The sequence below is a fragment of the Lycorma delicatula genome, chromosome 6 (genome assembly GCF_047948215.1).
Source record: "Lycorma delicatula isolate Av1 chromosome 6, ASM4794821v1, whole genome shotgun sequence".
Classification (NCBI taxonomy): Eukaryota; Metazoa; Arthropoda; class Insecta; order Hemiptera; family Fulgoridae; genus Lycorma; species Lycorma delicatula.
In genome coordinates this window covers 73,552,573-73,624,661 of record NC_134460.1, presented here as the reverse complement: position 1 = coordinate 73,624,661, position 72,089 = coordinate 73,552,573, and the positions used below count along the sequence as shown (strand labels likewise).

The 72,089-nt window shown below is 25.4% G+C and overlaps 1 protein-coding gene across 2 annotated transcripts; it reads right to left on the bottom strand.

Moving 5' to 3' along the window:
- Window positions 1–16,219: 16,219 nt before the first annotated feature.
- Window positions 16,220–52,237, bottom strand: LOC142327140 (uncharacterized). 2 transcript variants are annotated; one of them, XM_075370061.1, is made up of 4 exons: window positions 51,859–52,237; window positions 45,726–46,473; window positions 44,170–44,253; window positions 16,220–16,629 (listed from the first exon to the last, which is right to left on the bottom strand). In XM_075370061.1, exons 1-4 carry the CDS (start codon window positions 52,030–52,032, stop codon window positions 16,385–16,387), a joined length of 1,251 nt encoding a protein of 416 aa, XP_075226176.1. In that variant the 5' UTR covers window positions 52,033–52,237; the 3' UTR covers window positions 16,220–16,384. The 2 variants fall into 2 exon arrangements, with proteins under 2 accessions (XP_075226176.1, XP_075226175.1); XM_075370060.1 differs by lacking the exon at window positions 16,220–16,629 and adding an exon at window positions 26,792–27,901.
- Window positions 52,238–72,089: the final 19,852 nt, after the last annotated feature.

Genomic DNA, 72,089 nt, shown 5'->3' with positions numbered 1-72,089 from the left:
AATGATGAACTTCCAATTTTTTAAAGAAGTTTAAAAAAGCTATTAAAAGAATGGACTACAAACAATCACTAACTATAAAAAAGAATAGAATTTTATGAATTACAAAAAATCAGCCAACTTTTTATAAATAAAATGATCATAAAATTAAATAAATATAATGGACAACTTATATATAAAAACAAGATCAATTATACATTTATGAGATGTCATTGAAAAGAGAAACCAACAACTATGAAAGCATATGTCTACTCTGAAAAGACATGATATTCCTTCTATAGTTTAGTTATTACATAAAACCCGCAAGAATATGCTGCACTTGATTCCAGTCAAAATCAAAAAGACTGCAACACTTAAAAAAAATAAAAGGTAAAAATTTTAAACAGATATTATACACATTTAAAAATATTAATTTTTTCATTCAAAATCTAGTACTGGAGTTTACAAATATTTTCATAGATATTTAAGCAATAAATTACATAGAGATATTCAAAATTCTCTTAAATCCTTTAATTTTTAATTCTTTGAGTTTTCTGTTTCTATAAGTTTATTATGGCACAAAATTAGGGTGTCTGTTTATTTGAGTTCACACCAACACCTTCTTTTATAAAGAAAATCTCTACAGTACAGAGTTCATACTGGAACATTACACAACAGTAGTATAAAAAAATCAAGCTATGGCAATACACTGGTTTGTATTCGTAAGTCTGCATTTTATTAAAAAAAATTTAATACTTGAAAATTATCAGAATTATTTTATTTCACTCAACAGAATTGACCAGTGGTAAAATCGTTGTAGTAAATCAACGGTTTAACTTTTCGAAGTGGAAGGTTCTGAGATTCAAATCCTAGTAAGTTACTTTTATAGAATTTGAATACTGATGCTGGCTGATATATTTGATTGTGAATATCAGTGTAATTTGATGGTTGAGGTTAAATTAATCACACATTTCAGCCTGGGTCAGTACAATATTGACTACATCTAATTTACTTGTCATTTATAACATCCTCGTCTCATTGATCCGTTATTCTTAAATTGCACGATTGTTAAATTTTATGAATTTTAATGCGATACAATAGTAATGTAGGAGTTGAGTATTTGATTCATTACTTCTAATCCTGAATACTATAAAAAGATAATTACCTTTAGATTGCTTTTGAAATAACATAGCCTGTGTGTAAATTATCAGTGGTGGATGGCCTGAACATACAAGAAGGGAATAATGTGATCAGATCAATCAACCTGTTAATATTTAAAGTTGAAGTTCACTATTTTTGAATATAGAATAGTATTCTTTTTTCAATTAAGCAGACAACTGCACTTTAACTAAAAGTCTTCATTAAATAAAAAAAAAAATATGTTTCTTCATTTTCTTCATATAAACTAGAATTTACCTAGCATAAAAATAACAGGTTCCTATGAATATAAATGTTAATGCACAAATTCAATAAGCCAACAATCTATGAAAATAATTGCACCTTATTGGCTGAAAATATATTTTTAAATTTTGAGAAAATCTTGCCGCCAGATGATAGTCTAATTATCAACTTGATGTTCTGTCCTGTACAATTTTACAAATCAGTTTATTTCTTTTTTAATAGTATATTTATATAGTTATATTTTAAGTATATCTACAATCATTAGTTTCTGTAATGAAGAGTAACTCATACGGAGTCCACGTTCTATTCGCTGTTAAAATTACCTATAACTTATTCTAATTAACAAAAAATATAATTATGTAAAAAATAAGATGCGATTATAATAATGGTAACTTAATTTATTGCACAATTTAAAAAAAAAACTTACATTCCATGAGTAAAATTAACCATAAAAAATAACTAAAAGTAAAATTAGAATACTTAATATAAAATAAAACTAAAAAGATTGAAATATATAAATAATATGTAATGCTATATCCTATATAACAGCTTGCATAATATTAATCATTCAAAAGGAAAAATTTAATTTTAACAAAACGATCAAACCAGAAATATTCAATTTTCTGAACAATTAAGGAAATACTCGAGTTGTTTAATAATGAGCATTAATTATCCTGAGCAAGAGAATATTATTATAATTATTATTAATGAATGTACAATGATAAACTAGATTTTGGCTGAATATAATTACGAATCAATATAATTCAATCTGATAGATTTAACTAAAATGCTAGTAAATTATTAAACATAAGATCAATATATCAAACATGAATTACCATCTGCAATTTCAATGAAAATAAAAAATCAATTAAGTAAAAAATAAAAAAATAATATTATAGTAGGTCAGTAATGAAAGCATTTTTATTAAAAGCAAACAAGAATGAATGAGGAGCCACAAAAAAGATTAAAAATTATAGGGATCTTCTGTTTTAATTATAAAAATAAATACAATGTGCTCATGAGGACATGATATTACAATATCATATATTGCAATGGAGTTAATCTTAAACAGGATCTGGTGATAATACTGAGCACTAAGAACTATCTTCCTGTAGAAAATTACGAATATTTTTAAAGGATCACCTATTTAATGGCAAATTTATAAATAAACAAACCAGTATAGATGCCTAAAACAATAAACAGTTAACAGAAAAGAGTTTAATCGTAAAAATATGCTACCAACTTAAAGAAGAAATCAAATAACATTTTATCATCAACCAGTCATAAAGAATATTAGCAAGAAATCAATTGAACTACCAACATACCCAGATTTTAAATATATAGAAACGTCAGGCAGTAAGGTAAATTTACTGCTCGACTACTTAAATCAAAAAGACAAGTTTCTGGAAATTTATTAGTACACTTTCCTAAATTTGTTACAAACAATTAATTGATAAAATACATACTTTATTGGAAAAGTGAAAAATTTGTTATAACTGATGGTTATACTATATTATTATTACTATTACGATCCATATTACGCGGATCATAACAGTAACATCATTCAGTAACATCATTTTTACACGAAAATAATAATTATTTTTAACGCTTTCTTTCAGAATATAATCTACAATTAATTGTAATTTTATTATGTAACACAATAAACAGATAAATATTTTTTCCTCAAATTAATAATATTTATTAAATAAAGTAAAATATTTACTAAACACATCAATATAATATTTTATTACACTACAAAAAAATAAAACAAAAAAGAAGGGTCCCCAATTAATAATTTTTAACAACTTAATTTGCAAAAAAATAAACAAAAAAATTAACATGGTAACAATAAACAAGATAATAGAAATAAACGACTAAATAAAATGAAACTGAAATGAATACCAACAAACATGAAATTTAAATGAACAAGGAAAAGTTTGCATGAAAAGTCACTACTAAACAAACAAACAAAAACACACACACACACACACACACACCCACAAATTGAAGAAAACTTATGTGAAGATAAACAGAGTAAACAATAATTGTTCTAACTACAATTTCTTCAAACATACCACAAAACATTAACAGTAATTATTCTAAATGGGGCAACAAATATAATTATCTGTTAAGCTTACTTGTGACCTGGGGAGTTTTTCAAATGAGAATACATTTAATTACAGAATATAAAATATAAATATTAAACCAACAGGTACAAGTAAATGAAGATGAGAAAAAATATTAAAGAAAATACACAAAGATATATTAGACACATAAAGTTAAAAAAATCTGAAATAAAAGACACAAATCAACCCAACCAGAGTAATAAATATTTATTATTTTTTTGGTGTATACTGCTTTCTGTACTTATAGTGAAAAGAAAAACCCCCCAAAAAAAAGTATGAAATGGTAATTCATTGTAAATATATTTTTGTTTTTTGGAAGACAAATGATTACAAAAAGTATACCGGTTTCTTGCCTAACATGAAAAATAAAATAGATAAAAATGAAAGATAATAATACACAATTGTTTTTTTTTTTTTTACAAAAACTTAAAAGCCTAATATCACAACAAAAATCTTAAATGTAAAATACCTATAAATCAATGAAGAACAAATATTTCAAGAATAATTTTTTTAACAAATTTATTAACAGTTACTAGCAAGTAATTTATTACAATCAATTTTTTTTATTATACTTAATAATTCAATAAATTTAAGTAAGAAAAATAAAATTATCACAGAAAAAATATGCAATTAAAAATGTACACTGAAATTCAAAAAAATACTTTTGTACTAGCAGGTGTTATCCAAGAGCTTAAATTTAAATATTTCTTGTTCAAAAATTAGTTATTTCTCTTTTATAATAAAAGAACACATTTTCTTAAGGCTACACGTAAAAATATATATTATAATACAAATGCATGAACACAGTATGTGCACATATTTATTAATGTATCATATTTATTTGCATTTATGAGAATTATATATTTAAATACAAATAAGAAATTAAAACTATAATGTTACAACACATTAACCAAAATTAATTAAAATTTTCAAGACTACAATTTCATAATAAGAGTTACTTATAGTTTAAGTCTATTGAAAAATATTTGAATTTAACATTCATTTAATCTAATCAATATGGACAAAAAAGTCAGATACAAAAATAAAATAATAAACTTAGAAAATTTTCTACTTCAACTATACTTAATTTTAAAACTTCTAATGTTTATGTTTTTATTTCAATGTACTTGTTCTCCATGTTTTTGTAATAAATATGGGGGCAGAAAATTTAATAAATAAATTTATTAAAAAAAATAAAACTTTTTAATAAAATTTAAACATTTTATTAAAAATTTTAATAAATGTTTAAAAACAGAAAACTGTACTAACAAATGTGAGATATAACCATGCATCCATTTATTAAATATCTCGGATAAAGTAAACCATAAAGCAGTTAGTCCACAATTTAATAAAGTAACAGACCTCCTCTGAACCATTAATTATTAAAAAATTAATGATCTTAAAACATTGTTTTACAAAAAATCCTAACAAATCTAGAAAGTATGTCTACATACAAAATAAACCTGTTTTATAACATATTTCCAATTTTTTTCTAATTTAATTAGAACATTTTTAACAAACTACATACGTTTAAACGAGCTGATAATGCATAAAAAATTTTAAAAAATTGGTTTACTTCGTTGGAAATATTCTGTTAATAGTCAGCAATTTATTATTATAAATATGGTTGTACATTATGGGAAATGCCAATTTAAGATTTAATAATGTATAACTGTTTCTAAAAAATTAATAAAAAATCTAGTAGAAAATAAATTGGATTTTTGATCCCCTTTTTTACATAAATACAGGACATTATGATAGCTTTAACAAGTCAAAAAATTCTTCTCAGAGAACAACAAAATATCATGTCTGCAACGGATGCAGCTTTTCCATAGAAAGTCTGTTATTTTAAACAAAATTAACAAATATATGTTTATATATATATATATATATATATATATATATATATATATATATATATAAAAAAAAACTAAATAATATAGAAAATTATCCAAATTAATAGAAAATTTTCTAATGAAATTCATTAGGTCAACAACCAAACAAACAAAATAACAAAAACAAAAGCAGAAAACTTCAACGTTTCGTCCAAGATGTAGAACTTTATCAAGACAAACTTCAAATCAATGAATAAAAAAATGTTTAATGTTTCAATATTAGAAGTTCTAATTGTCCAATGATGATGATTGTTCTTATTGTCTAATTGATTTGTGGTTTGTCTTGATAAAGTCCTACATCTTGGATGAAACATCGAGGTTTTCTGCTTTTGTTTTTGTTATTATGTTTGTTTGGTTGTTGACCTAATGAATTGCATTAGACAATTTTCTATTAATTTGGATAATTTTCTATTTTATTTAGTTTTTTTTATATTTGTCTAACCAAAGAATAGAGTTTAGTGATTATTATTATATATATATATATATATATATATATATATATATATATATATATATATATATAGAGAGAGAGAGAGAGAGAGAGAGAGAGCAGTGTACTATACATGCAGAATGTTACATAGCATTTTAGTAACTAAGCAGCCAGAACAAAATGCAAAGTACAGCTCTCCAGCAGTAACACTAATTTTTTATTACAATAATAACTCATACCAGTTTTTACTTTAAACATGTTAAATGACTCATCCAAATTATTTAAGTACGATAACAAAAACGTTTTTAAGTTATCCTCCATAAAAAAATATTATGATTAACCTCAATAAGACAATTATTGAAAATGTAATAGTAAAAATAACATCAAGTAAATATGTAATAATGAATTAATTACCTAGTAATGCTAAAATCTTTATGAACCTAAAATGGACATAAAATTACTGAATCTTAAGTTATGTTGTCAGTATTCCCTTTAAGATGTTTAATCAGCGAGATAAATGGACGGAGTAATTCAATAAAGTTTGGCATTAGTTCTTTAATATCACACACTTCAGTACAAATAATTACAGAAATCAAAGAATATGATGATTTAAAAGTTGTGAAAGAATGGATTCATATGAAAACAAATAAAGTAATTTTTCATGTGTTCAATGATGAAATTGTTATATTACACAATGAATGCTAACTTGTGTCCAGAAGAAGAGGAGATTAAAGAAGATTAAGATAACATTGATTTAATGACTCACCTTCCATAAACCAAGTGGAAACATTAAATAAATCTAAGAAAATGCTGGCCAACTTAGAACAAAAGATCATAATATTTTCATTTATTTAGTTAATCTGGTACAATAATGCTGCATTTGATCATAACTTAAAAGTTAAATGCAGAGATACCTTAAAAGTGTATTAGATAAATAATACAAATATTTTACAACATGTAAAAGTTGTGTTTTCTTAATTATCTAATCTAAAAATGAACAAATTATATAGATGCACTAAACAGAATTCTTCATTCATTGTATTAAAGAGAATTCATTAAACTTTATCAAAAATAACCCACAATTAGCATTTTCTTTGTTAGATTAATTAATGCTGAGCATTTTTTAGTTTTTTAAATTTTACTATATGCATGGTTAAATGTAAAGATCCCTCTTATCTGAAGTTTCCACTATGCAAGCAGACTACTCTCCCCAATTAAAAGAATTTTAACTGTAAACCCTGCTCAGATGATCATCCCTTCTCTATGAGAATTTTGTAATCACTGTTAACATAGAAGCAATCAATATTATATATTAGTTCAATACTTATCTTTTAAGTAATAAAGTAAAATAAAAACTTTTGAATGTACAGGCAGGTGCTGCTCATGTTTACTGCATGTAATGACTAATAAAACTTTAATAAAATGTGAACTACCACTAGATAGTTAATTTTTATTGACCTGAATACAATCATATTAAAAATGATTTTAACAAACATACACTATTAAAATAAATTTTATTTTTATGTACTCATAAAAATAAAAAAAAGTTGATGTTTATACAAGTTCTACATCTTTAACTGATTTATTACTTTTATAATTATATCTGACAATAAAATTGACTGCTAGAAATAAATTACTAATATAATCTTAATAGATAACCATTCAACATTTATAAACAATTATACAATATAAAAATGGTAATACTGAATTTATACATTTAAAATAGAATAAAAATGACTAGAATTTCACTAAAACTTAAAATAAATTTATAACAACTAGAATAATTAATAAAAAATATTATTACAGAAATATCAATATAGATGTATTGTTTAATTAATAAAAGGATCACAAACAATAAAATTTTTCTTTGTAAATGCCATAAATAATTGCAATGAAATTTTTATTTTAGATTATAACTATTATTATCATAATTGAAATTCAAAAAATTGGGTTCTAATCATTAAATATATTCACAAAAGAATATTATTTAAAACTATAATTTGAGCATTTTGAGAGTTTTGTCACACGATTAAAAATCAACTAGTTTATAAACTAAACTTCATTTTACTTCAGGTACGCTGATATTATCTGTGAAAAATATTATTGTTACGAACTGTTGCACAAGAACAGTTTTTTAAAAATATTATTCTCGCAATTAATTTCTTTCATTTAATTATTGCAAAAACAGCATCAATTACAATAATAAAATACTGGCTTTTAAATTATTATTGTTAAATGTTTTTAATTGGCTAGAGATATGGCTAATACAATAAAAATTAATTAATATTTCATTGTACATTAATTTCCGTTCCTATATATTAACATCTTAATTATTTCTGAGTCATATTAAAACTGAAAGTATTGAGCGATTCATGGAATTTTCTAAAATGAGCCATTAGACTGCTACGTTGTGTATACCGACGGCAACATTCCGGACATTGGAATTGCGGTTCTTTACCGCATTCTAACTTAAGATGGCGATTTAAAGCCGATTTACAGCTGTAATGCTTATCACATTTTGGACAGAAGGATCTTCTAGTTAAATCCTGTGTACCATCCCAGAGAAAATGTTTTTTCCTCATGTATAAAGGTCTGTTTTCTTGATTTCCCACTACTACACTATTTCTCATTAAAGATATTAGTGTATGCGGCTTTACTTTTTTTTTAATTAATAATAATTCTGTATTTTCAGCCAATCTTGCCATTGTATCTTCAGCGTCTGAAATGAAATAATCCAATTAGATATATAAATAAAGTAAGAGTCATTGTGAATTAATCACAATATCTAATTAAGTTACAAGGTACAGTAATTTATATGAACATTTTCAAAATTAAATACAAGAATATTATAAATAAATTGAAATATACATTTATATATGTTCCAGAGAGAGTAAAAAGTTAAATAAAACTGACTGTCTACTTTTACAAGATTGAGTTTAATACATTTATCCACAAAACTCACTGAATTTAGGGGAAATAGATATTGCTGTTCTGAAATAGGGGTGGTGGTAATGAGTCCTGGGCTCATTTCATTTACCGACTTGATAGTCAATTTGTTCCAAAATCCACATAATGAAAAAAAATCTGCATTGAATTAGGATCACTAAAATTTAATAAAGTTTTTATGAATAAATCAAAGGAAGAAACTCACATAAAAATAAAATGTTTGTCGTTAAAATGTCAAAGAGTACAGTAATAAAAAAAAAATTGATTCTACAATGATGTAGGTTCTTTCTATTTTTCTCTGTTATCTGTCAAAGTAATGATTTACAATCTTTAGTAAAAGCATTTAAATCATATAAACTACCATTTATAAATCCTATTACAGTTATGTTATTCTCACCTATCAAATGTTTACATTTATACCTGATATATATCTTCACTTGTGTTCCCTCACCCTCAATTTCACATATATACGTACATCAGGAAAAAACGTATATTTTATAATTCAATTACGTAACTGCTATATATTTTAAACATTTATTCAAGACATTTAAAAATCAGCGTTAACAAACTATTACAAATTTAATTAAAATAATTTCATGCCAATAAAATGTTGAATACAACACAACATTACTTTAAAAAAAATAAAAATAATTTTAACATCAATTCATGCAATAATAAAAAATGTAACATTCTTTACCACAAAACAAATCAAATTTAAACAAATTTCTTTTTGTTCCAAAAATGAGCAACAAAATATTGTACTTAATTTCTTCTTTTTTCAAAATTAATCTAACCTAATTTAGAAAATACTGTTTTTTTCTAAAAAAATGTAAGAAATAAAAGATATAACCAAAATGATATTTTCTTATAAAACTAAAACTTATTTAAACTAATACTTAAAAATGATTTTAAAAATAATAAACAAAACAATGGTATAAAAAACTTACCTTATCAAATCAAAAAATCTGATAAAACATTTAAAAAAGAAACTCAACCAAGATAAAAAAATTATACATAAACACATATGAGTAAAAAGGGGAAAAATTCATATCCTAAATAAAAAATATATTCTTTGACTGAAATAAAAAGAAGACTTGTTACGGTGATTCAGCTTCTGTAAACAGAAAAATAAGAATAGAAAAATTGTAATTTTTCACAATGTTCCTTCAATTATACAACAGTCACTCGACATTACAACAAATACAATTTAATATCTGGTACCAATTTAAGCGCAATTCCTAACATGTTAAAATAAATATATCTGTCGACATCTCTTGCTGCTATATAAAAAAAAATCATTAAAATAAAATTATACACCAACTTAAGATACCTTATCTCACCTTTTTATCTATAAATTCCAAATCAATATTTTGAAAATTTAACAAAAGTAAATTATAAAATACCATATCTGTTTTGGTCTTTATCCTAAACATTTGTCATTGGTTTTATAACCGGTTTAAAAAATTGTATAGGATGTTAACATAAAAATATATCTCTAACCCACCTGCACTCATTTCAGTCACAAAGGATTCAATAAAAAAAATATATTTATAGAAAGGGAAAAATCCATATCCTGCCTTCAGATTTGCTAAAAAAAATAAATAAAAATCAACTAATTAAATAATTTTGTTGAAAAATTTATTTACATGTTTAGATATATAAATAATAAATGTTTTTTACTTGTACACTAAGACAAAATAATAATCTTTTGATAAAAAAATATGCATTAATATAACAGTTAAACTTAACGTTATCCCTGAAAACTGAATGAAATTATTTATAAAATTCTAAGATCTATCTATAAATAAAATATAATAAATCTAAAAATCTTTACCAACATTACAAATAATAGTATTAGAATCTAGAAATGTAAAACAAAATAATTAAAAAGTTATATTCAACTTACAAAATATTAAATATTTAAAATAATATTTTTATTTTATAAAATATCTTAAAAATTATTAAATAATATGGAAACAGATTACATAATAAAAATTTATATGATAAATAAACTACCTGCATCTAATCTTTATTACTCGTACAAATAAACAAATACTATGTTTATCACATAATTCAAAGTCTGATATAATCATTGTATTTTGATTAAAATAAGTCTTCTTATTAATATATAACAAAAAATTTAAGACAACAAATTTCTCCTAGTACATGTTCATTAAGAAAAGTTCTTATCCTAATTAAAAAATACGTTCTACTTTATCAGACAAATTAAAATAATAAAATGTTAAGTTACATAAGAAGTTTAACCTATCGCATAAAATTATCCAGAAAAAAAGATAAATTAAAATAATTAATATATATTTTTTTTAAATAATGGCATTTAAACATATAGGAACAACAAATTTACTTTACCATGGATAAATTTGGTTTGGTTTACTTCCTTGTACGAAGTATTGTGATGGTGAAAAATTTCGGTTTTCAGATTTCAATGGAAATATCCATTTTGACTAGTTCTGCGTGACATCTGTATTTATGTACGTATATATCATGTGTAATTCAAAAACGATTAGCTGTAGAATGTTGAAATTTTGGATTTAGAACTTTTGTAACATCAACTTGTGCACCTCCCCTTTTGATTGCAATCGACTGGACTAAAAGTGTCCAAAAGAGCCCAAAATCCAAAACATTTTGATGTTGGACTTTTTCTTAACTGCAGTAATAAGTCGTTGAGAGCTTTTCAACTATATATCATAAGCAGTAAAAAAATTAATTAATGAAATACTTGGATCTAACAGGGGGAAGGGGCACATCGGTCAAATCCAACTTCATCTCCTTATTATTTTAACTTTTTTTTTTTAATTTAAATATAATGATTTATTAATAATTATTAGCCTCTGATTGTAAAAAAAATTACAATAAATAATAATTCCATAATAATAACAAAGAAAATTCTTTATTAAAGAATTGGAGATCGTATCTTCCTCCCTTTCAAATACGTTTAAATGAAGTGAAGCAAAAAATATGTATTGAAATGTAATTTAATAGGCACACAAGGAATTCATGTGGTATCTACATCAGATTTTTTTAAAAATAAAATGTATGGATATGATTATACTACTAAACTCCATAAAATATACTTCAAAGCAGAGTTTTTATTAATTTTTTTTTAGTTTGCATAATTAGGCAATTTATGTTGGTGAGAGTTATAGATACACAGTTAAAAGAAAATATATATATATATATATATATATATAAATGTCCAAACAAAAAGTGGTATGACCTAGCAAATCGTACTGTTTAGAAAGCATTCTATAATTTGTTAATCTTACCTAAATTGACTTTAAATGTCAAATTAATCAGAAAACAAATTTGCAAATATTTAGGTAAATTCCAACTATAATTTTAACAAATATCAACTTGCATACAGTATTAATATTAACTACTTACCTTACAAGTTTACAGATTTTGTTAAAAAAAAAAAGAAAATATATTACATAATTTTAATTATCAATTTAAATAAAATTATCAGAAAAACTCATTTTTTGAAATAGTAAAAATTATCCTATATAATATTCTTGAATCAATAATCTGAGTAAATTCATAGACTTAATATAAAAGACTATTTCAACAAAAAGTCAAGTAGTTAAAAATTTATTAAATGTACATGTGAATTACTGTGCAAGTATTTGGTACGTTCTTGTTATATGCCAGTCACTCTTTTTAGCCACTCAATTTGTTTGCTGTTTGGTTACATATTCTACATTATTTTTGTTCGATTTTGTAAAATACATAATTAAATTGTGGTAGTTTTATTTACTGTTCTGTTACCTTGGATTCTTTTTTGTTACAGTAATATGGATTTGCTTTGTTATTTGTGTGGCTATCAGCTTCTTATGTCTATTCCTAACATCTTCTACTATTCTCAGCGCTTATCAAATGGTTTATTCTTGTTGTATGTTTATTTTAAACAAATGTGAATTTGATTTATCATGTAACTACAATAGGATTTCTTCAGTGAAATAGTGTTATTCAAAATTCACATTTTTGTTGTTGGCAGCAGATTTTGTATTTACAAGTGATTGTGTTTGATATAGAGTGCACTGAAAACATGACTTTTGAGCCCAGTTTTCCCTGAAATATTGAGGGATTTTTATGGCTGGAAGTCTTTCTTAACACCATCCTACCATGGGAATGAAGTGTGGGAATTTTAAACATATGAAAAATGCCATTCCTGTCCTGGATGAAAGACAGACTCCAAACTAACCACAGAGACCAAGTAAATAAACAAGTAACACATTAATAAAAAAAATAATTTACTAAATAATTATTGATATAATCTCTAGCAGTTTAGTTTTAGTAAATCTGATTCAGATTACTAAATCTTTAGTAACATCTTCTAGCTCTAGATCTATACTAAGATGTTTGCACAAAAAATATTACTAAACATGCATATTTTTTCCCTTAATATTTGTTCATACAGCTGAATAGCCATACATACTTAAAAATTATGCAAACCTTTTGCATAATTGTGAAGAAAGGCTTATCCAATTATATATGCACCAGATGATAACATATATAAACAATGTGTACAACATATCTCCTTAAAGTAACTGAGGAAAAATAGGTATCACAAAAAACAATATATCTTCTGCTACAACTACATTAACATTAGACAATTATAGTGTCAGACATTTTAGAAAGACAATTAAATCACAAAACTATTGACCATGAAAATCTAAGGAACATTTTAAAGGAAAAAAAAATTATTTATTCACAGATCCTTTATATCCCGCCAATTCTTTTGAGTGTCTAGCAATAATGTGTGCTTTAAGATTAAACCGATGAGCACTTCTCTGTGAACAATATGGACATTTAAATTGAGGTTCTTTTCCACATTCATAACGTGAATGTCTTCTCAGTTTGCTGATGCTGTTATATTTCCTTGGACAATTAGGACAATAGAAATATGAATCTGAAGAAGATGAATCATTTGTTGAACTAAATCTCCAAGCCTTCTCCATTTTTGTCAAACTATGATAATCATCTGTAATAAAATTGTACTACATTAGAGTATATTATTGTACTACATAAGAGAATAATAAAATTTTTCCACAAAATTTGAGAGAAAAATGATTCTTTAGGTTTGGCTCATTAGTTGTATACTTATAGAACAAATAACATCTGTTTCATACTGGTAGAAAATTTAACTTGTTTCTCTCAAATGGTGATGAAAAAATTTATAATAACAACTTGGGCTCAAATACCACTTTAATTAATTAAACCCTTAATAACAAATTAACCATATGAATGAAATATTTTCTGTATTGAAAATATAAAAAAAAACTAAAACCAATATCATCAATAAAGTAGAAATAAATTATTTCCTCAAACTTACATTAAATTATTTAGAAAAAATTATTTATCATGATGAATTCTTAAATTTATTCAACAAAGCTGACTTAAATTATGAAAAAACTCACATGACAGAACATAATCGTACATGGCATATCATCTAAAACAGTAGATGACAAAATTTAGACTAAGCCAGAAAAAAATTTACTATTCAATTCCAGTGCAATCATTTCTGACAAAAAACACCCTCCTTCTGTGGGTGATAACTGTGTCAGCATTTTTCTTGTGTACAAGTAGCTTGTAATGAAAAAAAGAATGCCAAACGTAAGTAGAGAATAAATTGCTTTAACAACTTAGCTACTGAGATAACAAATTATGTAGTCTAAACCCCGAATAAGCAAGGCATTACTATAAAACTACAAAGTAAAAAAAAAATTCTTATGAACAAAACATGCCAATAAAACACAAAATTATCAAAAATTACAAATAATACCAAATAAAAAATATTATTCGTAACAACTATAGTAATTATTTTACATATTAATTAAATTATTAAACAGTAATTATTTACTTACATTTTCTTATAATATGAATTACAGATGTTTTAGAAATAGCTGGATTAAAAACTTCTAAAAAAATTAACTAAATAAAAAAAAATCACATATTAACTTATACTAACATCAAACAGCCTTTTTCAATGAATTATAATAAAATAGACAAGTAATTAGTTACATATTTGTGAACTTTTAGCTCCTTAATGCACTTACAACATTGCATTAGTATAATTTCTATAATATTTGGTTTCAGATTATAAAATATTTTTTTATGAAATAAAAAAATATGCTACAGTGAAGGCATGAATGGAAGTTTGAGGATAAGACTTCCACACTAAAATATTTACATTGCTTACTTAAACAAAGTTCCATTAATTTTATGTTCCAATTAATTTCCTATTTAATTTAAACCATCATTTTGTACTCAACATTTTCTCATAAAAGAATAAATCCACTATGAATACCTATTAAAAGCTAATTTATCTGTAAATATATTATTTGAGATGACCAGGCAGAAGCAACTTGAAAAATTAATTTGCTTCAAAACTCATGTCCTTTTAACATTTTTATAATTCAAATGTAAAGGCTATAAATTAAATTAATTTTTACCAACATAGGGCAAGTCCCTACATTATTCCATATGTAATAACTCCTAAAAAATGTAGTGAACTGTAGAATTAATTGTTTGAAATTTTATAAAAGTTATTTGAGCACATCTCAACAAAAACCAATTAATTCTTCCTTAAATTATTATTGACAGTCACAACTGAATACTTGATATTTAAAATCCTAAAATTTACATAGTATGAAAGAATCTCTCCTGATGATAAAGGGAAAACTGAATAAACCGATCTGGTCCGATGTCCACAGTTAAAAACCAAAGTTTTCAAAAACCACTTTTTGAACTTTCAGAAAATCAGTACTCAATGAAATTGACACAAACATTTACATGACTTCAGATTATTTTTTTAGAAGATGTTACTCAATTGAAATATTCAGAAACATTAAATTTTATGAGTAATCTTGTCTGGAAATCAATAAATACAAAACTTTTAAAAAATGATTTGAAAAAAATAAACTTGTAATTAATGACATCAAAATCAGTTTTCAGGGTAATTTGAAGTGGAAACCCTAAAAACGGGCCAGCATTTAAGAAAAATAAAAACTATTCTTTTGGAATCAATCAATAAAATAAAATTACAGTTCCATTGGCCTGACGTTTTGCATAATTACAATAATTAAGTAAAAAAACAGACTTATGCTTATGCTTTCTATTACAGGGTAAGGAAAATAACAATGATATATATATTCTATTATTCTTATTCAATTAATTGGGTGAACTATTTTATTATCACAAATTTAGGACAATATATGTATATTTTTTTATGCTAATGACTGATTTGGAACTACAATAAACATTTCAGTTATTTCAACCAACAACATTTTATTTTTAAACTGATACCAATAACTATGTTATTCAAATTATACCAAGAATTGAATCATTAAAATCAAGTTATGAATAAATAAATAATCAAAATTATCTAAAACAAGATATACAAATAAATATAAAAAATGCAAGTCTCCACAAAAACCAGTTTATTATCAAAATATATATTATTAACATATTTCAAACATCATTATAAACTACTTTTAAAATTCCAATATTAAAACCACCAATATTAAAAAAAAAAAGATTAACATTTAATAAATAAATAAATATCAAAACGAATACTCTATAACTTTGGTTCATAAAAGTCGATGTAACATTTTCAAATGCGCTGTAAGAGTGTCATTCCTTGTAAAAGTCCTTAAACAAACATAACATTGAAATTGAGGTTCTTTTCCGCATTCAAAACGTAAATGTCTAGTTAAGTTTCCTTTTAATGAATATCTTTTCCCACAACGTGGACATATATGTGAACCTGCGTAATCAATATTTTGTGTTTTGGTCGACTGCCATACTTTTTTCATCATGTGTCCAAAATGACGCTCTGCAACATTATTTTATTCTATTAAAAGTTGTAATAATGAATGACTTTTTTTTATGTTTAAAAATATTTACTTATTACATAAACTTATTGATATTTCATATGCAAAGTGATGTAATGCTAAAATCATTTAAAACTCTATGTGCATACAATATACAATGTGAAATATGAGATGCCAAATGTGCAATAATAAACAACCAACCACCAATTATATAAAAAATATTTTTCAGATTTAAACCAAGAAATAGAAAATAATTAATCCACAACTAACTTTAAATGAAAATAACACTCATGTAGTTCCTTCATAGCAACATCTTTTTCAACAAGTGACAAATTTGTCTCTTTTTTAGAGCTTTTAAAACTACCCTATTATTTTCATACAAACTCCCTTGGCTTCTGGAAGAAAAAGAATTTTTAATTTAATTTTGTATGTACTATTTTTTATACAAATATCTAACGACAATAAATTACACTAAATTAAAAAAAAAAAAACTAAAAGAAAAAGTTTACCATCAAATAAATGATTTCTGTTGCATAATTAACGATAAATATTCTCCCTTGTACTTTAGAAAATTAAAGAAATACTTTTTTTTATACTTAACTAGAACTAATAACATAAAATGTATAATCGTGACTTAATATAACAGTACTAAAATAAAATCTAGTTTCAACTATACTTTAAATCTTTAAACAATAATTTAAATTATTCATTATGATCAATCTACACAAACTTTTCACAACACAACACGTAAGCATATGGCTGGTACCAATTTAAAAAATCAGCCAGAAAACTCATTTTTATTTTTTTAGGATTAGACCAACAGTAAAGAACAAATAATCTACAACAGTCATATATAAAGTATTCTTTCTTTCATAATTTTTTTTTGGGCTTTATCCTATTTATTTTCTATAAGCAGTATTGTACTTTAAGCCAAAATTTCTTGATATGTAGATAAAGTAAATAGTAATTACACAGATATAATGGCTAATCAGTTCTAGCTTTCCCCTTGCATTAGACTTACAATAAAAACCATTAAAGCTAATATTTTCTTCAGAATACTATACACTAAATAATGCATAACAGTAGATAAATGAAGAGGTATAAAATATTAGAATGAATGAAAGATTCTTTAAATAAATGCAGTGAATTATTAAAAACAATGATCAACACTTAAGTGTTCTAGTGGAATTATTTTCACCTAGGAATGTGCAGTTAAAAATTAAGTTAGAATTTAAAATACATTTTCTGTTTTAATGTTGACATAAATCTGTTAATGTTAACTAAGAAAAAATTGTTATTCTCTTCAGCTGAGTAGAGATAGCAGAAGTAATGTCTTTTTACTTCCTTGTACGAAGTAAAGAAAGTATTGTGATAGCGAAAAATTTCAGTTTTCAGATTTCAATGGAAATATCCATTTTGACTAGTTTCAGTATGACATCTGTACATACATATCTCAGTAATGATTAGCCATAGGATGTTGAAATTTTGGATTTAGGACTGTTGTAACATCTAGTTGTGCACCTCCACTTTTGATTGCAATCGACTGGACCAAAAGTGTCCCCAAACCCCCAAAAAATCTGGATTTTGAACTTTTTCTTAACTGCAGTAGTAAGCCCTCATTGAGAGCTCTTCAACGATATGTCATAAGTGGTACTTATTTTCATTGGTTCCAGAGTTATAGCCAAATGAAACTTTAATTAATTAAATATTTGGATCTTAAAGGGGAAGGTATATTAATTCAAATCAGACTTCATTTCTTTCTTATTTTTTAAGCTGTTTTTTTTTAATTTAAATATATTGAGGTATTAATAATTATTAACCTATGATTATAAAAAAAATTACAATAATAATTCAATAATAACAATAAAAAAAATTATATGAAAAAATATAACAAGTTATTAATGAAATAAAATTTTATATACTTTTCATTAAAAAAAAGTCTATATGTAATTTAATAGGCGTACAAGGAAGTAATGTTGTGTCCACATCAGATTTTTTCATAACAGATGTATCACTTTGTAATCATTTATTTTATATTACTTCCTTCAGTCTTTGTTAAGATTCTAATGCACGTAAAACATGAGGCATAAACACTACCAGTCAGTTTCTCTGATATACTAAAAAACTGATCAACCACTCTCTTATAATGAATAGATTGAAGGAATCACTGTCAACTGTATTTTGGTGACATTAAAGCGCAATAACAGATCTCACTCAGTGAAAGATGGGGAAAAATATCTCTCCTTGTTTTTATTACTGTTTGTAGTAGTACAAAGCTTAACTTTATTTCTTTTAAATAGACCTAGAATTTAACAACAGTGAACAGTGAACAGTATGACAACGTAAACATGATTTATAAACAACTACAAAAAAGTTAAAACTATTGAAAAAAACTTAAGTAGAAGCCTAAAGAAATAAATGTTAAAATTAAAATCGAGAAATATTTTGTTACCAAAATACTTAAAAAATGTAACAGATACAAATATCTCTTTCTCCAAGAATAATTCAATGTTCCTAACTGTTTTCAACAATTATTTATGTTGTAATAATGTAAACATGTTAATTTCAATTCAAAGGGTTATTTTCTTAATTTATTGACATTAAATGACACTAATGAAATCTATAATCATTAAAATATAAGTACATTAAATGCATGATTGAATCTTGTTCATTCATATAAAATCGGCTATTATACTTCAAATGGACTGAATTAACTTTTTTAAATTCTTTCATCCACGAAAAACAACATAAAAATGAAAAAATTTATTACACCATGTTACAAGAAAATAATTTCATGATTGTTTAACAAACTTAATAAAAACTGGAAGATGCAAGTTAAAAAATTGTAGTCATACTACCAAGTTTATATGATAACACCTATAACTTTTTAGCAATAAAATAAATGAAAGAAAATATATGGTAAATTATTAAAGAAAATTAATCTGATTCATATTACCAAATACATCAATGTAGATAATAATATTCTTGATGAATTAATTACAGAATAGATATAACATCATACTAACCCACTATCAATAATATAAATTTTCTGTTAAATTACAAGACGTATAAGTCTTACACTTAAGTGTGACAAATTGACTAAAAGCCACATAATTATCTATTTTTATATTTGATAAATTTAACATTGATAAATATAAAAATATTTAAATAAATTAATAATTAAATATAACAATTTAATTTGATAAATTAAATTTTTTATTTGATAAATAAAATGAAATGTTTGTACATATACAGAGTTTTTAGCGACTTTAGTTACTCTTGCAAACTGTGGTTAGTGTACTTCTTAGATAGTTCCAACAAACCTTTTTATGTTAAAACACACCTGAAGAGTCATCAAAGAAAGCAACAATGAATTTTGTTAGAGATCTGTCCAGTAACAATATTTTTGAACTCATCAAATAAAAAGTGACTTATGAATATGCTCAGAAGATCTGGTCTATTATTTTCTAATCTCAATATTACAATAAAAATAATCAACTTAATGTCAACTCTTTTATACAGAAATGATAAAGTTTCTTTTTAGCAATTAAACCTTAAACACAACATTACATTAATATGAAGTGCATATAAACATCTATTAATATGAGAAGCATATAAACATCTAATGTTTCTCTGTTAGAAGACCATTCACTGGAATTTACTTATTAATAAGAAGTTTTCTAACAAAAATTTATTTATGAAGTAATGATCATTTTAGCACATAAATTAGGGAAAAAACACCTAGTGTTGTTAAATTGAACATTTCATTGACTATTGGTTATATACGAGCATGAAGAAGTTAAATTTATAAAGATTCATATAATAATCCCTAATGGGAATGTATGTTTTAATAACAGAAATATTAGGTGTCCAAACTGTATGTCTTCCCAAAATCAATTTGATTCTTCAAGTACAAAGACATGAAATATTGCTTCTAATGCTAAAATTATTTAGGAAAGGATAACTAGTTTCTAAATTTAATACATGCTTTAACTCTTAGGGATGATGCAAACTGTGAAAATAATTTATTAATAAAGACTAATCTTTTGTAATACGAATTTAAGAGAAACAATGTTTTCCATAACATATTTCTTCAGATGATATGTAATTTATAAACAGTATGTAAATATTATGGTAATTATTATTAAAAATAAAGAGAACAGTAAATTAAAATTGAAATACTTCAAGAATCAAGAAAATATTTTTTATAACTTACAATTTATAATAACAGGATTTACAAACAGTACATAATCTCATAAATAGAAACTACAACGGGTAATACATAAGGAATTAGTTAACATTCCATTTATTACAGGTAGTTCATTTTATAATTTTTGGTCACCACTGGCTCATGTATTAAAAATGAAAGAATAATTTAACAAAAATTATTTTTCAAAAAACAAAAACAATCAACCAGAATTAACCATTTAATTATTTGGCTACTGGTTATCAAGTGAAAATCTGATGAATGTATGTATATCTATTAGACTGAGATGAATTTATTTCAGTTCATATGAATGAAAAGCCAAACAATTCTTTAATTGAATAAAAATCCCACATTCCTCTAGAAACAAAGAAATGTTTCATAAGAAAGCTAATGTGAAAAGACTAAAGAAATGATTGCTGAAATGTAGCAGCAGCTCTTTTAATAATTTTCACAATGACTTATTGACAGTTGAAATAGTTTGAATAACGGAAACCTAAAGTTCATCACACATACATTATTATGTCTTTAAGTACTGTGATGCCTTCTCTTCATTTCAGCCCTTCTCATATGGAGGAATTAAAACGGCATCTTATCGAATAAGATTCCTGTACGGATCAGAAAAACTCTTTGAACAATCCATAGACAGTTATAACTGAAAATTTTCATAAGAATATGATAAGAAAACATAGACCAATGACATTTCTCAATATAGTTAATAATTTTAAAACGTTAAAAGTAGGCAACATAAATTAAAATGAAGACCTTTACTTGAATTTTAGAAGAAATGGTTGATATACAGAGAAAAACAGTTTACAAGACGCATTGTACAAAATAAAAGCTTTTTACTAATTCCTGAGCTTACAATTTTGCAACCAATCCTTTCAGCAGACAATGCTGAAAAGAGAGATAGAAAGATATGTAAAATACATTATCAATCTGAGCATAAAAAAAGAGACAAAATATACAACAGTATTGCAGAACCAGAATGTCATAAAGAAAGAACAGGAAAGGAACTGCACTTGATCAGAGAAATGTTACAGGACTAGGCTTTCAAAATGTTTGCCAAATATTGTAAATAATAATTCCTTAAAAAAGATTAGTAAAAGACTTCAAAGTGAAAACAAGAGACAAGGAAAGTTATTGAACAGATTATAAGTTAGGCAGGAACCTAAAAGTCAATAACAAATTAGAACAAGGGGGGAAATGAAGGGCAATTAATAGGTAATAAAAATACACAAGACAACAATCTGTTTAGAGTAAAATAAATATGTTTTCAAAGACTACATATTATCAGAATTTGATAGATCTCTTAACAATTATAAGAGTAGAATATTACAAGTAAATGTTGTGTCATCTAGATTAAAATATACATGCAGAGTACGAGTGAATAGGCTGGGTATAAATATCACCTCACAGAATTTGCAGAACAAGTTCTTTTGGATTAGAAAAAAATATTTCTATACCAATATATAACTTATGGATTAAATGTGTTCTCAGCCTAATTAGAAAGATTTAAAAGATGAAATAAGTTAAAAAATTATATTCTTAGCAGTGGGCAAATTTCTGTCAAAAATACCTTGAGGAAGCCTAAAAGCTGGTATTTTTAATTTATATAATAATACTACACGATTTAACAATTAAACCAAACTTTAAAATTAAAAAATTAAACTTTCAGCTTAATAAAATGATTTAATTGTAAATAAATTTTATTACTGTTCTTATTTGTACAATGGCTAATGAAATACTAGAGTAATAACCATATGTCTCATCAATATAGTCAAATTACATACAGTATGTAAGTGAAATTATAATAAAAAAAAAAAAAAAAAAGGAAAAATAAAAAGTCAATAATAATAAAAGAATAACATTTATTTTACAAATCAAATACAATGCTTAAACAAAAATAAATAATAAATAAACAAATAAAAAGATAATAATACAAAACGTAAATAAATAAATAAATTCAATAAATGACCAGTCATAAAATCAGTCTTAAATTACTTAAATTATAATAAATCTTACCATTTGATATTAAAAAAAGGAATTTCATAAATAACTAAAAATTACAATACATAAATGATTAAAAATACACACACACAAATTAAATTTAAACAAAAAACAATTATAACGGAAGAAAAATTAATTTTTTATTAATTAATTTTAATTAGGAATGTTAAGAAAAACTAATCAACATATACCAAAGGAAAACCTAATTAACAGCAAAATTATTTATTGAAAAAGAAAATGCAATTAAAAGTGACATAACATTAATAATAACTCTTGGCAAATAAATTAACTAGTGAGATCAACAAACTATGGTCAGTAACAAATGTACAAGAATAGTAGTTTAATGCCAAACAACTATGGTGATACAAAAAATTCATAAATTAAAAATCAACAGATATCTAAGCATCAGTAATAAAAAGAATCAGTCATAAAATAAAGTGGACTCTTTCATATCCATGTACAGTAGCGAGGAACTAAATAGATGAGATTGAACAAACAATAAAATAAATAAAAATGGACAAGATGTCATTTAAAAGGGAATTAGGATAGCGCAGTTGAAGCGACAAGAACAGATTATAATACTGCTTCTAATTTCAAACTCCTTATCTTAAAACTGGATTACAACTTTTTAATGGTATACATTATAAAACTGATGACTAATAAAAATGACAAAACTTTTAAATTTGTGCGACATTCTGTAAAGTAAAATATTCTAAATGTAGAATATTTTATAATATAAAATTTTTGATATTTCATAGTAAATATATCAGTGAAAATGGGATAAAAACCAATCAATTTTATTCTCAATATTATCATAAAAATAAGATTCATATCGGAAAGAAGATTACCAGTAATTATGAGAGCAGTATTAGTAGATATATTCTAGATAAACAATTTTTTTAAATGTTACTCATGAATAATTACACTCAACTGTTATGCTTATTTCAATTATACAATGTTTGTTGGAGATTTAAAAAAAAAAAATCACCATTAACATACTATTTTCACTGAATGTAAACAAATTCTTCCTACTGAAAATACTGCACGACTGCAATTATGTATTTTAAGCAACATTAAAATAATTTTAAACTATTTGAACTAGTGAGCCTTTTGTCCATTATAGAAATAGGCCATTGATGATAGAGCATTATAGAAATAAGATCTTTGGGAACTAAGCCTAACTGAGAAAACTGTAGTAAATAAATTAAAATCTACCAGCAGGCACATTCTTGTGATTCAGCTCTTTAGGAGATTTTACCAATTCATTTTGTTCAACTTAAGTTCCTAACATGTAATAAAAAAAGGAAGAAGATTTTGGTTATTCTGTTACAGGTTATAGAATTTGAAAAAGATTTCACTTTCCTACAATATTAATTTTTTACATTTTTTAAAAAAATACTTTTATTAACAGTCGCATCAACAATTAAAGTCATTAAACTCATCAATACCTATGTAAATGTAACGGTAAATGTGTAGTCTTGAACAGACTGAGGCCAACCACTCCTGAGACATGTGGTTAATTGAAAAACCCAGCCGCTAAACAAGACTGGTATCACAATCTAGTATTCAAACCCGAATAAAAGCAACACCCTTTATTAGGATTTGAACCTGAGAACGTTGACTTTAAAATCATTATGACGAGTTTACCACTAGACCAATCCAGTGGGTTTTATATTAGTTAATATTTATGTAAGGGCATTTTATAAAAAAAGAAAGTTTTAAATGTTATATTTAACAAAGATGTTTAGATGATACTAATACACAATCCTAAATCATTAAACTGATTTATTAATTTTTAGTTTATAGTAATAATAGATTTATATTACATAAATCTTTTTGTAATAAAAATAACACATAAAATGTGCACTGAATAAAATGTATATTTTCCTTTTTTCCATGTGAAGTATAGTTTAATCTCCCTGAAATGAAAATTATACACACCAAAATAATTGTAAAAATCCACAAAGAAAAAACCTCCTGTTCTAGGACTGTGTATACTACAGTCCAAGCTAGTAATTATTAATGGTGATATCAGGGGAATTAATGATAGGTATGAAATGTCACTAACAATAAAAATAAAAAATATTTGTTAATATTACAAAATACTGAACTTTTTACTATCACATTATTATTGGTGGAAAATATAAACTTAATAAACAAAACATATTAAAACTTTACTCATATTTAGAAACACAAATTAACTATTAATGTCACTCAACAGCTGAAAATTTTAAAAATCTTGTGAATAACAAAGTTAAAAGAAATTTGTCTGATAAGATGACAATCCTGAAAAAATATTAACAAAAGATTTGAAAAGGCATTTGAATGATGTAGATAATATCTTTTAATTTTTTTTTAATAATGACTGAGATTTAGGAAGAAATGTTGTAAGAAGATCAGCATTAAATATAATAATATAAGTCCGTACAAGCAATTATTAAATGAAAGAAAAAAGGATTAAACCATCAACTTTAGATTCATATTTTAAAAAGTTGCGACTGTACAATTGTAATAACTTATCATTTTACAATAAATAATATTTTAGCATATTAAAAAATTATTTAATTAAAGTTTTTTCCTTAGAGATTATATACATAAATATGCATTTTATTAACAAGAAAACTTATCCCTAACCTGACCATAATATTTTTACCTCTTATACTGAAGTTTTGTTTAAAGATGTAATTTTGTGGAACATATCCTCTTCGTTAAATAAGGTATGACTGTATGTTAATTACGTACATAACATTATACATATAAATAAATCTTTATTTAAATTAAAATCTATATAAAGGCAGATAATAAGTACCCCTAAAAATATAAGTCAGTATGTTAGAATTAAAACAACGTAAGAATAGAATTATATTCAAGCATTATAAAAAAAAATGAAAACAGTTGAATCTTCAATGATACACTGATGTTATAAATTGAAGAATAAATGCATTATATTAAAAAAAAATTCTACTAATTGTATATCACACATTTTACTAATTTCAATATTAATATTCAGTAGTACAAATCATATAATGTAAGGATAAAATAAAAACAACTTCAATATTTTACAATGTTATCAGTCTTAGTTTGGAAGCACTAAATGAATTGTTACTGTTAAATTCTAAAACTATAATGTACTTTTGGTTTTATTACAAGAAAAGTATTCCAGTTTACAGTTTATATACTGAATAATATATATGTATTTATTTAAAACCAGAGCAAATGCGTACTCATTAACTTATTTAAATTTTTAATAGTTATTCTAAATAATATTTATTTTTATAATAACTAATAAAAATAAAATATAATCAACGTTATTAACTGAATAATAATAAGAATGGATATTAATGAATCTGTAATGCATGACGATGATGGAAGTATATTGGCAATGTTATATAAAAATTGAAGTATTCATTTGCATGAATACGACAAAATATGACTAGAAAAGTTCTGAATTAAACAATTATTAAAAACTATATTAATACACTAGAGTTTTAATGAAATAATAAATAACACATTATGTTTTATCTGTAGTATCCATATATAACTATTGTAAATTACAATATACAATAACCACTTCAGAACTGACTAGTACATTCATTTCAGAGTATTAAAACGCAGAAATAAAAAAATCAATGGCTATAATCTCGTGAATATTTTATACTGAAATATAAAATTTTATAATAAAAATCTACAATGCAAAAAACATAAATTGGATGCTGCATTATTCAATTTGTATGTTTAAAATGAAAAGAAGTTATGAAATAAAAATACCTTACAATTAATTTCTGTTAAAATAATCATCAGCAACATAACACAAAATGTATAATAAAGATATATAAACAGTTATTAAATAAGTATTTATAAAAAAAATAATAAATAACACCAATAAAAAAAATGAACTGAGATGACTGGATCTATTATCACAAAAAGCAACAAGTACAATATAAAGGATTTAAGTAAACATTCTGATCAGGTGGTAACTTTATTATAAAATGAATCAGTCTTATAAAAAAATATACTTTGATGTCATTCCAACAGGAATGAGGATTATTGCTACTTACTATAAGATTCTGACATGTTCGCATGACTTTTTTGAAGTCTCAGAAAGTGTTCAAAGCATTTTGATGAATCAAGGTTAAATGATGATGATTTTGAAGTTCTTGGCTGGAAAAATATTTGTGCACAATTCATCAGTTTCTAAAGGCTGCACTGACCTACCTTTTCTATCCTCAAAACTGCCTTAAGAAGTTTTGAATGTTAAATGATGTCAAGAAAATGACTAACATTGCATTATAATGAAAAGGCAATTTCAGAAATTCTTGACTTACGGACTGGATAGCGGTGAGTAAATATTGGTAAACTGTGCACTTTATTACTTATAGATGTTATTTTAGAAACCTTTTGAATGTTTCTTGTAAATATTAAAAAATAACAGAATTTTACAATTACTACAACAGATATAATCAAAAGCAAGAACACTGAACAAAGGATCTAGTTTAAACGCTAGTGAGTCCTGATGTTTTTCTCAGGCTAAAGATTCATTTCTCATCTCACAAAAAGAAAAGAAAGTGACAGTAACTGGGCATCAGACTTGAGATAATATACAAATAAATATTTAAAAATTCCTTCCACATAATTATTAACATGCTTAAATATTTAAAAATAAGATATCCAAACAATTGAAAATATGAGCAAACAGACAGTTTTAAAAACTTTAAATAAATTAACATTTAGATGATCTTTCAGTAAAATGAAATCGTATCATATGCTAACACGACCTTGCCCTCTTACTAATTGAATAGCATTTTGTTGGAATAATTCATGATTTTTAATATGAAGAGCAAGTTTTTCTCTTCTAAAAAATTTCTTCTCACAAAGATGACAAGGAAATTGTGGACCTTTACCGCATTCATAACGTATATGTCGGCCAAGATTTCCTTTACGGTTGTAAACTTTACCGCATCTCTGGCATGGAAAACTTTGTATCTGATTATCCACCTTAACTGAAAAATTTGGCAACAGTTTCATTTGCTGAAGATATGGATTCAGATGTATACGAGAATCTAAAAACAAGAAATAAATTATGATAAAATATAACTTCAAAATGTAAAACTTAAAAATAAAATAAAAAACAATTATTAAGACAGCAGCAGTTTCACGATTAAACGTAACAAATTCTATGAGAAAAATAAAGTAATATAACAAAAACATAATTTAAAAAATATCTCGCACAATAAAACAAACATTTTTCAAAAAACATATTTCCTACAGTTTCCTATAAACATGAAGAAGCATCAACTCCAAAGTAACAATCATTGATCACAAACAATATTAAATAACAATGTATAATTCTAAAGAAATAAATTTATTTAACATACAATGTATAATATCAAATGATTCCTAGCAAAGGAAATTCAAATTTTCATCATTCAGGGTATACCTTCAAATACTGAATGGTAAATACCGATTTGATATAAACAAAACCAGGATTTATCAAGCTAAGAGTAAGTGTCCCTGACCAAAGAAAATACCACCTACATTATGGTTACAACTGTCTGGTTACACCTCTATAATATACAGGGTAGAACAGTTGATAGGAAAAATAATTATTAAAAAGATGTGCAAGAAATAATGTACAGTAGAATGGTACTAAAGTAAAACAAATTATTTATCAGTTGGAATGAATAAGGGGAAAAGTAGAGTATATACCTTCATAAAAATTCAAAAACTGGAAAATAAGAATGAGAATCTGAACACATTTAACAAAACCAAACAAATGCACAGATATTTTGAAAAATTGTATTATGGTCCAATTTGGCTCATATTCAGAATATGTGTTACTTACATGGAAAGAAATACCTTTGCAAAAAATGGACTCACTAGATGGCACCGGGGGTTGAGATATTTGGAAAAATTGCATTTATGGTCCAATTTGGCTCATAATCAAAATATATATATTAGTTACATGAAAAAAAATATTTTTTGCAAAAAATGGACCAGCTACGTGGTGCTGGGGTTGAGATATTTAGAAAAATTGTATTTACGTGAAAAGAAAAATTTTTGCAAAAACTATACCTTCTAGGTGGCGCCTTTATAGAGATATTTATAGACTTTCTTCTTTATATTTATACATATATATATATATATATATATATATATATATAGAAGATTACCTGTGCAGACAAGATACATAATACAAAATTTTATATTTTTTTAAATTTGTCTGGAAGATCTTGCAAGCGCAAAAAAGTACCTAAGAAAAAAGAAAAAACCTGAAAATCTTGCAGTTAAAAATATCAAGCTTTGACACTTTTTCTTAAGTGGTCAAAAATGAAAAAAAAAAAAAAAAAAGTTTAACAAACTTGCATACGGTTGCATAATTAAGAAGTTTGTGAGTTGTGCGCACACCCGCAAAGGTTTCTGAATTAGTTTGGTCCAACTATGTGGTGCTGGAGTCGAGATAATTTGAAAAATTGTGTTCATGGTCTAGTTTGGCTCGTATTTGTCCACAACAACAAAATATTGATCGACACACAATTAATCATATGTAACCCCATATAGCGATGCCGCAATGGGGATGCTGGTATTTTATAAAAATTAATTTACAAAACTACTTACTTATACACTAAGAGTACTTTGTTAAAAAAACTTAATAAAACAACAGAATAGAGAATTTACAGCAAATAAACAAAACAATGTTATTATTTTATTTATTTCAAAATGCTTTTAAAATTCATTTAAAAAAAAGGAGGAAAGAACACCTATTTATATAAGTGCATCAGATACAAGAACAAAAAGCCAACATTTTCTTTAAAAATATAAAATAAGACATGAACTGACAAACCTGCTAATTCAAAATTAAAGAGCCACTGTCGGATCACAAAGACAGATCCATTAATGAAGCAAATTATGAGTGTCTGAAATTCTAAATTACCAGTTTTAGTATCAAGATAAATAACTGAATTCTAATCATTATTCAGACTGAAAGAGAAGATAAAAACTGTAAAGAAAAAAAATCAAGGGTTTAAAATCAATCACCTTAGTTTCCTCTAAAATAACAAGGTTTATTTTTCCTAAAAAGATTTATTAATGAAAAACATGCAAAATACCATGCTGAAAAATATTAGCATTGATAACTCATTACAGATTTATCCTGTTGACAATAACAAGTAAATCCCTTAAGTACTAACTTTGATGTATTATCTAATTATTAAACAATTTTTTTTTGTATTATTTTAAAGTAATAAATATCAGTTTAATGCGATGCTAGGAAAGAAAATATCAACTCCTTTTAAGGATTTTTTTAGATAAATCACAGCTTGAAAAGAACAAGAAATTTATGTGTACATAATTATTCAAAATGTATACTTAATAATTATTTTAATTAATAGAGTTAAAAAGCAATGGTTTGTTTACTAACACAAAAAACTGAATTATCATTCATACTACATAAAACTGCTACATTTTGCAGAGTGAAACGGAAGTGAATTAAGAAAATTAAAATTCGATAAAGAAGCCTGATTAGAAGCAAATTTATGTAACATTTTCTAATAAAAACTAACAAAATAAAATTTGTTATAATGTTCAAAAGCAATATGATATTAACAGACATTAGTTTTTCTTCCATTTGAATAAATTAAAATTTTATCATTAATTTAGTAAAAATGAAAATAACAAAACTTTTTTTATTTTTAACAAAATCCTGACAGTAAAATTCTCCAGAAATTAAACTCCGTATTATATAATAAATTTAAATATTACAAAGTTCAATAAAAATCTTATAAAATTAAAAAATAGGATAAATGTTATTATCTTAATGTGTCATCTTGTTATTGTGATATATTATGATGTATTTTATCTTGATGTAATTGATTATCTTCATGTACATAACAAGCTAAAAACTTTATCCAGTTGTAGGTATATGTTATTTATTGAAATATTCTGCTATATTTATACTGATATGAAAGGATGGAATTATTTCTCTTCTACTTTCTATCTTAATTCACTTAAATTTTTACAAAATAGTTCATATATTTTATATCCAATGGATTAGTAACAACTACATCCTTATTAAGGACTAACATTTCTTGACAACTATACTATACAAACATTTTGTTCATTTATTCCATTCCATCAAATCTGTCTATATATTTTTAAAGGATAAGAAATAAAATTTGTAACATATGAGAACTATCAAGAGTGATGATGAATCAAACTCAAAACTGGAAGAAAGGTAGATATGTTACCATTCTATGCTGTAGAGATCAATGGATATCTCCTTGGTGGATCCTCTGCTAAAAACATATGTTGTAATTAGCTATTTGTTTATATTATTATTTTTATATTAAAAGAAGTACTGTTGAATTATATCAGATTATTTTGGTAGAAATAGTTCCTGTTAAAAAAAATTAATCCTATATAATAATTATTAAATTATATATGAATTTACCAAAACAAAGTCCAACCCACATGACTAGTTTTAAAATTCAGCTGAGCAAATTTTTATTTATATAGCAGATATCAATTTTTTATTAGAGATATCAATTAAATAATAACAGTTTTTATTGAAAAGAAAAGTTGAATGTGATTAGGCGAGTACTAATTTTTTTCATTATGGATAGCAATATTTAATTACAAATTTATAACTTAATAAATATAAGGAATATTAATTTTTAATATACCTTCTGAGAATAATATAATGCTCACCAATTCAACAACTCCATATCTAAGTATGAAATAATTTAAAAATATGTCTAACCAGAAATGTATCTTAAAATTACAAAATACTAAACCAACATTTCATCACAAAAAATTATAAGCTGTTACAGAAAACAAAAATAATTTTTCAACTAATTATAAGAAAAAAAAACAACAGGAAACTGTTTTAAAAGAATAATACAATTAAAGCAAGAACACAGCAATGAGAAAAAGAAGGTAACTATGGAATGTTTCCAAAATTTTAATAAAAAAAAAAAAAAAGTTTAATGACCACACCGAATATATGTAAAACGTATATATAATTTGAAAATCATTAAAAAACTATTTTAATCTACTAACATTAGCAAATTGCTAATTCTTTTCTTCGAATTCAGAAATCTCTAACTACTAAAACATACAATCATCGGTCCTCAAAATATAAATTAGTAGGTCTATTAAAAAAATTGTATCTCTAAATGATAAAAAAAAACAAATGCTGATGGTGATGATGGTGAATTTAAACATTTAAATTATGACAAATATAACTGAAAAAAAAAACAAATTACTCCACAAAAAGAATTTAAATCAAGTTTATGTCATGGCAAATTTTATCATATTTCACAAGAGTAAAGAATACAGATTTTTTTGAGTTCACAAATTAACCACAAAAATAAATTTCTGATTGCACGATTAAAATAATAAACCGACACCACAACAATGAAAGAAATTAAGTAAACAGAACAAATAACACCACTACATTCTTTAATAGAAATAACAAATATTTTTACTTTAAAAGATGAAAATTAGTTATATTCATTTTTAATTAGAATAAAAGCATTAACACAATGAATTTGTGTAAATATAAAATTATACATACTTTAAACACACAAATTAATTCTTTAAAAACATAATCTGAACAAAATAATCATAATAAAAATACTTTATATTTCATACAATTTGATTAAACAAAAAAAAAAAATTAATTAAACTGCAATTACTATAATGATTAAATATTTAAATATATAATACAGTAATCAACTTACAAAAAAATCTCAATATAAACATTAGTCTAACTAAAGACAAATTATAAATACAAATAAATTAAAACTATGGTCTAATACTTTTTGTCTTGTCAAAAAAACTAAGTAAGAAATTCTTTTCAAGCTTGGTAAAAAAATATTATTTTTATAATAGAAAAAACCAAAAGAAAAATATTAATAACAAATTAGAAATTAAATTAAAATTTACATTTTTCAATTATCAAATACATAAAATATAGGAAAGAAAAATAAAATAACAAAATTTAAAAAATTTACTTTTTGTACGCTTTGCATATTCTTCGGTATGATTAAACAATGTCATAATTTTAAATATTAAAGCAGTTAGTACATCTTATTTAAACATAGCAGTACAAAAAATATTCAATATATTACATGTCTAACAATAAATAGCCTATGATAACTAATGCATTAGGAAAACTTTATGGTTCTGCAACATAACAGTAATCATAGCGATGTAAGGCGTGAATATACAACTCCTTTTCTTTATCGAGCGATATTTAATGAGCATTTACAAACATAAATTCGATTAATAAACTACGAGTAGTATATTTATTTGTTATAAGTAAAAATCAAAATGACATGAGATCTAATAACTAATTAACTAAATTAAAACCTTTCACAATATCAAATACATTAATGGTTATAAGGATCACTGAATAGACCAAGCCGTGATCAGGTCCACAAACATATAACTGGAACATAAGCAGATCCAAAACATTCACTTTGTTGTTAGTCAGATATTGAAGAAAACAAAATGTGAAAACAGTTGAGAAATGAAGGGGATGATTTCCAATTCACTTTGTTATTACAAAAGTTTAAAATCTTACATTAATTTCTACTTTTTTCAACTGTTACAGAGTAGAGTAATGTCTTGCAATAGTATTTTTCAGACTTTGCAATGAGGCCATTCAGTAATCTCAGTAAATTAGCCATATTTAAAACAGTGTGTATGTATGGTATTACAATACAGCTTGTAATAGGAAGCTGTCAGAGATTACTTTTAAATACTTCAGTCTTACTCAATCAGTAAGCTGGTTATGGAGCAGTGTATGCACTCAATACAGATAATCAATACACAATGTTACAGATTTAAATAAACCAATGCGATGTAGGTATTTATAAATTTTAGACAAGTTGAATGTGGCTATGAAAAAAAGAAAAATGTGTTATAAAAGTAAAATAGAATTAATTATTAACACTAATCTGTAAACAAAATATTATTATGAATGAAATGATATTAACAATTTAAAAAATTATCGAGTGTTATTTTACTGTAATTTTTTCATGTATTAACTCAAACTCAAAATTTTCATATTGTTGTTAAATAAAATAATGGAGTTTTAAACAAAATTTTAAAACAGGATATCAATCAAATTTCAATAGAAACAAAATATCAATAGATGCTCACACGTAAACAGTAGGATAATAAAATTAATAAAAACAGTCCCGCTGTGAAAAAACACAAGACTGAAGTCAACCTACATTAAATTATATCAATGCATTTATTGGAAGAATAAATAATTTTAATTACAAAAGAGAGGAAAACTAAGTGGTTTCCGAGGTTAAATCCTCTAGCCTGGAAATCGCTTTACAAATACTATTTGTGATTTTTTTTAATTGTATACATATAAGTATTTTTCATTTATCTTTAGTAAAATATTTTGCATTACTCACAGGATGCAAATAATATAGCTATTAAAAAAAAACTCTTCCTTGAATGTTGTTTAAGATAGAGCAATATTTAAAACAATATTAACTAATAGATCAGAACTTGCAGATCATAAATTATAACAAGCAGTCCTTTTTACTACTGATTTTTCTATAAAAACTTTAAATAACTAAAAAGGGAGTAAATTTAAATTTACTTTAGCTAATATTTTTATAACTAGCTAGATTAATAATTATTATATATGTATATATAAAATTCTCATAATTATTTAACATAAAATCAACAATACTGTTATGAAACCTAACACAGAAAAAAACGTAGAGCATATATTTTTTTTTTAATCAGCATGTAAAAAAATTTTTATTTGACAATATACACTGTGTTTCAAAGTCTTTTCTTTATTTTGGAGTGATGAAAGTGAAGCTTACCAAATCATTTAATATTTTTTTTTGTACCCAGTATCACTTGAGATTAAAATAAATCATAATACTAATTCACGAAAATTAGTAAAAAGTGATAAGGAGCAAAAAACTCATTACCTTTCTTGCATGGTACATATATAGAAATAATAACTTTGATTTGTTTCCATGAGTATAGTTAGGTATAGTATAGTAGGGAGTCATTGTGTTTGACCTAGATAAAAAGGTTTTAGGAATAATAACATCACCATAATGCATTAGAACACCCTGTCCAAACATTTTATAATGACCTAGCAACAAGGCTTGGAATTTTATTGTACTATGTGCTGTACAATCAAATTCACAGTGTTAGTTTGTTCACTAATGTTTCTGCTCTGTTCAGTGCTTGTTATACAATGACCCTAATATGGAAGGACTAATTAAAATTACAAGATGTAGCATCCCACTTTTTTAACTTTCAAATGGACTATCAGGAAAATCAATAAATCAAACTTTATAATAGAAACTGATCATCTACATTCAATCTATACTTTATGATTAATGCTGTTTATGCTTTATAAAAAGTTAGCAAAAAGATCTGCTGATTTATTAATTTGTTCTTTATGCCTAGAAAGTATATGTACTTTTAAATTTCCTTTTTGATGACTCTTCTTTGGACAAAATGGACATGAAAATTTTGGTTCCTTCCCACATTCTAATCGCATATGCAGATTAAGGCTTGATTTAGCTTTATATACTTTTTGACACGATGGACAAATGAAAGTTTTGTTTTCTGAAAGAGGATCACTATTGCACTGATTAAAGTCGACGTTTCCAGTTCCATTGTCTGAACCAAATACAGAAAAGTTATGCAATTTTAACAAACCTAAAAAAAAAAAAAAGTTAATACATTACACAAATAAATATAAAACAATACACAAATAAAAAGAAAGTCCTTTTTTAGTAGTACACATGTAATGCTATTTATGAATTACATTAAAATGTTATTAGTGATGCATAAAGATTATCAATGTAAAAAAAAAACAAAAATTTGTTTCTGTCACCATAGCTTAAACAGACTTAACATATTAACCTGTTCTTAAGACCATAATCATCTCTTTGTCAGGTGTGTGAGGAAATATTATGAATAAAGGTTTCCTGTAGTCTTTCTTACCGAGCTGAGTGTATCATTTTGCACATCAAAACTCGTAAGCCTTTTAGCTAAGCGATACCTTCACTGACCAGCACAGGGACTGGTTGTACAATTGTCAAAACTAAATCTTACACAGTGAGGAAAAAAGATAGAGAATCTAGTTAGCATATCTAACTGTGCACATATGATAATCAAAAAATATGCACCAATACAATACCCTATTGTTACAGGCTTGGACAAACAAGTCTGAATTTTAAAAATCCTTTTTTTAATAATCAAATTTTCTTAGTATTGCTTTTAAAATCAAAATGACAGACAATTTTAATAATAAAATATACAGTTTAATCTGAACAGAGTCCCATAAATTAGCTAACTGTTCCTCTAATTAGTCAAACAAATTTTTACAAAGTGTTCAAACCTCATTATTTGCTGCTATCAAATAAAAAATATATATAACAGGAAAAAATTACAAGAACTTAATTTTTTATTTAATGCTGACAGCTAATAATTTTTAATGAATAAGTCACATAATTGAAAGATGAAAAATTATATTACACTAAGTATGAGAAAAATACAACAGTACAGTGTATAAAACATTTATGTTTAGTCTATTTGAAGAAGAAATTAAATTTAACAAGTTTCAGGAAAGTATTGAAAAATAAGTATTACAATAAATTTATAAATACGAGGTGTGGCAGAAAAGTAATGAGACTGGCAATGCTGAGGTTCCCTTGTCATATAACTCTTACATGAGGCACTCTGTGAAAGTTTCAACCTCGTGTAGCAACTTTACGACCCTAGAGAGCATGATACGAGAAGTTGTGTTTTTGTAGTACATTTGAAAAAATGGAACAGTGAAATTTGGAGCAATGGTATGCCATCAAATTTTGTGTTACTAACATTGAGGCAAAAGAAAAGTGTGTGCCAAATTGGTACCAAAAACCCTCTCCACTGAACAAAAAGAAATCAAAAGAATGTGTGCCTTGACCTTTTCGACAGAGTCTGATATGACTCAAGTTTCTTCAGTCATGTGATCACTGGTGATGAATCATGGATTTTCAAGTATGATAAAAAAAAAAAAAATCTTGACCAAAGAAACCTTGAATGAGCAAATCAAAAATCAGTCCATATTGATTTGTTTTTTTGTCAGTAGGGGAATTGTTCACACAGAATTTGTGGCCCAAGGGCAAACTTTTAACCATTTTTTTATAAAAAGTCCTTGAAAGACTCAGAAAAAAGGTGCTCCACATCAGACCGGACATTTTGGATGCTCCACTATTACAACACCCCCTGTCATAAGGCAGTTTCTGATGAAAAAAGAGATTCCAGTGGTTTCTCACTCCCCTATTTGCCTGAACTTAGTTCGTGTGTTTTTGTTCCCCAGGATCAAAACCCACTTAAAAAGACATAATTTTGATACTGTTGGAAATATCCACAAGAGCAGAAGGCAATTACAGTTGAAGCCTTCCAGCACTGTAATGAAGAATGGAAACAACACCTCCGTCAATGTATAGCTGTCCAAGGGGACTACTTTGAAGGTGATAACACTGAGGTTTATATAAAATAAATTTTTTTGAAAAAAAAAATCAGCCTCTACTTTTCTGCTGCACCAGTAGTAATGAATATTACCTCATATCTCAATATATTAAGACATAGACACGGTCTGATAAATATTAAGCATCAAGTCAATATACTCCCTTCTACCAGGCAAGCACAGAGCTTCTATTAAGTGAATAGAAGCAGTTTTTCCACAATCAACAGTAGTGAAAGACTGTATTTCGTGCAATTTTTTTAGCCAATAAATAAATATTTTTAAATAAGGAGTCATTAGTTGCTTTGCTTAGCATGTATAAACAGAATTTGATCTGTCTCATACAACACAATAAATGGGGGAAAACGATCACATACTGCATAAATGAAACCAAGCATGCACAAAAATGCTTCTGGCATAAACTGAAGTCAAATAATAACATATCATTGGATAAATGTTCAACAAATAACAGTGAGAAAATATTGCAAAATATAATCCATAGTTTTATGCCCATTGGATTTCAGCTACAGAGGATTATAGCTTTCACAGAACAAATTTAATAAACATTTAAGAATCTGTTTGATATTCAATGCAAAATATACTGATTAGTATAAGTATAAATCATAAGCTGTACATATTTTGAGAAAATCCTATTGGTTTGAGAAAATCATTTTGAATGTTTTTACTTTATAATAGTTAACACCAATGAGTCAGGCTTTATAATATATATATTTTTTTAACTTTAATAAAAATATTTGTAACAGTAATAATAATAATGATGATGATTTTTCTTTATATCTTTAATGGAGACCTGGTACAAATTGTATATAAGGCTAATTAAGTAGCATGTTAATATCTTTCTTGCTAAATGAAAAATAATATTGCAATAAAGCATGCTAATCAAGTACAAATAGAGTAAAAGCAGTGACGTAAATGTGTTAGTAGACAGGGGCATGCATAACGATGTGCTTCTTTAATAAAAATATAAGACGTCATCAGTCATATACAAATTCATCTATTTAAGGAAATTAGAATATTACTAAATTATTATTAACATTATCTGATCACTTTGTGTCCTAAACATTTTTATTTTATAAAATGATGCAGAAATAATAAGGTAATATTAACTTAAGTAATAAAACTTACTTTTATTTTCACAATTATACTATAAAATTAAATAATTAAACTGATATGGAAAAAATTATGGCCAAATTCATGATACTATTATTTTATAGATGCACAAGGTAGCTGAGTGAATTCCAATGTTTTCAATAAAACAAGAGGAAAAAAATTGTCAACATAGCAGTGAGAAAAATGAAAAAAACATAAAAACCAAGGTTAAAGAGTAATAAAATTGTCATTATACATTATTGCTTACAAGATATAATTAATACATGATTTTCCATTGTGCAACACATAATCCTTAATACAGATGTTATGTGTACACAAATCCACTAAACATAAACTTCTTCTATTTTAATTTTTTTTATATGATAAAAGCAAATGTTTATTTAAAATTAAAAAATACACTCATTTTTTTTTAGTAAAGTAAAATATAAAAATAAACTGCGACTACAAAAAAAATATATATTTGTACAGGAGTTTATACATCACCCCAAGAAAACAATATAACAGGCTAACAATTTTGATCCATACCTTTCCTATAATTAATTTATATATTCTAAAGCTAAAGGATGTAAGGCACAAATTCTAATATTTCTTATAGAATTATTTATCACAAGTATAAGAAACATTTTAGAAAGAAAGTTGACAAGTTAAAATTAATGCAATATCATAATGGTATGCCATTATGTTATATAAATAGACTAAATAAGTACTAACAACTGTCCATTCTAAGCTTCTGATAATGTTAAAAAAAAACCATAATCAAATAATAACACACTAAGTAAAAACCTGGAATTGTAATCAAAATTAAACTTGCTTTCTGATATTACAAGAAAGTTTTTATACAATTTTTCTTCCTACAAACTAAGAATTAAAGAAAAATAGTCAACCCCTTCTCTACTACAAGGTCTCTCATTTTCTTGTATATTTTCAACACTATTAACTTCTGCATAAACCTACACGTGTCACTCCATTATGCCATGTAACTTGGAGAGGAAACAGGAAACAAAACTGCACAAAACAGTATCAGCAACTATTTAGCATGGAACTATTAATCTGGGTATGGAGTTCTCCCTTTTCTTTTAAAACATCAAGCTGGATGATATAGTAAGAAATGTCTCTGAAAGTAATATTGTGATTAAGGACATGAGTGAGTATGAAATCACACTTACCTACTTTGCAAACTGGACGATTCAAAATGTCATAATTAAATACGATTTTTGATGTGGAATGCATAAAATAAAGACTAAAATCAGAAAGATATTGATATTAAAATGGACACCTTCAAACAAAATCGAATGAAGTGAATACTGAAGGAAGGAATGAGCAATAGAGTAAATTGGTCATCTGGCCACCTCTGTGAAAACACAGAACAGATACTAACATAATAAAACTTTCAGTTACAACAGTAAAATATTTTTCTTTAAATGGATAAACAAAATATTTTCTATGCACAGCACATCATAAATGTAAAAAAAACTTCAACTTGTAAAACAAAATTCAGCTAAATTAAGTCAATAATTATCTACAGTTAAATTAAACAGCTTAAACCACTTTCAGAACAACATTTTAGTGACAATTTCATATTAAGTATCACTCATAACAATGTTACATACATACTCTAATATATTAGCAGTGTTTAACTTATTATACAAGAGCAAAAGCACAATCCAAATAAGACAAAAAAGCTGCTTTGAAAGAACGTGGAATGGTACATTTAACAGAGCTATTAAAAAAAAACCCAGTACAGCAAATTAAAAGTTAAGTAAAAATATAATTTACATGCTGCAAATTAAACTGGATTTATTTGAAGCTACATATTTACAAAAGTGATGTCTGGCAAACAAAAAAATTAACAACCCAAACTGGTCTGAATCATACATTCATATTATACAAAATGCTAGTGGTGACTATGATTTATCATATTTTCTTAAATAAGTTTTTATATCACATTTGATTGATACAATAACACTTCATGAATAATGATTGGTAGTTCAGTTAGTACAAAGCTATTACCTTAAAGAAAAACATTAATCTTAATATCCGGGTAACTGTCACTTTCACTAATCATATAAAACCAACTAAACACAAATTTTCATGTTGCTTATATTCTTCTAACTATTAAGGGAATCTAATAATTCTTAAGTAATTTAAATTAATAAAACAACAGTACACAACCTATGAACATTTCAGAAACAATAATTTATTCTGAACTAAACTGCCATGGCTAAAAAAGCAGTAAGCATGTTAAATTGCCTGTACACTTAATTGTCCCGTACAAACAATAACATTTAAAAGATATTTTTATTTGCATGTAATTATGTAACTGTTTTCATTTTCCCTTGTTTTCTTTCAATATCTAGTTGTCACAACTCTTTGTGCCAAGTTTTTTCTGACAACAGCATAGTATGTCGCTATTGTCTGGTTAAATTAATAACTTTCATATTGTACATTTACATTTTCTTTTATAAAAATAGTAGCAACGAAAAGTTAATATTGTGCTTTCAATTTCCATCTTAATAATCTTTTCAATTTTTTTTTTATCATGAGAAATCAGTAAATTTACTAAGTACTTTTTTGATGCTAATATCTTTTTGATTTTATTAATCATGTTTTATTTTATTCTCTCTAATACAATATGCTGATGTAACGGAAATTAAATTTTTATTTATTAATTACCAATATTATAAATAAAATTATTTACAATATTTTAAAATAAGTACAGATGAGTCATGCTGCATGAATCACATCAATAATTATCAAACTGTAGAAGCAGCAGTCAGTCAAAAGAGCATACTACATAGCAACAAGACTGTTTAAAAAAAAAAGAGAATAATTATGGGAATTCTGGACTAGACTGAGAATTAACTATCCACTTAACACTACATGGTACGCGCTTTAAATTAATAGAACATTTTACAGAGTAGTAACTTATAAGAATAAATAATTATTTTTCTTTAATCTTTTAATTATTTATTCAAATTTTGTAATTAACTAAAATAAAATAAAACTGGGCACAGTTTCTAAATAAATGGGTAAAACTGCATACTGTTCATATTTGATTAAGAACCTTAACAGTCAACCTCTTACCAATGTATAAAGAAAACATTTATAAATATGGTTCTTTTCAGGCAAAAAAGAACCATCTATTATCAATTTTAGATATACTGTTTAAAAGTAAAACCAATATAAATATAATAGTTAATATTTGAATAGATTAATATTATATTTTACTTACCTAAAACAAATCATAGAATCTGAGGCCAGTAGTTTTCCTTTAGTAGTCACAAAAAAACAGATTTTCCTTAAAAAAAGCTGCTACAAAATTACACAATATAAACTGAACATCAGTTTTAAATAACATAGATTTTAGGTTTTAAAAATTGTGATGTGTATTAAATTAAATTATCAAGTAAATAACAGATATATTTAAGATACTAAGTAAGAAGTATAATAATATCAACAATAATAATGTATAACAAAGAAAGAAAAACATAATGCTATTTCAAAACATAATTTATAAAAGAAAGAGCATACAACTGAGGATCCTAAAGCACCAAGAACCTGAAAGATTCAACGTAAAAGAAATTCTACATATGAAGCAACAGAAATAGAGACAATTTTAAAGCCAACCAATAAAATAGAAACATGCAAATTCATGCCAACAGGTAAATCATGGTTACAGTTCATAATTCCTCATATAATTTTTAATTCTATAAATAATTAACTTATAACACAATCCTGTCAGAAAGATTATTTCTTTATTAGTTCAGCTTCATATGAAATCTGAATAATACATATAAAAAAATTTCTTTTAATTTTTTTCCTCTTCTATGATGAATTTCATTTAATTTTTCTAATGGCGATTTCAAAAATGTAAAAAGAAATCAATTTTCATAATGGCAGATTATTTGCTATAAAATTTCTTTTAAAATAATAAAGCAAATAATATGAAAAGGGGGTATTTTACATTCATTCACATTAAAGCTGCACAAACAGAATCCAAAATTACTAAGTATTTTTTATTAATCTAAATAAAACTATTTTATTACAACAGTCAGCACAGTACTTATGGCTCCTTACAAATTTGGTTCTGTAGTATACCGATATATTAGTCATCCAATAGGTGACTAATTTTAATAATACTGCTAATTGGTTATTCATTTTTTGAATTCTTAATTATTATAGTTCCTTTGGATCTTAATTTTTTTTTTTAATGTTAATTACAAAATTTTAAATTATGAACACTGATGAAATTCACACATGATACATTTAAAAGATAAAAAATTAATAAAAATATGAAAGCTTAAAAAAGTTACATTCTTAGCTCTATCTCACAATATCCACCATGAACTGTAACCAACAAATAAATTTTAATGTTTCACAACACATTCATGCGATAACCAATATTACATACAAGTATACAAAACAAAATATCATATATATCTAATAACAAGTAGATTTAGCGTTAAGCTCAAACATTTAACTATAAGGTGATGGTACGATGGATAATATTTTATACATTAAAACTGTTGAGTTTGTACAGATAAATTTGAAATTTTTGTTTATAAATTACAGAAACTGATTTTCTGATGTTTGTATTTAAAACATAATTTAACCTAATTAACTTACAATCTAGGCTTCTTTTCATTTTATGATGGGAAAGAAGAAAATTTAGATCCAGTTATTTAAAACTATCTTAGTTTCTCAAAGTAATAAGTTTATTTTATGTACATATTTACTATAAAATACAATCTAAGAAAGAAAGGTACATTTAATTATGCTCCTTTTTGAACTATACCAATGTAAATCTAGACAAAATCTTTACAAAAGGCCAAACTTCAAATAACAATTCTGAGTGAATTAACTGCTATCGACAGGTTTTATTCACACATGAGTTTTAAAACTGCTTAAAATGAAGCTATTTTTAAAATGTACAAAAATGGTTCTAATCCTTTTCTGGGTAAAATGTTTTCTGACATAACATATCGGGATGGAGATCCATCCCGATTATTACTTAGATAAGTAATAAAACTAAAAAGATAGAATTAAAAATCTGAAATTTTTCTTTTGAAATGTTCAACAGGTGCTAATTCATGAAAGCGAGCCACAGCCCCATTTTTTAATTAAATCACTTAGAACCTTAATGAAAAATTCAAGTAACTAAAATAACAGAACTTAAAACAACTTTCATTAGAAAGTGTGAAGTATGAGTGGTTTTTCCATCTGCTAACTTGGATACTAGCTAGAAAAGTTAACCCTCAAGTAAGATTAATTGTTTTCAGACTGCTTTCTACAAAATTCATTTCAATTTTGTTTCACAAATACCAATGTTCACTTTGTAAAACCAAGTTACTTGGTAACTTTACCAAGTTTTACTTTGTAAAAACCCAAATTCACAAACTTTTATGAGAATATAAGTAAACATAAACTGGTTCAGTTAATAGAAAGTGTCAAAAGCCACCAAATTAACTAGGATCAAATAACTAGAAATAAGCATTTTTTATCAACATTGTTTTCAATAAGAAATTAAAGAACCAATATATTTATGAAGAACACCCATTAAAAATTGTAGTATCCAAGATAAACTATTCCTTAGTAAAATGTAATAAAAATAAGCTTTAATTTTACTGAAAATATTACTGGATACCCTTGTTACATTTCTGAGAATTATTCTAACTGTAGATTACCTCCTACCTTGGTTACTGCTCTGTAAGTCATCTGAAGATTGTAAAACTATTTCACTGGAACTATCGCCTAAAGCCGACTTTTCTGAGAATCCTGAAATTTTTTTTTTTAATTATTTGATACAACATATAAATCACTTGATCTTTAACAAGAACAATATAATATTTGATAAAAATTAAATTTAAAACTACTTAAAATTTTCAGTCAATAATTACATCGCCAAATAAAAAATTAATGAATTTCAGCTCATAAATTAATCATTATACTAATTTAATTGAGAATGGTATTCTCAATACCATTCTCAAAGAATGAAATTACAAACTGTAAAGGTTTACGAAACTCAACATTATTTATGCTGAATGATATTCATAATTAAAAGCTATCAAATACTAAAAATTACAATCAATGCATAAATATCACTTTATCATTACTTAAATATGCTACACACATAATAACTAAACTGTGTAAACTATACACAGTAAGCTGCTTTACCTTTCTTTCCTTCCCCAATATAAGCAAAACAAAAGTTAAAAAGCAAATTAAAGACATTTGATGCATTAAAATTGATTTTCCGTAAGATTCAATTTAAGACTATTAAACAATGTATTTCAATGAAGATGAAAAGTATTTAAAAACCATAACTGATCTGTAGTGTAATGAATATCTTAACATTAACACTGCTACATGCCTTTACCAGCAGAGTGCTCTAATAGAAAATTATCCTTTATAATGCTGTTGCTAAGAAAAGAAATATTCTCTAAATCCATTGGTAACTAGTTGAAAGATATTTATTAATTTTTAATTAATTGTTCTTTTAAATACTCATCCTCTTAATAAAATTATTTTCATTTTTTTAAGATTGCACTGCTTCATAAGATATCTTTATTACAATTCATTAGCTTTAGCTCTTTTAGTTGTAGGCTGACCATTCCCAAAACTTTAGGTTTTTGTTGAATCTCAATAGTCTAAGTAAATGCTCAAATGGAGATTTAAATATTTTGAATCATTATACTCTAATATAAGAAAAAATTCACCCTTCATAGAATGAAAATTCAAATACACGACTAGATAAATATTAAACTAAATCCCCAAAAATTTGGTGGAAAATGAAATAGGATACCTTTAGTTTATAATTAAGGTTTTGTAACTTTTAATTATTTATAATAACTAACCATATATAATATTCACACGCATTATAACTGGAAAAGTATTTCTTACATTTAACAGTATAGAGGAAAATTAATCAGCTATCTTTGGTAATGACAATAAAAAATCTATCAGAAAAACAGTTTTGTTATGAAAACTGTAATCAAAAATTACAAACAGTCTTAATAAAATTCTTCACTTAACAACTAACATTTTAATTTGAAAATGGTTATTATATTATTCTTTAAGATATAAAGATAATGGAGAAATAAACCATAAGATTTTGTTAGTGTTAAACCAATACTAACAAAGGATCTTAAGATAACTAAATTAAATTTTATAAATGTTATTCATTTCAAATGCTTAAAAATACCTATTTAGTAACTTTAAAATCAATGTAACATTAAAAAAGGGCTTACCCTGAGAAATAAAGTGATGAGATGGTCCTGGAGATGTAGTATTAGTCGTGTCATCATCAAAAACATTCTCATTATTTTCATCATTGTCTAACTCATGACTATCTTCAACATCATTATTATCATCAATATTTTGCTTAAGTTCAGTCTTATTAGATAAAGGTAAAGTATCTGGTTCAGATTTAATTACAGTCATTGCAGCAGGAGAAGATGGTGCTAATGTGGCAGAAATAATCTGACTAGGTTGTTCATTTTGACAATTATTTATTTTACCAGTATCACTGAATGGCTTGACTAGTTTAGGATTATCACTTTTATTCAATTGATTTAATTTTTTTCGTTTTCTTACAGTAGGTGAAACACTTCCTTCACGTGAAAGTAATGGACTTTGAGATCTGTTGTCGATAACATGGGTTGGAATGATAAGACTCTGTTTTCGCTCTTCAGAATGCGTTGTAGAAGTTGCACGAGTTTGGTTATTAATAACAGATGTAATTGGAGTAGGTAGATTTAGAGCTGTTTGTTTACGGTTCAATTCTTGTTGCTTATTGGCAGGTTCACCTCCACCTCCACTGTCTGTAAGACCTTTTATCTGTAGTGATTCAGCAGCTTTTAAAAATGATCCTAAAAGATCCTGAGAAATATTAACTTCACCACGATACATGTAATCCAACATTGCCTTAAGTTCTGGATATTTTACATCTTTTAAAATAATTATTGGATGTTTATCATAATGTTGGCTTAGCAATGTCTGAAAAAATCAAAATAAAACCATAATTAAATTATAAATACAAAATAATAATCACTATAATAATCCTAATAATTAAAAATTACAACTACAGCTACTAAAACAACAACTTACAAAGCAAAAGAATTGTATTTACACAGAAAAAGTACTATTAATGGTATAAGATATTATTTATTTTGCTGAAATTAATTTCTAATAGTAACTGCTTATTTAGAAACTTTTTTCTCTGTTAAGAATTTTGAAATTCTCAACAAAGTAAAATTGATTGTGGATGTCCACATTTCTGGCCACTAAGATTGCCTGATCTGACATCTTTAGATTTTTATGTCTGGGAATGGATGAAAAACACTGAATCCGAAACAAAAATACATTCTCTTGAGGAATTAATTGTTTGCATTTTGGATTGGCTGAGCACTTAAAGGCAGCCCTGAAAAACTAAAAAAGAATAAGCAGTACAGAAGAGAAGCATGCCAAGAAATGTGTAGAAAATGGTCGGCTCATTTTTGAACATTTATTATAAATTGGTAGGTATGCACTTTGGTCTAGTGCAGGGGTCGGCAAACTTGTCATCCAAAAGAGCCAAATATAAGAAATACAAAATTGAAATTGATTCAAAGAGCTATCTTTTTAAAACATTTTTTTGTAAAGACATTTTTATGGAGATAATTGGGGTTATAAGTACATTCTCTAGCTTGTACTTGCTAAATATGTGTGATCTTTTCCAACGGTACATAAAGTAAAAGTTATACCATTTAGATATAATACAAAGAAAATATTTATTTAAAAATATCCAAAGGGTGCCATTTATAAAATTAAAATCTCCTCTAATGTAAACGATGTCCTTGCATTTCCTTGGAAAGTAGGAGTAAGTCGGGTTTGTATGATGTTGTTTTTAATTTTAGACATGATTCAAAGTTCTCATCGATAAGCCGATTTCTTAATCTACTTTTGATAAAGTTCATGTTTGAAAATGATTGTTCGCATATCTATGTAGATCCAAACAAGGAAAGAAGGCAAACGCCAGTTTCTTTAATTGATCATATGAGTCACGAATACTATTCCAGGTGATAAAAATCAACATATCTTCTCTCTCTAGACCTTTTAAGGCAGAAAGCTTGTACTGTAAATTTAGTTCACATTTATTTTTCTCCAATAGCTCTAGGTCTGCACACAGCCATTCCAATTTGGAGCTTCATATTTCTTTATTTTTCAGATCAAGTAACTGCATTTCAAACTGTCCAATATCAATATTAAAGGGGGAGAAATTTATTTCTGATACTGTTACACTAACATCGCTTTACTGTTTCTAAAATCCTTGAACCTATTGAGAAAAGCTTCTTTTATATTTAACAATATTGTTTTAAAATAGCAGGTGTCAATATTAACCTTCTTTTCTCAACAATATCCTAATAGGTATGGAAATTTATAAAGAGTTTCTCTTTCAATATCTTCAGCAAAGAGCGATAATTTACTTTCAAATAAAATTACTTCTTCTAACATCGAAAAAATTGTGTTTTCCTTTTCCTTGTAATTTCTAATTAAGTTTATTAATATGGCCAGTAACATCCACCATGAAATAAAATTTTTGGATCCATAAATCATTTTGTTAGCGCTGCATAGTGTATATTTTTCTTGAGCAGAAACACTTTTATTTCGGTAAAAACAGAAGCAAGGTGTTTTAAAATGTTTCCTTTCGATAACCACCAAACCTTGTTATGTAACAGAAAATCTGCATATTCACTCTCAAGCTCAATTAATAATTCTTTAAACTGGCGATGGTTAAGAGCCTTAGCTGCAATATAGTTAATATTAATCACCAATTCCATCACATTGCAAAGGTCTGTGAACATAGTACTTCCTGATGAATGATACAATGGTAAAAGAAGTGTATCATGATTAATTTTTTCCTTCATAACAGCGACAAAGCCATTTATTGCACCTGTCATACTTTTCGCCCCATTTGTTAAAATTGAGACAATTTTTTCAAATGGTATTTGATGCTTTTCAAAGCATTCAATCACAACATTTGCTATATCTAATCCTCGTCCTTTGAGTGGCAATAATCCCAAAAGTTCCTCTTTGGGGCTCGTAGTGGAGATAAAAGGGAAAAAGGGAGATATCGCACAAAAAGGGAAAATTGTACAGTGTCATTTATATCACAAGATTCGCCAACTGCTATTGATAAGCAACTGACTAATTTGAGATCTTCTATTTGTTGGTTTGTAATGCTTGCAGACATTTTTACTGTTCTATTCTTCACTGTTTTATCAGACAAAGGTATCCCTCAAATTTTTTTTAAAAATGTCCTCTTTATTCTTAAAATCTCTAAAAAGCTCCTCAGAGGCACTTAAAAAACAACTCTTGAAATATTCACCATCCGTGTATGGCTTCCCTCTCTAAGCTATCTCCTGACTAATTACAAAACTTGCCAGATTAACATTGTTAGAAGATTGCATCCAATTATTAAAAACAAATGATGACCCTTCATGTCCCCTTTGGAGCTCCTCAACCGCCTTCTTCCTTTAATCACCAACCGGGTATTTGGTGCTAAATAATTCATGCTTCATCGTAAAATCTTCCTAAATTTGACTTTTTGTTGTATGCCATTTGTTCTTGACAAATAAGGCACATACAAAGACCATTTAAGTTATAGACAAACACAAAGTTTTCTGTCCACTCCACTTTGAATCCATGGTTTTTATCTTCTTCAATTTTTCTTAGTACTCATTATGGGGTGTAAAAAATTTACAACATCACAAGTAAAAATAAACATTAAACATAAAATTACAACAAAACTGAAAAAAGGCCATTGAAAACCCATGCAGTAGTTTATAGATGACAATATTAACTGTATTAAATAGATTCGTAACATAAGTAAACTATATATATATAATTTTGTAAATCTAAAATTTTTTACTTCACTTGAAAGATTTCCCGGGTTATTATTTATTTACAGGAATGTAAAACTGCAGGCAGAATGCTGACTAGGCTCGCCTGTACAACTCATACAAGAATCACAAACACTGTCTTCTTCACAATATAATAGAATAAAGATAAAACAATGTCTCCAGAAAAAAATTGTACAAATGCTATCTTTTTAACTGTCAAAGGATTGCTTCTAGCAAGAAAATTGAAACAAATAGTTGAACTACAGTTCAGTTCGTAAAAAATTGTAAATTATAATGAACGCACAATCAAGAGTGACTAAGTTAATGGTTATTTTTTAAACAAGCCTCTTTCAAAAAACTTCCGTAGCAAAACTCTTTACATTTAACTTTTAAGGTAATTTTCTAAATTATTTTACTAGCCTGCTCTAAACAATTTGTGAGAGAGCCGCAATTAAGTAGTCAAAGAGCCACATGTGGCTCGCGAGCCACGGTTTGCCGACCCCTGGTCTAGTGTACTGTTTCTAAATAAAATTTGAATTTTTGTCTAACTTTTCTTTATTTTATTCAACATATCTTACACCATTGTTCATAATTAAATTCTCTAGAAGTTTTGTTTAAAAGTTTTATGTGTTTATTACCTGTTTAACAAAATTATTGTACATTATACATATAAAAAAAAATTTTTAAAACCAGGGTTTTTTATCCCAATTTATTTCTTTTCACCTTATTTCTCAAAAACTATTGCAAATACAGTTCTGTGACCTATTTTATTCAATTTCTCAGGTCAAAAACCATAAGAAATCACTAATTCTGTCCCTTAATTAACATTCTAAAATTTCAATATGACCTCGTTTCACCAGGGTAGCGGAAATCTTTCACTAGACATAACTCACAAATGAAGCATTAAGCATAAATGTTTATATAAACTTTCTTAATTATTTCCAAGAGTAGAATAAGTAATGAAAGTCCCGGGAGAACTTCATGATACACCTGTATATACATTTCTATTGTACATATATAATTCTAGAGAGAGTGAGAGATAAATTTCACAGAGCAGAAGTTCTGTCTTCATAAACAAAAATTAAAAAAAACTCAATCAAGTTTGAAATTGGTATCCATGGGAGACTTTGTTTAAAAAAAATATTCTACAATCCACCTTTTAATTACAGGCAACAGTTACAAAAAAAAAAAACAACTATATCTGAGCTAGCTTTTATACTAAAAAAAGTTTCTTCAGCAACTGCTGCTTAATTTTAAACTGTTATTTGAATTAATGTTTTGAAGAATCCGTTGCTCATAAAATGTTGTTAAATCTGGGAGAAACATCCAGAAAATAAAAATGTATTGTGATTGTTAAAAAAAAAAGCGCCATTATACTGACAATATTTTTAAACAAATAGACAATGTATTAGACTAACACATACTAATAAATTATAAAATTAGTAAAAGCCAGATATAAAACAGCTTTTAAAATGTACCATCACTTCAGAATGTTAACTACAAATACATAAATTAATCATTAATCATCAAACAGAACATGTCATAATTACAAACGTAGATATTCTGTATCTTGGTAATCTTGAATACAAAATATAACATGAAAGGATAACACCTTTATATTACTTAAATGGGGATTATTATTTGAAAATGTCAATAAACAGTGATGCCTTTTCATTTGATAAATGACAAGCTGGAAAAGTGATCATTTTCATCATTACTGAAGACTAATAAGGTTGGAGCACAAAATAATTTTCTAACTTTGTTACATAAACAAGATCACATAGTTAGGAGATATTAGTTTTCTATTAATAATTTGCCAAAAATGGAAATGACTAATGAGCATTTTATTAAAATTCCAGTGATAAAAATATAGGATTTGGAGCAAACTGAAACAGCCCTAAATTAAATGTAATTTCTCTTTTTAAACTGTACACTGAAATATTAGTTGTATTAAGCCGAAGCATGTATTAATTTATATTTATAATAATGGGTCAAATAATAAACGTAACATTAGGTTTTAAAGTAAACAAAGTGAAATTATACATCAGAATCACAATGCAATAGTATTTAATAATGTTAATTAAAGGACCACGAAAATTATCTTGCATTAGGTTACATATTTCGAAATGCACACGGGACGATTAAATTTAACCTAAAAATAAAACAATTATAAATAACCAGTTGACAAACAAAATTTCAAGATTTGCTCTAAAATATCTTTCAATAATTAATAAACGTGAAACAAATTGCAAAGAACCATAATTCAATGCTTGCAATAATTACGACATGGCGTTGTTTACCTATCCCTTAAAACTAGAAAATTGAAACGGAAAATTTTCAATTTTCGCGGATTCAAATCTGTACCGTATTTAAATATCAATCAACAATAATAATCAACTATGAAGGCGTTTGATGGCAATAAAAATCTTCGACTACAGTATATCAACAATCAATAATACTATTAAAATAACATAATATTAATTTAAAACTATTCTGATACCTCTAAATACGGGCTACAAGCTGAAAGTACAACTTTATGAGCTTTTAACTGTTGGCCATCAGCAGCTAAAGTACAATCCACAAGAACAGAATTTTCTAAAAGAGCATCAAATACCGAAACCAAAGTACTTTGATGGTTATTCCATCGTAAACAAAACTGTTGATCCCCGGCCATAGCGAACACAGTTTTTTCTCAATGAAAAGTACACACACGCTCAAACGAACATCCATCAACAAAACATGGACGCCGGCATTAAAAACAACGCTCTAATTAATTTAAAGGCAAACGAGCATAAATTATTCTGATAATTTCAATAATTACGTTAAAACACGTATATGTAATGTTACAAATTTTAAGTCATTATTTATTACATCTGTACATAAACGCCAACGGTAGGAATAAACAGCACACACTCGCAGACCGCTACAAAAATAATTCGGCAACATTGCAAAATATAAAAGAGCGCACATTCATGCTATCTAGCGTCATTTTCCAAAATTATACTATTGGCGGTAGAGTGTAAAAAACTAACTGCAGGAAACATTACGCATGAACAATACTACGGTAATAGATACGGTACCTGTGGTTTAATAACAGTCAACAGCAAAATAAATGATTATGATAGAACATTTTGATGTGATTTACTGCAATCCCTCTCCACTATTAAAAAAATTCTCCCTTAAAAATATATCATTTCTAGTAATATTTCACAAATTAAAATTTTTCGTAGTAAGAAAATAATGACAGAATTCCTATAAAGTAAATAAAATTACTTCAGCTCTTACTACTTATAATATTACATTGCAAAATATTTTAGCTACATAAAAAAGGTAAATATATATGTAAATAACAAATAATATTAAGAAAAAAAAAATTATTATAATTTTTTACAAATAATACTAAGTTTTTAAATGTATACATCAATCTAGAATGAATGATATTTTTTTAAGCCCTTCCAACCAGGTATTCAGAATTTTCAAATTTTGGGCACATCTGAAACCAATTTAATTAACCTACTTTAATTAATTTACAAATCAAAAAAATGTCAATAATAACAATACATTAAAATAAGCTTTAACGTATTTATAAAATTATCTCAAATACAATTAACATGAAAAAAATTAAAATAAATAAAGCATTCAATATGCCATTTATTTCTACCTCACATATTTACATTTCACCAGATATTACTCTGTCTCACCTCACAGATGAAGTTGAAGAAGAACCATCAGGCAGTAAAGGATCCAGATATATGTAACTGAGGATCTCAGATACATTTATAATTGTTAAAAAGTGTAAAAATACCATTTTCATTTAACAATAGAGATACCTGAGAGCAGGTAAATAAAAAATAAAACACCAGACAGAATAATTAATTTAAAAATTAGGTAAAGAATCTGTGAATAATTGTTAAAATTATAAATCTGTAGTCCACAATAGTGACAATATATTCTATATGATTTTTTTACAAAGACATCATAGATACTTATAGTACATATTTTTATACTGCATCATCAGTTAATACCTAACTGAGAATAACCAAATTAATCTCTGAAATCGATTCAGTGAAAAGTGATTTAATTTTTGTTCCGCCATATCAAATGCAATAGTTTTGTAGCTTAATCTTTCTTAAGTCTTACAACAATGATTATTTTCTTTTAGTACAATTTTATGCAGGTGTAATCTCCACTCTATAAAAACAGCAACTTGATGACCATTCAAAGGGAAACTCTACCAAGCATATGTTACGTTAAATAGCTGATGGAATAAATTCATTAAGAACAATTTCTACTCATCCTTGTATATCTTATACGTAAAAAATATCCTTCATCCTTATGTACTGTAAGAAGTTTCCAAAGATGTTCCTGATTTAAAAAAATCATTAATGTTTGGGAAGAAAGGCTTAATCTTTTAACTTGGTACCTGTATATATTCTCAACTAAATAATTAATATTTATAAAAAAATTAAACAGTATATGTGTTAATTTCAACACACTTTAACAAAACTTAATGATCCATCCTAAGGACTGCCCACCAAAATTCAATTCATACTTTTTTATGTCACAAAAATATAAATAAATGTGTAATTGTAACAATTGGATAAGTCAATAAAAGAAAGTGGACCCCAATACATCCCAGAACATAAACTCAGGTACTGAATGTATATCTCAGGTATACTTTAAACTTTTTATGATGCCTATTCCCTCTCTCAATAAGTGTAGAGAAGCTCAAAATGTATCAACTTTCTTTCAGAGGTAAATGTTTTATTAGTTTTTATTTCAACAAATTAAACATTTTTCTTATAAAAACGACATTATACATGCAATTAAGCTTTTTATATGATTAAGAGAAGAAGGAATGCTACTTGATAAATCAATAAATATAGTAAAATAAATAAATAAATAATGGTAAATGCAATAAAATCATTTAATTCTTTACTATTAAATTCTGTATCATAACATTCCAAGATAAAAAATTTGATCTTCAAATAAAAGTAATAATAAATTATAATAATATGACACAAGAAAATACTTACTTAGAAATAAGAAATATTTTTTCAACAAAAAATTTCATAGCAAACAAAAATTAAAAAAGAAATAACTATAATTTTTATTGACATGATTATAAATATTATTTAGTACTAATTTATAAGACAAGCACCAACAATTTTTTTTCTGGCATGGAAATATAAGAATTAACTTCACAAAATATATTATGTGCTACAGATAACATAAATTTATACAGAAGATTTATATTTTTTATTAATACAATGTACTGTTAGATCAAGAATAATGTGGCGATGTCATAATATATATTCACATAAATTGCCATATTATGATTATATAGGATTTTTCTTTTACTACTATTTATTTTTTGTGACAAAAGTATTATTAAATCTTCATAATGAAAATTTAAAATTATTTTCTGATAGATATTAATGGTAAATAATAAATAACATGTAATTATCATAAGCCAGGATTAAGAAACGGTGATTCTAATTAATATAAAATTTTTACTTCAGTAATCATTTTGTATAATAAATACTTTCAATTAAGCAATTTTTCTTCTATGTATAACACTGAAATAAGTAAAATTAAAATTCAGATGAAATTTAGGTTACATGAATAAGGTATAATTTATATTATAATATACTGTCATCCTGTAATAGGTCGGTGTAAAGAAAGCACCCAATCTTAAAAATTCTGTCAAATCTCCCCAACCTCTACACTAAGCAAAATTTGGAAAAATAAGCATAAAATAAATTTATCTGATAATTTTTACAGAATATCAGTGATTAAGGCTGAATGTATATTTCTGTCTGATCATGTTAATAAAGAATTTTTCAAGCATATAAGATTGATTATGTTTATTTAACATAAGCAGTTTGTAAACTTCTTATAACTGTACGACTTTAAAGTATCTGCTTTTACTCATAGATACTGAACTGAATAAACTGACTTTTTTTTTAGTTTCTTTACATCAGCTTTATTTTTTTCTTAAGTAATTTCATTTTGAGGCCTTTGCATGTTATAAACACATAACTTGTCATAAATATTTTCTGCTGTGGAAGACAATTACAATTTTTTTTAAATTTCAAAGCTCTAAAATTAATTTTACATAAAAAGTAATTAATAAAGATGGATGATAAACAATTTACCCTAATATTATTTGATTAAATATTTGCGGTTGAGTTGAAAATAAATCTCTGTGGTAGGGAGTCAGATTTTCATTTACTACACAAAAGATTTAGCCTATTTAATTTTATGTTTTTGAACTTTTTTAAAAATTATTCACTTTAAGAAAATCTTTTTTACATAAATCTGAATTAAGAGATTTTTTAGAGCTCTAATTCTGAAAGCCTTATTATGGTGGATTTACAAGTTACAAAATCCATAAAACCAGATTTTTTAAATTTGAAGATCATTAAATTTGATTTTTAAAATGGATCTGCTGAAACTCAATTTATTCAGTTTTATTCATGCAAACACTTAATTAATAACTTATAACAGTAAATTAAATATTACGGTAAAATGAAATCAATGAACTGATTTTTAACACTTATTAAAATGTATTATTATATGGTAATTGAGGTGAGGTGCCTTATTACACAATTATCGCTAGTCAACTAACTATTTTAGATGTGAGGATGAATCTGCTTACTTTTACCACACAAAGGAATATGGCAATTCTGATGGCTCCTTTACCTATATGCCCAGCATGTAAAAAAAAAATCTTTAATAACGTTCTTATACTAACTTTAATAATTAATTTATAGCAATGTATTTGTAATGAACCCAAATCATTGTATCCTATAACTTCAAAAGTAACAGTTTGCAAAGATATTACATCTTCAAAAACATTACAAGTTACTCATTTAGAATTCAGAAAATCCATTAAAAAATTAATAATTTATATGGATGAGGTTATGGATTTTTTGAGTTACAATCAATCAAATTAAGGCCTTCAGAATCAGACTTTTATTTGAATTACTTTAAAATACCTCTGAAATAAAGCATTTGAATAATACTTAAAAGCAATTAACAAATATAAAACTGATCAGGCTAAATTTCAATATGTAACTTATGAAAATCTGACTATACATTTCTAACAAATGACTATACACGCATACAAATACCATATGTTTAATCAGATATTAATTTAAATATCTTGTTTTCATGCTGCTAAACTGCATAAACTATATATGGTACATAATAGAAACTTATGGAAATATTGAACAGTAATGTTGAAAAAATTATTTATCTCCCATTTTAAGAAAGATTTAATGCAGTGCTAGTCTTTTACATAAGTGTTACATAATCCACAAAAATATGGCTTTTAATCAAACAAAAGTTGTAAAAATTTATTAAAAATGTAACAAAATAAATCAATAAAAATTGCATGAGATTCAAATTTATTAAAATTAATTTATGCTAAGCTGTAACTTAATAACTATAAAACATCATCAATTAAAACCTCAACACAATCAATAAACAATCCAAAAGAAGTACATAATAAAATAAATACTCCATATTAAAATATATTACAACCTTAATTAATAAAATTAATAATTACTATCATTATTTTATTAACTACAAATATCAATCCAATCGATAATACCAACTAGCAAGCTCCTAAAAGAACGATAATCTAATCATTTCACTAAATCATTATCATCGTAATAACTATTTATTAGTTAGTAATAATTCAAGCAAATATAAATTTATATATATATATATATATATATATATATATATATAAGAATCAGAAAATACAAGCAAATACTATTTATATGATATAATAATAATAATAATACCTCCTATTTTTGTTTAAATGGCTGAATCAGTTTTGTTTTATATAAAAATACTTCAAGTACAATTACAATAAGAAAGATTTGTACTTGAAACATATTGTAATACTAATTATTACACCATCGCATCAAAAAAAAAAAAATATATATATATATATATTAATAATATTTCATTATGTTTAAATTTTATGTTCTTTTTTTTCTTTATTATTAAAATTATCTTTATTAAATAGCTAACATACTAACAAAGTACTAGATTTACACAACACTTTAATTTTACACACATCAACATTGTACAATAATAGTAATTATTACAACATGGTAAATTATTAATAATGAATAATTATTACACATGCATATTTATAATTTTAATAATAATCATTAATATATATTAAATGGTAATATAACATTTTTACATTACCAGTACATCATTTAATAAATTACAAAATTTTTAAGAACATATATTTTTTATACTAATAAAGCATATTATACCTAATATATAATAATTTTTCTTTAAATCTTTTAACATGCAATACAATTTTATAAGTTTTTTGTTTAAATTAAAAATTAAATCATGACAATTTTTTAAGTATAAATATTATTTTAAAAGTTTAATAATGGGGAGATAAATAAATAATAAGATATGGCTATTGGAGTGGGCCAGCATAACCGATGAATAACCACATACAGTTAAGTTACTAGTCTGAAAGGTGGTTTAACATTTAACAATACTAGTATCAGAGGTTTTACAAAGATCTTGTGACTTAGATAAGGTGCACAAGCTTCGCCTATAAAGAAAATCCTTTTCTTTAATAAATAACTGTTCAGAACAATTAAACAAGATTTCATTACTTCGATCCAGATAGTGGATAACATTTATATTTTTCATTTTTATGGGAAAACATAACTAGATCCAGCTTTTAGTAGTAAATACTGATAAGATAGCAAAATATTATACATTCTTCTTCTTACCAGCCCAATCAATCCTTCAGTTTGAAAGTACAAATATTTAATTCTATAAGTTTTTCAAGTTTCTAAATTCAAAATAGAAATCAGCAATATGAGATCTAGAGAAGGAATAATACATATAAATAATGGCTGGGACATGCATAGAACTGAGACAGTTTGGATGAGTTAAAAATAAGGGATGCAACTTTTATTTCTTGTTGAGATTAGAAAATACAGATAATGGTGCTGTACTGGTACACAACAAACTCTTATTGGTGTGCTACCAACAAACTCTTATTGGTGTGCTACCATAAGTTTCCGGCTGAACCAGTTCATAGATGATAAGAGGTCAAAGTAAAGGGTCTTTTTTACTTCCTTGTACAAAGTAAAGGAAGAATTGTGATCATGACAAATTTTTGTTTTCAGATTTCAACGAAATATCCATTTTGACCATCCCTGAATCCATTTTGACTATTTTCAATGTGACATCTGTATATATCTCATATAACTCAAAAAAAATTAGCAATAGGATGCTAAAATTTTGGATTTAGGATTGTTGTAACATCTAGTTGTGAACCTCCCTTTTTAATTGCAAAATCCAAAAAAAATTGGACTTCGAACTTTTTCTTAACTGCAGTAATCAGGCCTCATTGACAGCTTTTCAACAATACATCATAAGTGGTACTTATTTTCATTGGTTCCATTGGTTTTCATTTATTGGTTACTTATTTTCATTTTCATTGGTGAGTTATAACCAAATAAAATTTTAATTAATAAAATATTTGGATCTTACAAGGGGAAAACACATCGGTTTGAATCCAACTTCTTTCCTTTTTTTAACTTCTTTTTTTTTAATTTACATATATTGATTTATTAATAATTATTAACCTCTGATTGTAAAAGATTCTTTACAATAAATAATAATTTAATAATAATAAAAAAAAAAAATTAAAAAACATCATAAGTTATTAGTGAAATAAAATTTTATGTACTTTTCATTTTTTTTAAAAATGTGTATATGTAATTTAATAGGCATACAAGGAAGTTACGTAGTATCCACATCAGATTTTTTTAAATACGGGGAACTTAATCAACAAAGATATAATCAGTGAATTTAAAAAAAAGAATGAGGTTACATTACATTATAAAACATTTTAGTTTTATAAACCCAATTATAATTTAAAAAAATTTAATTATGCTTATAATTATAAACCACATTTATCTAAGAAAGGGTACACTATTAATGTATTAACTCATCCACTCAGACAGCACAGCTATTTAAAAAAAAATAAAAGTTAAGCTGATGTTCTCAAAAACTGAGACATATATTTTTGTATTTACTTATTATAACTATAAATTTTCTATTTATTATTCAAGTTTGGCAACTTATTTTTGTGTATATTCAATTAATAAATATTAATTGAAAGGGTTTTAATAATTATATTTTGTTAAGTAATTACTGTTGCCAGTCTACCGTCGATAAATATTCTTATACATATTAAAAAAACAAGTGCAACTTACTGCATACCAAGTTGTGATGTAGAATTGTCAAATGCTGAAACATAAACTTTTCAATGAGTAATGATTGTATGAGGTAGGTGGGAAAAATGTTAATTTAACTAATATTGTAACCGTAAACTTAAAAAAACTTCTTTCCTGACCTGCCATTTATTGAGGGTTAATCTACTGAAGCTCTACAAAAGTAATTTTTAAAACACATTATTTGAAAAAGTTAACAAAAAAATTTTTTACATGAATTGTATTTAATTATATTTTTATATAGAAATACTTTATGAACTTCACAAACGCAATCTAAAGTAAAATTTTAAAATCTAACAAAGTACAATGCTTAACAGATCCTTAATCAGTGAATATTTTACATTCTGCAGTTTTACTTATTTATGTACAGTAAAACCGCAAGAAAAGATTTCTCTTAATAAATTCTTTAAACATATCTAATTAAAATAAACTGTTTATGCCTATTTTATATTTATTTTGCAACATTTTCATTATACTATTTGCAGAAAATTCATCATATGAAGATTATTATTATTTTTACAATATGAAAAAGAAAAAAGTAATTGAGAGAATTACAAAGAATTCATTTTAATTTTAAATTGTTTTTAGGTTTTACACTGTTTTGAATCCTGTTAATATTCAATCTTTTCTATCAGCAACTATGTTGAGTACTTTGAAAGGAGTACTCAGCATAGGTGTACTTAGTTCTGATAGATGCATTGTATTTATGTAGTACACGTCTACAGAAATTCTTCAATTTTCTGTCAATTAAAAATGGAAAGGTTCCGTTTCTGTTATTTTAAATAATAATTTTCAAAATTTTCTTCATTAAATTTTTATCGAAAAAAACTTTACACAAATTTTTAAATGTTGTATAAAGGGAATTTATGAAATAAAAATAAAAATTCAGGGAAGGGAATTGTTTAAAGCCAATTTAAACATACAACCAATCGATAAAATAAAGAAAGTTTACTACCAATTTTTTTTTAATAGGTGAGACTCTACCTAAAGAAATACACCAACCACTTTTAAAGTTTCTAGTTCAAGAAAAATGATGAAAAGAGGTCTTTGAATTTTACTTTCATAGTTTCATTACACAGGTATCCTTCTTAATAATTATTTAATTTTTCTTGATAATATTGGTCAGTCATGAGAACAAGAGTGTGCAACAAACATGCAATTTTGTTTGGCTTCATAAGTGTGAATTTTATTAAAGTAAAATTAATTTATTTCTGTTTTTCTTACTTTTTTATGGCAGAATACAAGTGAAGATTAAAATTGCAACAAGATACTAAGAGAATAATCTGATGTGGAAGTTGAGGGAGATAATCATACAGAAAGTAAATTCATCCAAATTTTAAATTTAAAGAGATTAATATTCAATTCAATCAATGCTATGGACAGATATTGGATGCTGTAATCTTATAGGTTGAAGATGACCTAACACATGACCGTGTCACTCCCAAAAATTAAATTTTCATTCTCAAAGATAAGAAGTATTCCCTGCTAGGCTTACTATGAGAATAAGGAGTAAAGTGATTTTCTAATGCTTTCTTAACTGAACAGAATAAACTGATATATATCAAAATGCAAGCTCATAAAAATACAAGTCTTATTTAACAATACAAATGATGTCTTTGTGTGGTTTTATCAAAGAGGCTGGCTGTATAATGAACATCATACTCTCAGAAATACTAACTCTACTTCCTCTTATACCTCATGTGTTTTACAAGCATCACAGTGAACAGAGAGACCGATACAAACTGTCTAAAGTACAATTTTTTTTTTTTTTACTCTCATAAAATAAAAAATGATTGTTTTATTTTTTTAAAGTGGCTGAAGTAAGTTTTAATATTTAGTATAACAGACACTAGAGGTGTGTTATAAAATCAACAATCATACAGATAACATATGGTTAAAAAATGGCAGATTTATATTTCTGGAAGTACAGCAAAATTTAAAAAGTTTTGTGAATAAGTAGGAAAATACAAACTAAAAGATCAGTATTAAAAAGAACTATTTAACGAATGATATCAAAAAATAATAAAATTCACTCTTTGTAGTTATGATTCATTTTCTACACTATTTTTTGTATTTATAAATAATTTATGTATAAGAATAAATACATAATGTGTAAGCATAATAAAAAAAAAATCCCTTGAAAGTCTGAATGATTTTAGTTTTATAATAAAAATTAATTAAGCATAAATAATTATTTATACAATATTTCTATCACTAATTTCCTTATAAATGTAGTTAACAAACGTTATAAAAATATTATATTTTTAATATTAATTATTGTAACAAAAATAATTGTTACTATTATGCAAAATATAAAAGATATTTTTTTCTATAAACTGTAAGCTAAGCTAATAAAAACAAACAATAGTTTCAGTTTATTATATTATTTTGTTGTTATAATCATATATAACAAGGAACTGCATTAGAACCATTGGCGATACAGAATTATAAAATTAAATTTTGGTGTTGAACGATCTATATATGTATAATATTAGCTAACAACAGAGGAGTTATTCTTCATTAAAATGGCAGATGATAAGCTGGTTACCATGCTTACTAATTACAATTGATTTCATATCTCCCCACTACCATACAAATACATACTATTCTATTTTAATATACCAACATCAACCATCAGACAAAGCTACACTTAATTATTACATTACAGGACTGACTGAACTGTACATAACATAAAATTACACATGGTTATAATAATAATTTAGAGACAAAAATTAGTACTTAAAAGAAATTAGATTTCTACAATGTTTATATAAAAATAATATTAATGTTATAATTGCTTCATACATAAACCTGCAGGTTTATTTTTTTCTGAAATATTCGTAAAAATAAGTAATACTGAATTTAAAAAAAACTATATCACAACTAAATAAAGTTATCTTAAATTAAATAAGATTTAACCTACATAAAATAAATTATTTTGAGACAGATAAATAAATCCTTTTTTGTACGTACAATACAACCAAATTTATCTGAGTTTCAATCAATTTAAATGACTTATTTGAAACCATACATCAGTAAGAAATAAACATTACAAAATACTACATTCCTTAATATATAAAAAAATGCAGTAATAAAAATAATAATAACAAAGAGCAACAGTAAATACATTGCAGTATTTTTCTATATATATATATATATATTAAGTACCTTTATCAATCATGACTATTTTTTTATAATTTGCATCAGCAATGTATTCATTTATTTACATATAATGGTGTATTATATTCATTAAATATAATATAACAATAAAAAGCTTATTAAGAATGTGACTTAAGTAAAAATGGTTAACTCTTTTGTGATGTTGTTTCAAATTTTAATATTGGGTTATAAATATTTAGATGCTGCTCAATTAAAAAAAATTACAACATTCCTATTAATTTGCTGAACAGAAAAAATATTACTTCCTGTACTAAAATATTAATTTTTTCTTATAAAAATGTGCTATTTTTTATGTCTAAAAACTTATTAATCCAACAAATTCATGATGAAAATTTAGATCCCCTTTTCTTCAGATAAAAAGGGTTGTACTGAATTCAATAATAAAACAAAAAACAATATTAATGAAAGTATGCGGTATTATTAATAAAACTTAATTTATCATAAATTATAATTAATAAAGCAAAATATTCAGTTATAAAAATATATCATTAAAACAAAAGAAAAGTAGAATTATTGCAAGTAATATTATGACCAGTTATTAGTGATATATAATCTTATAGATACTTATTTGTTCTTAATAATAAACAAAAAATAAAAAAAATAATTTAATCTTTATTAGTTTGATCATAAAACCAAGTAAGCAACATGTAAATATTTAAAAACTATCTTGTTAAATTTTCAAAATATTATTTTGTGTGTATGTATAAAATGCTATAATCGTAATGATTTTAAGTGACTTGGCATAAGATACAAATCAATCCCAAAATTACAGCCATTCTCAGTAATTACAAGCACCTCACACCAAACTTACTAAGAAATGTGAGGAATGAAGTTGTTTTCTGTTGCTTTCTTCATCAAGTCAAATATATGGCTGCATATTAGGTGGTACCAAGCCTACCAAAATGCAGTAGATATTCAGTCCAAAAAGTGGACCCTCATTTCTTTATCTCAGGGAATGACTGTGTGGTAAATATCAATATTCTCAAAGAGAAAAACTCTGACTGATGTTGCTTGTATTTCAATGTTTTATGGGTGTTACAGCCACAAGAAAGACTGAGGGCAGATAATGTAAGGGAACAAATTAATATACCCTTTTATGTCATGAAATAAATCTATTTTAACTGCTATTTTAAATAAGATATTTTGCAACTTTAAAAAAAATTAAAAATGGAATTTATATTTGATTCTCCCTGCAATCATATGATGATTTAAGATTTAAAAATACTTTCATTACAAAATGTTTTTTTTATTTTAATTAATGATACCTATATTGTGAAATAATTCACAATAATAAAAAACAATTGTAACAAATAATGTATATAAAAAATAAATATTCTCTATCAAAGCATTCAAGGAGGAAATAATAGAAATTAGTCTGAAAACTCTTCTACATCATTACCGTAACAACTTAAAATTAATTTACACAATGGTAGATAAATTATTTATTCTATTTAACAGAGACAATTAAAAAATTACTGTTATTCCTCCCCTGCTAATTAAGTAAATCATTGTTGATAACTATGATTCTCAATTATTAATTATTATGGCATATACAAAAAAGAAAAAGGAAGTAATAGCATAAAAAATAAACAGTAAACAGGCAGTTATCAACAATGTAAAATGGCACGTGATATAAAGTTTAATATTAACTGGCACACTGGATGAAAATTAGCATATTAAAACTGTTCATTAAAATAATAAGTTTGTACTTTGAAGTGTATTTTTGTAATAATTTCTTCTATTCTTACAGGTAAGAGAATATAATCTAATTGTAGAATTATACTGGTGGCATTACATCTTTGCCAATGAATTTGAAATTTTATAGCTTATGTTATACTAACAATAAAATATTAACAGTAGTCTTATTTTATTTCCTAGCCTTCTCTTATAAATATATGCAATTTAATTCTGTTAATGGAACTTGTTTTCATAAAACTGCTGAAAAAAGTAAAGAAAATTATCTTTGCTTAACTTCTATTTTTACTTGATTTTTTTACAAATATAAATTAATCTTTTCTCATTGTCCTACTTAACTTGCGATTTTTTGACCAACAGTTTTCTAGCTATCAGATTTTGAAATACCAGCTATATCAGTTAGTAAGCGTTATTTTTAAAAATGAAAAATGAAATCAGAATACTTGTTTTGATAAGCTAAGCGAGATATTTGTATAGTGAAAAATGTGAAATTTTATTACATTGGGAAAAGGACAAGATTTACTATTTAGGATAAAGTGTGATCTTTTTTTTTTATGCCAGGATACCCAATCTATTAACTTTTGTACAAAAAAGGATTAGTTTGTTAATGAAAAGCTGTTCAATATAGTAGTTATACTGTCTCTGTAATAGTCTGATTATTACTATACTTTCTTCTCCCCAGCAGTTTGTGTAGCAGTAATGTTAATTTTTCTTTTTTAAATAACACTTCATTCATGTTATAATAATGATTACTTTTATCTACTACATATATCGATAAGCCAGCCAGGGTTCACTTTGCTCACCCTTTCTGTGACCTATATGGCTATGCCCTCTGGATTGCCGCTGTGTTCATTATCCTCACAGTTGTGAGAATAATACTGATAAATAACAATTAAAGTGTGAAAAGCTCTCTTTCCTCCATTTCCCTCATTTTTGATAAAGAAACTCCTGTTTTAGATAAATATATACCTTTTGGTGTCTCTTTCCATTACCCTAGAATACTTTAACATCTCAGAAAGAGGTCAAGGTAGAGAGCTGAAAATCAGATATACAATAATTATGAACAGTTATAAAATGCATAGTCTATTATTTTTACATCGTAAAACAAAATCAAACACTGTATTAGTTGTTGTCCAAGAAGAGAAATTCACAACTTCACCTCCAAGGGGGCTAGGACTTCGATCTATGGCTTAAAACCTTTCTTGGAATAACACAAATATATCCTGAAAACTTTAAAACAATGAATCAGTTGTTTCTCATGTGATGCTGTTGAAACAGACAGAAATGCTACAAATCTTCCCATTTATATAGATATAATTTTTCTAAAATTAACCTTTTTTAAGATTCATATTATTCCTATGTATTGTTACATTATATTTAAATTTTATTAAATAAACCACCTAGTACAGAACATTGAGATGAGGCAAATCTTACTTTAATTTTTCATGAAAATACTTCCACGGGATCCCTTATCCTTAGTCATGATGATTGAAATAATTCTGTTACTGGATAATAAAAAAATTTTAAAATAAAAATTTTAAAATAAAAATTCTAAAATAACAAAAACCGCATATAATTCACAAGACTGATGCTAACTATTGCAGTTTTTATAAGACCGTTTTCCTCAAACACTGTCTGACGGTTTACATAAAATTGGAATTTTTTTTATAATTATGTATGTAATATTTTTCTAATATATTTATTTTTATGCTAACTTTATTATTAATTTCTATTTCTAAATTTATGTTAATATCAGATATAATAAGTCACAAAAGAGTGAAGAAATATATATAAAGTGTTTATACACTAATAATGTCATTGAAAACATTACTTTATTATCATTTTGTATTGTTTTAATATCACTAAAACACAACAGTAAAGATGTATGTAAAACCAGCATACAAACTAATAACCACATAATAAAAGTTAAAAAAAAATAAAAATAAAATAAAACAAACTGTGTGGAATTTATAAAATTAAACGTACAGGTTATGATGGTATTTATATGTGAAAAAGAAACAGATCCTTTAAAACTAGTTTTCTCGAACATTATAGAAATTACGAAAATAATAAATTAGGTTTATCTAATATGGCAGACCATCTAATAAACAATAAACATTCTATGTCTGATATTAACATGAATTTAGAAATATTACAAATTAATAAAAATTATGTAAAATTAAATATATTAGAGAAATATTACATATATAAATACAAATAAAAATTTCTATTTGATAAACCATCAGTCAGTTTTAAGGGAACAATCTTATAAATCCTGCAATAGTTAGCAGCACTAAATTAATATGCAATTTTCATTATTTAATATTTTCATTTTTACATTTTTTATTATGCAATAACAGAATTATTTCAATCATGACTGATGGTGCGGGATTCCATAAAAGTACTTTCACCAAAAATTAAGGTAAGCTAAGTCTTACCTCAATATTCCGTACCAGGTAATTTATTTAATAGAATTTAAATATATGTATATATACATATGTAATAATATTAATTCCTCATTCAGCTTATCAAAATGAACATAGATTGTTTTTTTACATACTAACCAAATTGGTTAAGGCAATGAATAAAAAGATACATTATCAATTAAAAACATAATACGACATATTTTTGGAACTCTTTTCCATGTTTCATACAGGTATAAAGAAGAATTAGATAAAAAAGAAGTCAAAATCAGCAATTTTCCTTAGTTTTCCTCCAGTTTTTTATTTACTTTATAACAAATTTCTATTATAAAAATAAATTGCACAAACTAAAAGAAAAATTACTAGGTTATTCTATCATCATCGACTTTTAATTATCATTATGAAGTGAGTTACTATGATTCAAACTCAACAGCAAAGATGTAATGCAAAATAATACATCAGCATCAATCTAACATCAGTTGTGGTTGTAGTTCATAAGAGGAATATTTTCTTAATGAGTGGAGTTAAATACATACTTTCCTGCATCCCATAAAAACATAAAAAATATAAATCATTAATATAAAAAGTAACACACACTAAAATTGAATAAGTTTGGCTTGTGTATTTATTTATACCTACAATCTCTCAGTGTGAAAAGCTGTAAAAAAATGTTAACAATAATACTTATATGTTAATCTTCTTAATCTCACTGAAACAATAATAAACTGGATTTAAATAATTCAATAGTTACTATACAAAATGTAATTTTATAATTAAAAAAAAATTTCAAATTAAAATGAAATATTTTTATTATTGCATTCTGAAGTGGCACCACAATATTACAAGAAATTCATGCTGATGAAGAATAAAATTCACTTAATATAACTGGCCATATGAATATTTTTAATGTAAGTATTAAAAAAATATAAACTACGTACTGATAATGTAAGCTACCTTTCAATATTTAAATTACATAGTTCTAAAGAGAATGGCAAGTAGGATGAATTAAATGGTAACTGGTTAAAACAAATCCTAATTGTATCAGCTGATCTAGACAACAGTTAATCTAATCTAGTAACAAAGAGAAAAAGAAAGATTTACTGTCATTAGGGACATTCACAACACACAATTAATGTATGTAAAATCTAATCGGAAAAATGTTCTCTGTAAATTAAAATATTAAAAATAATTTTACAATTAACAATATATCATTAAAATTTTATTGTTTTGTTATAGATAAAATCTGTTTGAAAAATTTGAAGTTGACAACAATTTTTTTCTACATACATCAGAATAATACTTAGAAACTATTTTATTTTTTATGCCATAGAAAGTATTGCTATTTAGAAAATATTTATGCTTTATACTTTAATCGATATGAGTTACTGCTGATAAAACTACTGATTGTATAAAAAAAGAAATCTGTTATATTATATCGTCAATGGTCGATGAAGTGGTCTTACACCCACAAAAAAATATGCTAAATAGCTAATGGTAATCAGCAACCAATAATGCTTTAATAAAATACATGTATATAAAAATAAAACATTATTTTAATTTTATATAAAGTTCAAGTAAAACAGAATATTATATTTGAATGTAAAAAAGACAGTAAAACCGCGACAAAGTATTCAATACCAATCAGTAACAGTCAATAATAATAATTCAAGAAGCATTAAAGTATTAATGTAACTTTTCCAATAATTATTCTTAAAATATAAAGAACACAACTAATCGAATGAGTTTTAGACCTATCCCAGAAGGAAAAAAAGAAGAACATTTTTGATTTTCATGTAAAATATTTTTTTAGATGAAAGCCAAGCATCATCTAGATCAGTTGTCCAGTATTCTAATTACTGAAACAATTTATAGTAACTTGTTAAGCACAAAATGATATCACAATGGTGAGTAAGTGTGATGTTAAAAAAACTTTCAAAATCCATACAACTAAATTTCTGTATACTATAATTACAGCAGAAAATCACTTAAAGATGGCCCATAAATTTGTAAATACTGACTGAATGAGTAATTTTCTGACAGGTACCTTAATTAATTTGATTCTGATTATAACCTTACATTTATTTACAAGTACAAGCAGATTACAATCAGTTTAAAAAACAAACTGAGAGCTTCCTGTTTAATTTTAATTCTAAATATTATGTAAATATAAATAATAAATATAATTAAATAAGCAAACAAAAAATTACATTAAAATGGATAAAATATTATTAACACATTCACTGCTAACAGAAATTATACTATCATGCATCAATGATGTAATACAATACAGGAATACAAACAAAAAACAATTTATTTGTTCTTCAACATATAATTCCATGACCTGAATTTGTGTTATCTGCACAGCACAAACAGTTACAGCATGTCATGTTCGTAATTGCTGCATTATATTAATAATTAATTACAAATAAAGGTTAAAAATTAATAAAACAGATTACTTATAAAGAATAACATATTTAAGACTATTTACAACCCGACCAATCATCTCTTACAATACTTTTACATGTTTTGATTTAACCGTTGAAACATTTGTCAGGGTACAACCCTGGTTTGTCTGCCTTTTGTTGTTTTTATAACATTCCTTGCATCGCTTTCCTTTCCTGTTATTTTTTGAATCATGGTCTATAGTTTTTATAGGGCAGTACTCTATGCTGCGACTCGGTGTTGGGTTGATACTTGGTACTTCTATCAAAATATAATACAATGAAAAAGCAAATAATAATCTGACTACATTTTAAAAAAATGATAAAAAAACATATAACTAAATTAAAAATTAGTATAAATGCAAAGAGAATGTAACTTCAGTAAAAATAAAAATGGCACAAAATTAATACTATGATAATAAAACAACACTTAATACTTAAACGAAAGATTATATGAAGACATGATTACAACTAAATATTTAAAAACACATATACGCTCCCACATCACTCACTTGCATATTTATTTTAATACAAAGCAGAAAAATTTAGTTTTCTTTTTGATGTAATGAACACATTAATATGAAAGAAACAATTTTGATATGCAGTTCTGTATTCATTTTTAAAAAAATATGAAGTTATTAATTTTATAGGGCATTGTTTTACTTATATATTATCTATACTGTATTATTCATTTTAAAATGATATAAAAGTTAGAATAAATACATATTAATATTACTTGAATTATCATTATCAATAAAACATTTCAAAAAAACTATAATGATCTACAATATAGACATTTTTTTATAAACTAATATAGAAATGATAAAATAATTCCTGTGTACACAGTATATAGAATGGTAAGGAAGTAAAAGATTTCATATCATAAAAATAGTGAACAAATAAAATGTATTTTTTTTTTTTAAATTTCACAGACACATTCATTAGATAAAAAATGAAACATAATTACATCAATTCTTGGGTGCTAAATACTGAATAATGATGCATATTGCTTCAATAAATAAACTTTGGTGCTAGGTTACACTGTATTTTGAATTAACTAGTCCTTACTTGGTTTAATCCAGGGATCAATCTACTGTTTTTATGCCTATCTACAAATTTTCTCACTAAGGTATAAACACATCAGGATGAAGATGATAAAATGAAATACCTCATTTTCTGGCCAGATAATTAATTTAAAGAGATTACACCAACTCATTTTACAGATAGTTTAGCCATAGAAATCTGAAAAAAGCTGACACAAAGTTGTTATACTTACCTGGCATTGGTTATTTATTATTTATATACAGTATATTTTATATACTGCATATTTTAAATACTGTATATTTTAAATACATTATATTTATATACTGTTATTTCTTATACAGTGGAAAAATAATGATAGATAAATAAAGTTACTTAAGATTTATTTTTTTGGGATGGGGTAATCTATGATGAAGTTTTACTATAAAATTATCATTTAAATAAACCAAAAAAAGGTTTTAAAGATTAAAAAAATCAGTATTTTTTCTACTCGCCCACTTTCAAAATCACATACCAAGAAAATTTTTGATTTTTCTACATTTACCAAGTTAAATGGAAGAAACTAAATAAAAATCCACTGAAAAATGCACAACCAATAAAAAGTTACCTGAGATTTTTTTTGGGGTGGGGATGAATTATGATGAAATTTTATTGAAATATTATTTATTATTAAAAGTTTAAATACATCAAAAAAGTTAAAAAAAAATAAAAAACCTATATTTTTTAATTCTGATCAGCTACCCACCCTGAATATTGCCACCAAAGTATTTATTTTTTTTTTTGGTCATTTGCACAACTATGCCTAGGAAGACAAAAAAAAACTGATTAAAAAATATGTAATAAATAAGAAGATAGCTTTTTTGATTCTTGAGGCAAAATATTTTAAAAAATGGTAAGATAAGCTCGCACGCATGTACTGAGTTTAAATAGGTTTATAGTTTATAGGTTTACAGTTAAAAATAGAGTTATGTTTGCAAACTTTGGAGAAAATTCACCCGAAAATCTATATACCCCACCTCCTGAAGAAGATATTGAACCCCAAAATTTTAACAAAAAATTGCTCCATATTCACGAGTCTGAACAAAATTTCATCAAAATCAGTCAAACGTTATTAAGTTTCAAACACGCCAACCCACATACAAACATGTACGTGTACTGGCATATGTACAAACATTATCCCCCAACTTTTTTTTTGTCTTTGAGGTCCCTGAGTCGTGAAACTTTGAAAAATGCAAAAACCCCATGCCCCATTTTTTGATTGATTACCTTATTTTCCTTCTTTCAGTATAGCTCTAGAGCTTTGATACCAGAAAAGTAATATTTTTAAGAAGCCCTGATGTTATATCTTGTTTCTCCTACAAAAAGTTAAAGAAATAAGGTAAATAAAAATTAACTTACGCATCTTGAATTAAACTGAAACACTTTTGTAATTTTATTATTTACTCTACAAAATAATTTACCACCTAACCCTTTATTTAACCACTTATACTTACTATGTTGCTCTTTTATTAAATGTATTTCTTTAATTGTTATTAATGTGAGTGTGTGTGTGTATGAATATTTTTTGTTTATTATGGTTTATGTATTATATCACTCCTGCTTTTACTAGAAACAGCAGTAAACCCTGAAAGTACAATAACCATTTTAATAGAACAA

Coding starts and splice junctions, on each gene's coding strand:
- LOC142327140 (XM_075370060.1), bottom strand. CDS start 52,032: ATGGCCGGGGATCAACAGTTTTGTTTACGATGGAATAACCATCAAAGT. Junction 46,474..51,858: donor CTTGTAGCCCGTATTTAGAG/GTATCAGAATAG, acceptor TGATTTTTTCAG/ACATTGCTAAGCCAACATTA. Junction 27,902..44,169: donor CTTACAGAGCAGTAACCAAG/GTAGGAGGTAAT, acceptor TCTTGTTTTTAG/ATTCTCGTATACATCTGAAT.